Source organism: Cryptomeria japonica, chromosome 1, assembly GCF_030272615.1.
Source record: "Cryptomeria japonica chromosome 1, Sugi_1.0, whole genome shotgun sequence".
In the NCBI taxonomy this organism is placed as follows: domain Eukaryota; kingdom Viridiplantae; phylum Streptophyta; class Pinopsida; order Cupressales; family Cupressaceae; genus Cryptomeria; species Cryptomeria japonica.
In genome coordinates, this window is record NC_081405.1 from 716686795 (window position 1) to 716758883 (window position 72089).

The 72089-nt window shown below is 35.0% G+C and overlaps 1 protein-coding gene across 2 annotated transcripts; it reads left to right on the forward strand.

Moving 5' to 3' along the window:
- Positions 1-2107: 2107 nt before the first annotated feature.
- Positions 2108-50476, forward strand: LOC131056779 (protein MOR1). Of its 2 annotated transcripts, none has more exons than XM_057991043.2 (54): positions 2108-2610; positions 11571-11676; positions 14019-14142; positions 19976-20055; positions 20189-20366; positions 20481-20545; positions 20815-20897; positions 21058-21143; positions 21322-21435; positions 21532-21651; positions 21789-21891; positions 25129-25265; positions 25451-25516; positions 25592-25712; positions 25798-25844; positions 27674-27745; positions 27874-27969; positions 28101-28206; positions 29032-29144; positions 29273-29360; positions 29558-29658; positions 29775-29882; positions 29998-30103; positions 30200-30279; positions 30381-30530; positions 30643-30718; positions 30934-31058; positions 31159-31269; positions 31354-31503; positions 31632-31706; positions 31819-31900; positions 31983-32113; positions 32189-32290; positions 32372-32446; positions 32530-32625; positions 32762-32863; positions 32953-33054; positions 33161-33343; positions 33457-33568; positions 45025-45101; positions 45188-45267; positions 46584-46646; positions 46858-46960; positions 47187-47309; positions 47411-47488; positions 47605-47763; positions 47850-48008; positions 48098-48195; positions 48363-48519; positions 48756-48872; positions 49034-49129; positions 49300-49371; positions 49475-49766; positions 49865-50476. In XM_057991043.2, exons 1-54 carry the CDS (start codon positions 2448-2450, stop codon positions 50143-50145), a joined length of 6090 nt encoding a protein of 2029 aa, XP_057847026.2. In that variant the 5' UTR covers positions 2108-2447; the 3' UTR covers positions 50146-50476. The 2 variants fall into 2 exon arrangements, with proteins under 2 accessions (XP_057847026.2, XP_057847025.2); XM_057991042.2 differs by having other exon boundaries at positions 2109-2610; positions 46822-46960.
- The last annotated feature ends 21613 nt before the right edge of the window (positions 50477-72089 follow it).

Here is a 72089-nt window from a genome sequence, read left to right on the forward strand (position 1 = left end):
CCCTCTACCTCGACCGACATAGAAGCTTTTCCTTTATCAACCCTATCTTGACTCTGTGCCGACCGTTGAGGTTGGCGTACCACCGGTTTATATCTAGGGCACTTACGCTGTAGATGACCATACTCATGACACAGACGACAACGAAAAGGTAAAGTCTCGTAATCTAGCTGCTGGACCCATTAATAAGAGCCCAGACTCATATCTATAGCATTTGGCAAAGGTTTACTAAGATCAATTTCAACATAGATACGAGAAAAAGTCATTACCTTTCTTCCTAGGGTTTGCATTGAGGATCCCACTGGCTTCCCAAGCAGTACGACCAGCATCCGTAGCACATCCTCCCGATAGCATTCCACAGGAAAACATGGCAAACGAACCCACACTGGAACCTTGTTTGGGAGTTCCTCCGAAGGGTTAAACCTTGCATGCCAAGGCTTGATGAACATCTCCACTTGATTGTAAAAATACAGACCTCCCTCAAAGACCCTATTGTGATCCTCCATGTAGTTGAAGGTAACCATGAAATAGTTGTTTGCCAGCATCATAATCTCTATTTCCCCTTTCGGAGCCCAAGTCCTCTACGCCCAATTATCTAGAAACTGCAAAGAAACCCTCATTCCCAAAAACTTGCAATAAAGCGAATGTTTTGAAAAGTACTCAACGTTTTCAACAATCAGTTCAGGAGGAATAACCAGCTTCGATCTCTCACTACATCTCTCCAGGCAACCATTAATCTTCATAATGCGAGAACCGCCAGCAGTCCCCGACCTCGATTCAGATGAGAAAAGGTTATTGTTAATAGTCTTCATACTTTGGAATGGGGGTTTTGAGCCCACCGCAATGCGAAAATCCATGACTGGAGGTACTTGCGAGTCCTTACCACCAATACTTGTCATCAGAGCTCCAAAAAAAATAAACAAGGTTTAGAAAATGGCCCCCACCCCGAAGGGCCTCTCTAGAAAGCACTGGACCTGCAACCCCACCCCCTCCAAGCCCACCGAGAGGGAGAACCTGCCGTAACCCCTAACCCCTACAACACCCACGGCTCACGACAACCCCAACCCCCAGCTGCACGCAGACCACACTCCACCCGCAGCCCCCCGAAACACCCACCCCTCCCTTCGCAGAACCCAACCCAGCCCTGCCTGCAACACCACTCCCCCGCAGCACCTGCACCAACCTCCCCCTGACGACCCACCTGCAGCTCCGCCTCCCTTGAGCTAGGGCATCGAAGCCCTAGCTCGACCGCTCGGAGAAGCTCGCACGCGCGCCATCCCCAATTCTAGGTAAAGATCTATATTAATTTATACTCACTTGTATGCATTTGATTAATTTGAATTAAATTTGGAGAATGCTAATTTTCAATGTCAGTAGATTTCCACAATCCATTCAACTTTCATGTATGCTTTTGGGTTTGATTGTGTGATTATTTTTGCATCAATATTTCGAAACATTGATGCAAAAATACTCACACAATCAAATCCAAAAGCATACATTGACTATGCTAATTCTCCTTTACGACTAATTCATTTTCCTACAATAATAATCACTCATTTAAAAAATAAAAATTTAAGTCATTCATTTCACTATAATAGTGAACCAAAAACATTAGGCAAATCATCATGGAATTTTTTATTTATTTACGCACTTGCCTTTAATTCGAAAATGTCTCGGTTTTGTCTCTTACTGATTTTCATAATCATATTTTAAATTAGACGAACATTAATCCCAAAATTTTCCCTCACAAAAGACAGAAGCTCAACAAAATTCGAAACAAACTAACCAATCATGACCTGCCCGTTGCCCGGATGTATACAATCTCGAACGTTGCAGCCCCGGGCAGCTGCCCCTCTGCCCATCCTCCCCGCGCCTTGGCGCCACGCTGACCGTCGCATTCAAACACTTCCCTCACCTGCAACACCCGGTAAACCCCCACTTACCCCTCCACGGGGCAATACTTTACCTTCGACTTCCGGTGAACGACCCTGAAAATTAATCAAACATCCAATATTAAGAAACAAAAAATTCAACGGCACATTAACAAAAAACCATTTACACTATTAAAATTCCTTTTTTTTAATATATTTACGGCAAAACGTTTGTTTTGAAGTTTATTTATTTATTTTACTTTCGCCCTTTCTTCTTCTTCTTGGCGTTGCAGAAGAAGAGAAAGGATACCACGCAACAGCGAAAACAAATCCAGCGCAGGGGGAGCCCGAAATTTTAGAAAAGAAAATAGTAAAATCTCACGCTTAAAAGAAGGTGCACAGAAGATTTTTGCGTTCCCCTGTGGTTCGATCGCAAGACCTCTCAAGAAGGCAGGAAGTCATAACCCCTAAATCTTTGCCTCAGTTGCATTGTGCACTACTTTCTGGTCACATTGTAAGCCCTGTCGGAAGTCGCTTTGCAGCAACTGATAGGCTGGATTCTTAGGGTTTATTGGAAAAATGTCTACGGAGGATGAGAAGCTGTTGAAGGAGGCGAAGAAATGGCCGTGGGAGGACCGGCTGGCACACAAGAATTGGAAAGTCAGGAATGACGCGAACATTGATCTTGCTGCTGTCTGCGATGGGATTACGGATCCAAAGGATACGCGTCTCAGAGAATTCGGTAGGGTTTTTTGTACTAAAAAAATCTCTGTAGGTTCAATTTTGATATATTGCCAATGAATAACAGTAATATGTTTTTTTATTAATTTGTAAGTTTGGAAATATTTGAAAGCTTTTTGTTTGTTTAATAACTTATTTAGAAGTCTTATGTTTAGAAACATTTTAAACATTTCGTCTGAAGTATCGCGAGCCTTTTTTCTGAAAGTATTGTGAGCCTTTTGACTACAAGTATTGAGAACCTGTCATCTGAAATAATCGCAAGCCTTTGCCCCGAAAATAGCATGCCCAACCCAATTTTACGTAATGATCGTAATACCTTGCTCTGTTTGGCATATTTGATAATGTGTCCCTGATGGTTGCCACGGATGGCTTTTGAACTCTAGTACTTGTGCGCATGGAAATTGTTATAAGAGATTTGATTTGAAGTTATTGCAAGCCGTTTGCTTGAAAGTATCACCACTCCAAGCCCTTTGTTTGGACATTATCACGCTGGATTCAAATTTTCATAATGATAGCAATGCCGTTTTTTGTATTTGTTGGAATTTACTTGATTTTTATTATGGATGGAGTCGGAATTGTTGTGTGGTATTTATGGGATTTAAAATTGTGATAAGAGAGTTAATTTGAAAGTACCGTAAGACTTTTGATTGAAAGTGTCACAAGTATTTTGTTCAAAACTATCACACATACTTAACTTGCATAATGACGGCAGTCGCTTGTATAGCTGATTTGTGGTTATGTGCTTGATAGTTGCTGTGGGAGGACTTGGAATTGTTATCTAGTATTTCTGGGCTTTAAAAACCCGTGAGCATTTGAGTCTATTTGAAAATGTTGCAAGACTTTTGTTTGAAAATGTCGCAGCTGACTCAAAGTGGTATAATGATAGCAATCCCTTGATTTGTTTGGCCATTTTGCTGTTATATACCTGACAATTGTTGTGTGGTATTCTGGAGTTCACAATTGTTATAAGAGATTTTATTTCAAAGTATTGTAAGCCTTTTGTCTGAAAATATTACACCGGGCTCAACTTTGCATAGTGGTAGCTTTCTGTTGATTTGTACGGTTGGTTTCTGGTAATCGTTTTCCAGTATTTTTTAATTTTTTGGCCTTTGAATTGTTAAGAAAGTTTTGGTTCATATTTGACTTCTATATCACGATGTACAAGGTGCTGAGAAGGTTATTCAGGTTTGCTTTTTCCAAGTTTACATTGTTTGTAAAGCTGCATCTGACTGGATTGGTTGTAATGAAAAGGGTTTCAACGGTTTTTCTTCAAAAGATAAATATTATGCCCTCACCTTCATTGGAATTAGAAGGATGGATTGGTCAAAATGCAGGGAGGGATATAAATAGAAGTAACAGAACAATACCTTTGCTAAAATAAAATGGGCGGGATATAAATAGAAGTAATCTGTGGCCAGCACTGGTTTCATAGCACAAAGCATGATTGATTTTCCTTTGTGAACTTCTGCAGACCTTTCACATGCTTTTTTCATGTTTTGGAATATCCAAAGATTATATTTAGAGACTACATTTCAGGCTGTTTGCATGAAAAAAGCAGATTGCCACACTTAATTTCAATAAGAACATTTTTCTTGAAAATTATTATTTGGTTGATTCTCTGTTGTTACGTCGGCTTGAGTTTTTACCCACTACTATTTGTCATGCATGGACTTGTCAAGTTCAATGTTTAAAAGAATTTCCAATTTTTCCATTTTATTGATTACTAGAAGTTGCATCTGATCTGCTTAATCACAATAAAAAGGGGTTTGAAGGTCTTTTTGCATACATCTTTCATGCATAAGCAAGTACTTTAACAGCCTTTCTCATCAGTAATATAAGTTTAAAGGGGCTAAATCCAGTTAGTCTCTTTGAGTCAAAACGGAATCTCAGGTAGTACAAAAGGTTGGATATATCTAAGAATCTGGATCATGAGCCAATGTTAGGTTTTTATTCACAAGGTAAAACGTATGATCCATGGGCAGCACCAGGTTTCAGTGGTATGCTAACATACACAACATCATTTTTTTTGTTATGCCAAGAGGCTTAATGTACAGTGGCAGTTGGGGAGGGGGTTGATGCACTGTAATGGTTGTGACTGTGTCAAATAATAGGAAAATATGGCAACCAATGTAAGAACAAAAATTTAGGGTTTTATTGTATGAATTAAAATTATGAACAAGATATTGTAGGACATAAAAGCCCATTCTTGTGTGTGCTCATTCCTTCACTTTACACCTCTTGCACTCCTAAACAAGATTCCACTTGCACATCTAACTCCTTTTTTATTTGAAGGAGATCACTAACTAATCAAAAACCTTAAAATATGGGAAAATGAAGATCAAGTTTGATTGACAAGTTTTACAAGGTGCGTGTAAATTAGGATTTTGAGGATAGTGATAAATCAAATACCCTTTATTATGAAAAATAGAACATAGAATTATTACTAAGATATTAAATCATAAACTAAGGATCAAATGTCTCCTTAAATAAGGGTTTCAAAAGATTTGTCCATAAAGGATAAGATTGACAACTAATAAAAGCAAAGGATAAGAACCTATCTAAAAGAAAAAAATAATGTTCCTGAAACCTATCCTAAAGACTTAATTGACCATTATATACCCGATCTTATAATATAACTTTAATACCTTCTTTGTCAAGTAGGAGAATGATTGGGAGTTGCAGGTTATTTAATGTTGGTTTAACAAAACTTTTTTTCAGCTTTATGGATTTGTTTGGGTTATTGCCATTGGTCATGGAATAGGAAAAATCCTAGACATAATTGCACAGTGTGGACTTGAAACACTACTTTCCAAGGATGGATTTTCCTCACATTTGCCATTGCCTTCTCCAAACAAGCTTCCTCTCTTGCATACTCACCTACCTAAAGGATTGTCTTATGCCCATTTCAAACTGGCTTTTGAAAAATAGAGATGATAGAGAAGGCACGGGATACAACATGAATACCATGATATTAGTGCTAGCCTATGAAGATGTGATTTCATTACGGTATTGTTTGAGGCTAGTGCATTGTGAAGAGCTCACTGGCAACATAGCCACCCTTAAACCTAGATGATGGAAATACTATGTTGACTGACCTTGAACAATTAGAAAATACCATACTTAAATAATATCTCTTTTGCATAAAATTCAATAAAGAACTCCAAACCAATAACCAACTGCCCTCTTCTTAGATATCCTTCTCACTAGGAAAGTGGATAGTTTTTGAGTACGTCAAGTCTTCAGAAAGTCTACTCATATTGACCTCTCCCTCCATGTGTTTTCTCATTACCATCTACCACAAAAAGTAAGTATCTTGAAGACTCTGGCCAGTAGGGCTCATGGCGTTTGTGATGATGATTGCATTGATGTGGAGCTTGGCCACTTCTCCAAGGTATTCAAATTTGAATGGGTACTACAACAAGCAGATTGCTAGGGTGTTTAAACAAACCAAGACATGCAATTGCTCCAAACCAATTGTGAATGATTGTAGTGAGGCTGATGTGGTCATCCTCCCATATGTTGAAGGCATCTTCAATAAGATTGCTAAGATTGCCTTTTGAGCCCCTTTTAGTGGTCAAAAACTTTCCCAACCGACCAAAGGCTATAGAGACATCATGCTCAACTTGGAGGCTTATAGGACTGTTTGTATGGGATCTTGTTTTATGGGGAAATGGGTTGGTCCATTGGCATTAGAATTAAGGAGTCCGATATTGACCTGAGGCATGACTAGGTCTTTAAATTTGCCTTGGTCTTCCTCCCACACCAAACACTACATTTGCTTGGAGAATTCTCAAGCCCTTGTTAAAGAAGAAAGATTTTCTAGGAGGAAACTAAAAGGATCAATCTCTATCCATAACCAATCCATCTATTACGATCATGATGAGGGGTGGAATTTGAGTCCTTGTCATTTTTGTTAGATAATTTATAGCTCTTCCTACCGCTTGTTTTTTTCTCCCCCCAGCCTTGTTTGTGGTCCTTATTTTCGCCTTAGCCTCCTTTTTGTGTACTCGATTTGGCTCAGTTGCCTCTTCTCTCCTGCACGGTCCTATGCCTTTTCCCAAATGTATCCTCACTTGGAAGTAACCTTTACTCTTGACCATCTTTTCCGATCTCTTTCCTGACCTCCAACTTTAGCCTCCCTTCCCCCCCCTAGTTGATTTTACCCTTTGGTTTTCCTTTTGATCTCTTTGGGGTGGATTCTTCCTCCAAGTAATCTAATTTCACTTATTTAAAATTCCCCTGTTTTCATTTTACATTACAGCCCGCATTATAAATAAAATATCTTTTGGCATTTCTTTTTTCTCTTATTCCCAATTTAATTTTTCTTAAAAAAAAAACTGTGTCACCTTCCAAAGTAAACTTTGTAATGCTCCCTTTTGGGATATACTTGATTTCTGCCCAAAAATAACAATTCCAAAAAGTGCAATTCATTTACAAATTAGGTAATTGTAATGCCAGTTTAGAGAGATTTCTAATTTAGGTCTTATAAACAATATCAATTAACATCAAAGCATGAATATCAAGAATCTATGATTGTATACAAGTAATCTTCTGGGATATACTTGATTTCTGCCCAAAAATAACAATTCCAAAAAATGCAATTCATTTACAAATAGAATTCTATAAGAAAATTACATAATTGTAATGCCAGTTTAGAGAGATTTCTAATTTAGGTCTTATAAACAATATCAATTAACATCAAAGCATTAATATCAAGAATCAATGATTGTATACAAGTAATCTTTATTAAAATCAAAGTATCTTAAAATCACTCTTATCTATTTCATAGCTTGTTCCCATAGTCAACCTTATTAGGAATCCAATGGAAAAGCTTGATAGGATGCTGGGAGACCTGCCTTCCTTAACCAAGCCCAAGGGCATGGAATGAACCTCCAATCCATTCTTCCCCATTGGCCCACAAGTATGGTAGTACCTCCAGTCCATCCATCTTGGGGTGGCGTGTTTGATGAGGGAAGACCAGGACCGCTGCATCTTCCTATTTGCAAAACATTTCGCATTGATTTGAAACATGTTTACTGATGGAAATTAGGTCAATAATTACTTATCCTATATTTTTATTCCAAATAGATTTTTCAGTTATTCTCTTTCTAAAATGATCCAATCGCTCTATGGCTGATTGATTCTCTTAAAAGAATTCAATCCCACTTGCTGATTCATGCCCTTCCAAATAAAATGTCTTCCTTTTACATCTCTATATCTAAGTGAAATGATGCACCCCTTTGAATGGAGATCTCTTTTCTAAGAGTCATGGTTTTCTATCCAGACTTCAATTGCTGTTTTATGCTGGCTATTAATGATGATTATTACTTATGTTGTTATTGCTGCCTTTACTAATTGTGCCATTCCAAGGATTATTGCCTAGGACTTAGTTAAGATAATAAATATTAATGCCAGCACTGCCTTCATCATCCAAGGAATCGCCCCCCAGCATTAGTGAATAGTAATTATTATTGCTGCCTAAAGGTAATCAGTGTTCTTGTTTGCTGATTGCCTAAGTCTTTGGGTGTGATTTGCATGCTATGAGGTTTGTTAGTGGTGGGGGTATGACAATCTTTATGAAGATGTATTTTCCTTATAAATTGATGCTTTGCCTAGTTTAATGATTTCAATAGAAAACCTAGGAAAACGTGTCAAATATATTTGCATAATAATAATACAATTTTCCAATTAAATACATTGCGAGACACATAAAACTATAATTTTATATGTACCACCAATGTAAATTCATAGGAGTTGAGCAACCTACAAAAAACACGCAAACACATTATATGGGTTTTCACATGACTAAAATTTCAATCTCATAGGACCACAAATGAGTCATTTCATAACTTGTAATTGAGTGAGTTGCAAATAAGAACACAACACTTCTATCGAAGTTGATTGTCTCCATTATATCACCGTTTGAGAAACTTGTGCCTTCACTTTCAATGAAAGCATTACTTAAGTTTATATCTTATTGTGAGTTTGAAACCATTCATGAAGCATTCAAAGATTTATTCAATGTCACAATGTTGCCTCCCCTTTTTGTTTAAGTAGAGCTTCAACCGATAAAGTACATGTTGATTGATGACATGAGCCTTATGAGCCAAAAAATGTTACTAAATATAGAGCTGAATTTGCATTAGTCATTTTCTAATTGCAAACTTGAGCTTTGGAAGGAGATCAGTCGTTTTGGTAGGAAATTGGAAGTGTTGCCCCCAATTCTTTATAAGGCATGAAGTGTGAGTGGTAATTTTTGTAGTTTATCAAGAGTTATTACTTTGGATAAGATATTTAGGCAATAAGGGGAAAGAAAACAGTAACAAAGGATTAGTAACTTCTTATAAATCATAGAGAGGCACTTATAACAATTCATGGTTGAGAGTTATTAATGTGAAGAACTGATGCTTTATTAGAACTTAATGCAGAATTTTTGCCATGGGTTAGTTAGAATGGTTGAGGCAACACACATCCATCTTGTTTGTGCTTCGGATACTGTTAGAACTATCAGAGACAGTTGAAGTGAATAATCCCTATAAAATATAGCTAGAATACTTGTTATTTAGAAAAAAAAATCGCAAGAAGGATAGCTAAACATTCATTAATTCCTGTCAATTCATAATATAGGAAAATCTTTTTTTTGGTCTGTTGAGACATGGACCAGCTAGGACTCAAACCTAGGACCTTCCATACGCTGCTGGAGTGCTCTACCACTGAGCTACTGGCCCCTCTTGGACCAGTCCATCGTCGGTCCGGGTGTGGCTTATTTACAACACCAACTCCCCCCCTTAAGCCACACCTCTTGTGTGCTTGGGGCTCCTAGCCTGGACCTGGCTCTGATACCATGTTGAGACATGGACCAGCTAGGACTCAAACCTAGGACCTTCCATACGCTGCTGGAGTGCTCTACCACTGAGCAACTGACCCCTCTTGGACCAGTCCATTGTCGGTCCGGGTGTGGCTTATTTACAACACCAACATGGTCAATTTAATGGATTACTTCCCTTATTCTGTGAAAAATGAAGGAGCTGTATGAGGTGAAATTCTCATGTAGTGACTGTAACTAATGTCAGTTCAATCCAAAGGGGAATATGGAGAATCTTTACAAAATTGAACCCGATGACCAAAGTTATTATATATATAAACAAGGAGAATAATTACATGCTTTGAGAGCACATTTGAATCATCTAGTGAATGTTGCAATTTATCATTTTCAAATTCATCTACTGTGCACAAGAGGATGAAACCACCTCACTGCACTTTGTGAGATTAGGATGAAAACTCTACCCTCTCCTGGCAATTTCCACTCAGGGATTTGCAGGCTGAACCATAGTAGCAAAATTGTGTATGTTTCAGGCATTAGTGTTAAAGACATTTGTTATGCAAATCAATTGGAGCGGCTTCTTCAACTCTAGTTCTGAGTGCCATCTTTGAAGGAGTTAATTTCACGGAAGAATCGGTAGCTGCAAGCCATTCAGGGTGAAATCCATCTTTGGCAGGCTGCATCTATCATTGGTAGCTGTGAGGACAGCACACCATCTAACTGCAGTTGCTGAACGAGAGTTACAAACATAAGGAATCCATGACTGAAGGTTATCATTCACCCTATTCCATAAAGGGTAAGGCACTACCATCAAGTAACCCAGATTGAAAACAGTCTTCAGACGATGCATAACAATCTTCAGTTGCTGTGCAATAAGTTTTCTGTCGGTGCAATAACAATCTTGAGACTATAATTTGTCACAATGAAATGTTTTTTAAATGAAGATTAGGCAAACAATCAATGTTTCTTTATAAATCTTCATGGGTATACTTAATCATCATCCAATTTATTTGCAAGTGTGGATGACATGTTGTGGCTCTTAATTTTTCATTTTAGTAGGCTGGATTTTCTTTTTGCGGGAGATCTTAAGTTGATATGTCATGAGTTGAGGAGTTTTTCTTGCAAGCGTTAGTAATAAATTTTGAGATTTTCTATTGTCACATAGAAGGTCCAGAGTTATAACATCTTGGACACTATATTATGACTAGGTAAATAATAACTTGAATATATTATTGCATAGTGCTGTATGAATTGTCATATAATTTTGTCTTTGAAGTTTGAACAATTGTTTTTCCTAAATTTATATACTCAATTAATATATTCATCTTTATGGTTAATTTTGAATTTTTAAAATCTTCCGAAATAAATAAAATTATAAAAGAGTGGTATTGTGATTCCATTTTTGAATTAGGGGAATTTTACTTGAGCCTTTAAAGGTAGAGACAATGATAAATTGTCAATTAACTAGCTCAAGAAATGCTGGCAAAAGTTACTGGATTCCTGTCAAATGGAATGTAGTCAATATAATTTTGTTTTTTGATTACATAAGAATACTCTATGATGTACCTGGCCCCACTGCATAAGAATAATCAGGTCAATGAGGCCTTATAGTTAGTTTTATCTGGTTATTGCCATGGTTGTGTTGTGGTTTCTGAAATGCATGAGTCGTTACTCAGATGAAGCCCATTGCCTTTGCTTAGTCATTTTATTAGCAAGCATTTTTCTGGTTTATTAATCAATAGCTGCCTTTGTGGTTGTTTGGACATTTCAAGTGGCGCTGTTCTTTTAGAGACAAGAATGCATAAGCAAATCTGGCTTTGTTCTCTTTTGTGGGGCAAATGCATAATAGTATTTAGTATTTACTGAATTTTAGATGATTTGGCTGTGTTTAAGAGAGGCAACTTGTAAAGAAATGAACATTTTTTTCAATGTGGTTACAATTGTAGTAATTAGAGCTTTGTCCGTTGTTTTTTATATTGGCTAATAGCAGCAAAAATCGCATTATTTGTGATCAAAATTATACAAATTTTATTAGCATGTTCTAGGTTGTTTCTTGTATAAGTCAAAGTATTTGGCCTTTTATGGCTTTATTAATATATGTCTTTTTAAGTTTTGATTCGAAGCTTTTTTTTTCTTAGGTTCATATTTCAAGAAATCAGTATCAGATTCCAATGCACCAGTTCAAGAAAAGGCACTTGATGCGTTGATTGCATTTTTACGTGCAGCAGATGCGGATGTTGGAAGGTAAACTTTCTCTCCTAGCAATCATTATCCTTTTTAGATTGACCTAGATACCCTTGTTTTTAGCATATGTTTGCTATTATTACAATTAATGGTAAAATTACTTTGAAAGCAGGTTTTATTTTGTCTCTTTGAGATTGATCTTTGTGTATGGTAGTGCTAATGCTATGTTTTATATATTGACATTTAATAATAAAGGTTCTATTGGTGCCTTGACTTTGAAAGTTATAGCCAAGATACAAAGAGATACAATTAATGGAAATAACTAACATATATTGCAACAATACACTTCTGCGTACCAACAGTTAATCCTGACCAAATTAACACAATAGCAAGAAACATAACCAACTAACCAAACCCTAACCTTTAATCTAGAACATGATAACAGTTACCAACCACTACATAGCCACAGGACAAAATCTGCTTTAAGAAACAGGAAAACATCAACTAGCTTTACATCATATGACACCCCAATGTTCATGGGACTGCTGAGCATAGTGGCCTGAATTCACAATGTTTTCAACCCATGACACCAAGCATGCCTGCCACCTTTGTGACCAGACAAGGAAGGGAAGTGGACACTGGAACATATCTCTTTCTGCCAGCATGCTAAATGAAGAGAGGGCCATAGAGGTGGGGAATTAGGTAATCACTCCACTTGTAATGGACCCTGAATTGTTGTACATGAAAATCTACTAGAACTTGCCCTAGATCACTAGAATATTCCTGCAGAATGCCAACTTTAGCCATCAAATGCCATCTGCATGTCCATACTTATTACAGGGCTGGAGGTCTAGCCTGCTGCTTTTATCCTTGAGGTTTTGACATCCCTATGAGTATCCTTATCAGCATTGTTTGTTGACATGCCAGTGAACTGGTTTGGCATAAACAAATGAAGAAGCCACAACTGAATGGACACTTTGGGAACATATGAAATGCCAGGTTTGTAATAAAATCCTCTCTACTGGCTGCTTTTAAGTGCTTGCCTGCTTGCCCACTGTTAAAACTGTCTCTTCCGAAATCCCCTTGGCAAAGCCAAGCATTACAAAGTCCTACCACGAGAAAATGCACAGCAGCCTTCTATCAGATGCTATCTAATTTATCAGCACCACTCGCTCACACTTCTCTAGTAAGAGTTCTGCCATTGCTACCTCGCAATCTACATTCTGCTTCCAACCTTCAACACCTTTAAGAACCCACTATCACCTTGCATGAATGAAACATCCTCAGCAATTCTCTGTTGCATTTTTACCATATCTTATTTGCATACTTTATCAAACTCTATTCATCCTTACGCCAACTTTGTACACTGCCCAACTATAATTAAAACACAATATTGCACCTAAGCCTGCTAGAATTGCTTTCCATTCTGCCTCATTATTGGTACAAATTCCCAAACAAAGAGATCAAATCATGATACCTCATCCAGCCTCTCATAAAATACTCCTTGCTGCAATGTGAAAATTTAATGTTGCAAATTCCTCAGAGAGTAGACCACAGAATCATGTTCTTTCCCTCCTTTTGCTTTTCAGCTGTCCTACTTCTCTGTGATTTAGCACTTAACCCTTGAATGGCGGAGTGCTAATATTTTCTTTAATACTATTTGGCAAAGTTGCATGGACACAGATACGGTATCAGATATGCATACGGCCATTTTTTAAGACCCCCAATATGGATACGGCTGGATACGTCATTCATAAAAAACACACACACATATATTTAACACAATTTTCTAAGTTATTCGAGGAGATTTTCATTACTTCAAAAGCAATATAGACACATAATTGCTACATAAATAATGATAAGTTGATATAACATTTTACAATATGCAAAAATAGTAGAGTTGCATTTGAAGATAACACAAAAAATGGGTTACTGAAATAGAAAAACATTTCATTTGTCTTTCTCATTTGGTGTAGGTTTTGTTAATACCAATTTAAAAAAAAAATTTCATGAATGAAGTTTTTTAAAGTTAAATTTAGGAAAATTTTCGTCAAATTTTAAAAATATCAAATCGCATAGTATCTAGCATGGTTGGAAATCAAGGATTTTTGGGCATGCATGGGTACAATATTCAACGTGTATCCAGGCTGTATCCGGCTACTATGCTATTTGGTTAGGATTAAACGTCTTTGAGATTAGTTAGATTTCTGATATTGAAGTCTTCACAATCAAATATTTTCTGAATAGATTCTGCTTTCTCTTGACTATTGTCTTTCTTTCATCCCAAATCCTGTTTTGATAATGATTGATTTTTTCTGTAGGTCATATCTTATTCGTAGAAATTGTAGTTATCAAATTCTGTTGCTGTTTTATAATCCTTCACCTCAATTTCTGGACTGCAGGTATGCAAAAGAAATCTGTGATGCTGTTGTTTCTAAATGTTTGACTGGAAGGCCAAAAACAGTTGAAAAGGCACAAGCTGTCTTTTTGTTGTGGGTGGAGCTGGAAGCGTCTGATGTATTTCTGGTTAGTTAGCATTGGTGATCTTCATCAATGGATGTGAGATGTGAATATTTACAATTATTCTGTTCGCATGAAGTTTATTTAAATTGTGTAGCTCATTTATTTATTTTCTGAAGGAATTAGATCTAATTTTACCATTAAAATACAATTGGGTGTGATTCTATTGTTGTTTTGCATTTTTGAATGTTTATTACACAAAATTTACATGTGCATGGTATGCAAGACTTATAAACTACATATCGTGGTGGCACTAATAAAAGACTATGGAGCTGGTCTTGCTCTTTACCAAACGTTTGCTCCTCACGTGGAACCTCAGTATGCTATCAACTTACAGAACTTCTAACAGGAAATTTACAGGCTTCTTTAACAATTAACAAGTAATTAAAATTATCAGATTTCAACAATCCATAATAGCATCTATAGCTGCTGCTTCTGGATTTGATTGTGAGACTTTTTTGCATCAATGTTTCAGATCACACTCTGTGCATAGTTCTATAGTATTCTGGAATGCGTAGGGTGCATCTTTTTATAAGGTACATTTTGAGTCTCATATGAGAATCATCATCAGGAAGAAAATCCTTTGCTTTGGGAGTTGTGAAGAAAATCTAAGGGTATGGGGTTTGTATTTTAACTTTTGATTCCTCAAACAAGAAATATTTCCAAAACAAGACAGCCATATAAAACTACTAAATCATCCAAGAATGAACGAACTCAATTAAAATATGAGGCTTCAGGAAAAGAAGAACCACAAGAGTCACCTAGTCTTCATAAAGTTGCATGAAGAAAGTTGGGCATTTCATTTTTGATGGTGTCAATTGCCAGATATGGACTTGGAGGCAGAGATTGGTGGATCTCCTGGTTGTTGGGCTGGAAGTGGAGTCTGTGGAGATTGGGAAGATTTTTGTACTTATCGAGGCTGTATGTAACAGCAAGGTTCTAAATGAATTGCAACATAGACAGCTCCAAGTTGACAGTTTACAGCACAGTTTGCAAACTCTACCAGTACTCTCTCTCTTTTTGGTGGGCAAGTTTTTACAAGTTTTACTCATGATTTTTTATAGATGCAGGAATAACATGGGTAAAAAAAAAATTACGCGGGTAATTTTTTTTTAAAACACATTTTTCACATGTTTTTGCTATAAAATCATGCATTTTCTCTTTCAAGATGTCAATTTTTTATTTAATACATTTTGTAATTTCAATTTTTAGTACTTTATAAGTTGCTGAGTTTTAGTCAAGTAAAAAATTCTGGGCTTGTCAAGTACTCTCTGACTAAGTTACTGGATTTGTGGTGGTAGGGCAGGGTGTGGGGTCGGGTTTGAGCCGGGTCCAGGTGTGAGCTAGTTCTGGCCCTGGGTTTGAACAGGATTCAGCAGATTGAGAAAAAATTGCATTTTATATGTCAAGTTGGAAATTCTTTGGGCTTGCTTGCCTCTGCCTTCATGTCTTGCTTGTCTCCTCTGTGCCTTGTTAAACCGATTCAAATCCTATTCAGTAGAGGAGATGTAGCATTATTCGAAAGTGATTGTAATTGGTTCAAACTTAGTTTATGCAATTTCAGATTTCTAGGGGATTAAATCACAATTAAAATATACACATAGTTTATTAAATTTATGGGATTTATAAATGCCTATATTTTAATATATAGGTCTATATATTAATGTTTAGTAATATTTTAAGTTTATCAAATTAAAGTTTAAACTTATATTATATTCTACCCAATTTGCCGGTTCGACAAAATTTTGAAAAGGGGTTTGAGTTTGTTAGTACAAAAACAATGTAAGTATATATATATATTAATATTATTATTATAAATATATAATATATATTATATAATTTAATATATATTAATCTATATATTAATATACATTTTTTTTTGCTCAGTACAATACTGTTTCATATTGATATTAAAATCAAAAGCCATCTGCCTTGATAAACTCATGCATCTTCCAGCTACCAATACCCCTAAAATAATTGTCTCGAAATATACTAAAACTGGATTTAACTAGTAGATAACAAACATAACATCCAAGATTAAACTACTATACCCCAACTAGACCATAACCACTCCAAAAATATCTCTAATAATATGCTAATATACTGATTATGCATTCGGCTTTCCTTGACTCACTCAAAAGTGTTCCTTTCAAAACGTCAGCCTCTGTTTGTTTTTCTTTTGGTCACCCGCACTTGGAATCTGATCCAAGTGTTCTCACGCAGATAGTTCTTGATATGATCTCATCCATTCTATGCATGTGGCGTATGTTTCTCTCGGTTGTTGTTGACACCCTAAATCAGGAACAACCGCAGAGGGGGCTCAAACTTATCGCTTTTAGTGGTAAATCCCTCACCTGCACGGGTATGGCCATAAGCGACCCCAAACCAAATTTCCATTCTTCCTTTATGTATTCTGTCATCACCCATTTTACATCCTCCTTGTTACCCAACTCCGAACTCCACGCGAAAAACAGCGTGTTAGCGACAGGTTAGTCAATCGCAGCCGTTATTTGTAAAATCGGCGGTGTAAAACGCGCGACTAACACGCGCATTAGTCCATCCGTACTGTGGTTTTGGAGCCAAAATAGACGCGTCCATATCAACATTTGTCCTATACCAAAATTTTAAAGCCATGTAATCCTCCCGCAAAAATGCATCCACCATTCTAAGAAACCTTGGATCTTCAATCTTGAAGATATTTCTCATGCGCTCCTTAGAGACCCTTCCCATGAATGCAAGCTGTTGTTTATCCGTTATCAAAGAAAAGTTGGCCTCCATACTTGTGAACAGAGCTTCAAGGCGACAACTGTGTTTTTCCTTCCCACTCCTCTCACCTTTGTATTAAATGGTGACTGATTTTCATCTGTTCTCATCCTTTAAGAACAAGAAATCTGAATATGGCACTTGCCACATGCCTCTAGCCATCTTATCTCCATAGCACTTGTAAGCATTTTCTACACTTAACCATCTACGACATACTGACTATGGGCCATAAATATCCATATGCAATTCCCTACCTCTTGCACCGCCATTTTCCTTTCCAGTCAAATCACCCCGTGCGAAGTTTTAAATTTCAAATGCTTTGGGGTTGTTTTCCCACAAACACATGCCCATCTCACTATTGGCCCCCAAATTTGAAAGAATATCAGCCTTTTAATTACTTACATGGGTAAGTTTGTGGGAGATGAGTCATATATTTATTTAATTTCCAATTTTGAGCCTCCCCAGTAATAATTGCCTTCACAATAATTTGGGAATCACCTTCCAGGTGAAGATTTTGCACTGAATTGCGAAGACCAGAAGACCAATGTTGATGGCTATTATTGCTGCTTTCACTTTTGTGTCATTATTTGTGCCATCATCCAATTATTGAGCTTTTAACCCAATAATTTTCCCATTCTTGTCTTTGGCAATACATCTCGCACTCGAGGAGCCCAGATTACCTCTTGACAACCCATCAAAGTTAATTTTGACCCATCCATGATCAGGTTTCTGCCAGCTCTTCATCACCATTATTGTGGTTTAAGGATCAACCCTTAAAGGCCCATTAACAGGCTATATATTAATATACATTATTATTAGAATATATTATTATAATGTTATGTTATATTATAATAATATATATAATAATGAATGAGTTTATTTAAAAACTTTAACTGAATTTATAAATTAAAAAATAATCTCACTAAAAATTCATGTCATAGGCACGACTGATAGATTGAAGCAACTGAATTAATATAGAAAATAATAAGCTTATGAGTGATGAAATGGAACCCGTACCAAACATGGACCCAAACCTGGAGCAGACCCGAACCTGCATCCGGGCTTCAGGACTCGAACCTGGTAACATAGTAATATATCTATTCTTTATATTATTATATATTAATAATGTTTTAAATTAAATTTTTAAACATAATTTATTATTTATTATTTATATAGATATTTAATTATCATTACTAAGTACACTTTTTATTTATTATTATATAATTATTTTATTATTTTAGTATATTAATATAATTTTATTACTCATTTTAAAATTTTAAATGTATTACTTATTTTAAATGTATATGTATATGTATATAGATACACACACACACAGATGTACCCGTGCCTGTACCCAAGGAATATTTTTTTTCCTAACCTGCGTACCCGAATTGGTATACCTGAATTGGCAACTTAGCTCTCCGAGCCTGATTGTGCGAATGTATGCTTTACAGCAAGGATGTTATTGATATTGGTGTAAGGGTATAAATGATGTAATTTTATATCTCTCCTCAAGCAAAGCTTTATTTCCTTTATGATGAATCCAATATGTGACTCTAAACATCAGTGATGTTAAAATATATGAAAGAACTTCACAAAACTCCACAAATAAATGCAGGTTGCTGTGGAGAAAGATGAGATTTTCATTGTTGGCTTTATACACATCACAAGAAAGAGAAAAAAATAATTATATGTCCATGGATGACCAAAAGCAGGTCAGTGGGACCAAAGAGTACAGCAGTGAACAATAGAAAGTTCTGGGAAGGGAAACCTAGAAAGGCCCCACAAAGGGGAAATCAAAACCAAAGAAATACAAAACAAGGGATCACCAACACAAGTGGTCAAGAAACTATTACATATAGCCATGAAGGGGAACAAGAACCCCAAAGAGAAAATACTGAGGAACAGGGTAAACTTTGCAACTTGTGCTGAGACAGATGAACTACATTCTCACATCCAGTCATACAACTTGCGTCACAACTTTTCTCAACAATTTCAAAGATTGAATGAGGCTGCAGATAGTCCTTATATGTCTCCCTTGTAATAGTTGTGTCTTTGTAGTAAATTTTACAGTTATGGCTTGAGGAGAGACAAAGTTGGCGACAGAAAGATATGTGAGCCTACTTTATAAAGGTCTACAAAAAATGCAGATTGCTATTGAGAAATACCAAGATTAAAAAATTTCAATTTTAGCTTGTATGCATGTAGCAAGATGATGATCTTGCAATTTGTGTCAAGAGAAATTAGCTAGCTACATTATGATTTATCCCATTGCGCATTGCTCATTGCCCATTGCTTTGAAGCGACCTAGTTACAGTCATGAAACCTATTAACAGCTTTAAAAATAGAATAAAGCCTCAGAGTTCTTTTGCTTTCATACAATAGTCTAGTGCCTTTTTCAGCAAATAATATGGCTATGGTTCCAGGAGACTGGGGATGCTAATCACTTTTTTGCAAACGGGAAGATTGCACAGTCATAGTTCAAAATTTACACCCACTATATTGTAACCTAATGACCACACTTGTGAATAGTCCAAACTTTGTCTATTTAAACACATCATTGTGTTCTTTTAGATGTCCATCAAAGAAAACACCATTTAATATGCTTAATTTTGTGTTCTGCTACATCTTCATGTAGCAATGAGATTCTACAACTAACACTAATAATATGTTTGCCATGAGATTTGGAATATGTTACAACCAATTAGGCTCCAGCTATGTCACTAATAGAAGGTTCTGTTTAGTAATGAAATAAACAGAGGTGGCGTTTTGCCTCGTTGCATATTTTGCATTTTTGTTAAATTTGTTGATCAAACGTGAAATATATTCTAAGCATGTTACATGTGATTTTATATTCTTCATTTTATTTATTTGATTTTACTACATTTTTAACAGTGGCTTATTGAAGGGATATGCAAAGGTGACATTTTGGGAGTTGGATTTTTACAGGCTGTTATTATTTTTTAATTGCATACTATTTAATAATTTTGGTGTTATAGAAGGGGGTGTAGATGATAATATAGGCATATATGATGGCTTTTTGCTCTGACGCACTGCCTACACTTATTCATTCCAGGAAGCAATGGAAAAGGCAATTAAAAATAAAGTTGCAAAGGCAGTGGTGCCAGCAATAGATGTTATGTTTCAAGCTATCAGGTACGGAATATTATTTACTTTTAGATTGTCTGTATATCTTATTGCATGAACACTCTAAATAAAATCTGCTATACATCTAATGTTTCATTGCTTTTTGCCATATACATTAATTTTTTATTTTGTAATATACTAGTGAATTTGGGACAAAAGTTGTTTCCCCAAAGAAGATTCTGAAGATGCTTCCTGAGCTTTTCAATCACCAAGATCAAAATGTGCGTGCATCATCTAAAGGTCTCACCCTAGAACTGTGTCGGTGGATCGGAAAAGATGCTGTCAAATCAATTTTATTTGAAAAAATGCGAGATACCATGGTGTGTACCATTTTTAAAAGTTATAATTTATGTTAGAGAACCATTGTGTTGCTACTTAATTGTTCATTTTTTGAAGTTTTGTTGTAACCTTAATTTTACTTCTTTTTTCTGTAGAAAAATGAGCTGGAAGCAGAGTTAGCCAATGTTAGTGGGGTTCCTAGGCCCACCCGTAAAATAAGGTGATTTTTATTGTTTTTATGTTTAATGCTCATTGTTATTGTAATATATACTGGGCAGGGAAAATGTTTTTCCTTATAGAAGGCACGTAGTTGATCAAAAATGCTATATGCAAGCTCTATTTGAGGCAATGCTAATCTTTTCACAATTTCTTATATAAATAGAAATGGAGGTGCTATTCTTTGTCTATCAAGAATTAAAGAGTTTAACTTGGTTATTGTTAGATTTGAGTCTAAACAAAATCAAGTGACATATTGTTTTTGTCTATCAGATCAGAGCAAGATAAAGAAATTGAGGTAGAAGCCATGGCAGAAGTGGCTGGCTCTGTACATGCAGAGGAAGCTGCAGATGCAGGTAGTTGATGTAGTTTAGTTGTTCTTGTTTGTACTCATTAATTTTATAGTGGAGCAATATTCATTTGATTTAGTAGTCTCGTTAGTTAGGTAACAATCTTGTTGTTATTATTATTTAATTTTATAGACATCCATTTTATCTTTGAGATTCTATGTATTAGGTCCTCAAGAGATTGATGAGTATGAGCTTGTTGATCCGGTAGACATATTAACTCCTTTGGAAAAGTCAGGCTTTTGGGAAGGCGTGGTATATATTTGAGACTTCAATTCTTTTTGAGTATCTACTGTATTGCATGTCTTTGGTTGAATTAAAGAACAAAGAATTAAACAATTTTGTAGCAGCTTCTATTTTTTTACGTCTGGGTTAGATTGATTAGTTGTAGTGTTTTTTTTAATAATATTTCAAGTTTCTTTATCCATTTTAGAAAGCAACAAAGTGGTCGGGAAGAAGAGATGCAGTTGCAGAACTTGCCAAGCTTGCCTCCGCAAAAAAGATTGCTCCAGGCGATTTTTCTGAAGTCTGTAGAACATTGAAGAAGGTAATCCTAGGATGTTGCAAACAAATTTCAGGACTAGATGTCTGAGGTATTATAAAAAATACTATAGTTACTTATCATTTGCTGCTGTGAGCACAGCTCATAACAGATGTTAACATAGCTGTGGCTGTGGAGGCTGTACAAGCAATTGGGAATCTTGCTCGAGGATTAAGAAAAGATTTTAGTGGAGGATCACGCTTACTTCTGCCAGTTCTACTGGTAAGATTCTCTAATTCTGTATGTACATATATGTCATGCATGTAAAATAATATATTCATTGTGGCCATATAAGGTGTGCTGTTCTCAAAATCGTCTTGTAAGAAGTTGTGCTATGTCTATTTTTATCTGGATTACAGGAAAAGTTGAAAGAAAAGAAACCTGTCATGGCAGACTCTCTTACACAGACTCTTCAGGCCATGCATAAAGCTTCATGTCTATCACTTGTGGATGTCACTGAAGGTTGGTTCTTCCAGGGATCGATTATCTGTTAAGCCCAGTCATTATTCTTAATTTTACTCGTGTTTTTCTTGGGAGCTATTCTATCATATTGATGCTTCATTTTCTAGTGACAAAAAAGTATAGAATACAGAACATTGATATTAGGTAGTTTAACATTCTTAGACTGCTCAGCTTCTTGTTGCCAAGTGTTGGGACAAGGGTTAGTCACAATCTAAAAGATAAGAATATACGGTTATAACTTATATCTGTTTATTGGTGAATATGTGCTTTTTTGTGTATATATAAACCTCTTTATATGTAATATGTATAAACTTAACTAAAGACGGTGATGTCTTTATATCTATAATAATAAAAATAATTACAGATCATTGTATTTTGAATTCATGAGAAAACATACTAGAATGAATTTTGAAAGAAATCTTGGTTCAATTCTACTAAAAGCATAGTTTCAGGGGTAGGGGGACTAAGGGCCTAAATTTGGGGACAGTGTTACACACAATAAAATAATAATAAACATTTTAATATAGCTAATCATAAATTATATCAGTATATTAATAATAAACATATGAATTTTATGTAATAGTATAATGAATTTTAATATATATTGTATTTTGAATAAATAATATAAAATTCTATATATAATTTGGGTTAGACACATGCTGGTTCGGGTTCGGAGATCCTGTTTGGTGGTTCAGTTAAATGTTGTTTTTGGGGGTTTGGGTTTGTTAGGACAAAATATATATATATATATATATATATGTATGTATGTATGTATATATATATATGTATGTATGTATGTATATAAGACCAAGTAGTTTAAAACATTGTAGCATTAATCGTTTGGGGAATTAATGGGCAAATCAAAAGTATAAGATTTTTTGAAAAAATCGGAAAAAAGTCGGGAAAAATTGGAAAAACCGAATTAAAAAAATGTAAAAATAAAAGAAAAAACAATCAAAAACTACATTTTTTTAATATTTAAGGGCATTTCCATGGCATAGAGATATTGCAAGCAAACAAAAAAGAGACTTCAACACACGAATTGCATTACAGGTACAATATTTAATACGATTTATATATATGGATACGACTTCTATATATATATTTATATCATTGTTACTTTTAAAGTATTAATCAAAGTTAATATATATAAAATTAAGAGTTATATTTTATATATACGTATATTTTTTAATTATATTTAATATATATTCTTAACTATTAATTGTTGTTAATATATTAAATATAATTCAAAAATTTTAAATTTCGATGTAAAAGTGATTTGTCAAACTATTTTTTAAAATTTTGAAATTTATATTCATTTTAATATTAAAGTCGGATTATGTATATTTTACATATTAATAAAAGTATTCATCTAGCTATTAATGAAAAGCTAAATATTAAACGAAAAATTAAAAGCAGAAACTAAGTAAATATTAAACGAAAAACTAAAAGCCGAAACTATGATTCTAGCTGGAAATAAATCAAACTTTATTTTGCCGATACCCTTCCCTGGAGCGTTGCATAGAAGATTCTGAGCAACCAACATTTTCGGATTCTGCACGTTTTCACTCGAACAGACACTTGGACGCCGAATAAAATTGTTGAAAGAGGACGCCGTGAACCTTCAACCCCATGCCGGCAGACTTTTCTACACATTTTCGAGCTTTTTTATCGTGTTTTAGGGTTTTGCGGTGGGATTTTTTGTCTGCGATTTTTTTACGACTAATCGAAAAAAACGTTGAAAAACCTGACGAAACCGTTGACCGATTTTATGCAATTTTTTGGGGGGGGGGAAATCGTGAACCTTCCCAATTTCTGATTAATCGCGACTGATCGGGATTTTTTCCCGATGTTTGCTTCTTTGGTTTAAAATGACAGGATTCCAGACAATTGTTTTTCTTTGGAATAGTGAATACATAATGTCAGCTGTTAATGAGATGATTTAGGTTGCACATAAGTCTGTCTGCATGTAGTGTTCTATGCAGTGCAGGTTTAGCTAGATGTGAACCTTGTTGGATATTCGGATGTTGATGTTGCAACTTCTTCTGCTTGTGGGTCTTAATGTTCCTGGATCACCTTTGACTTTTTCTACTTTCCTTCTTGTCTCTGTGCATCACTGGAAACCTCTGTCATAGCTGACATGTGCCTTAAGTGGGAGTGAGGGATAATCACTTAACATACCTGAGTCATAGAAATTAATAGGTGTACATGGTTGCTTCAACTCAGAGTTGCATGGACATGGATACAGATAAAGCCATTTTTTAAGACCCCCAATATGGATACAGCTGAATATGACATTCATAAAAGACACATAATCATATATTTAACACAATTTTCTAAGTTATCAGAGGAGATTTTCATTACTTCAAAGAATCAAAAGCAATTTAGGAAGATTGACATCAAATTTTTAAAAAATCAAATCACATATTATTTGGCACGGTTGGAAAATCAAAATTTTTTGGGCACATGTGGGTAGAATATCTGATGTGTATCGAGGCCGTATTGGATATGTGGATATGTATGCCCAAGGAGGGACATAGGAGTATCTGGCTACTCTGCTTCAACTGAATCACAACATGTGCACATTACCATTTGGATCAAGACTTGATTCCAAACACTCTTTATGGTGATGTGGGCTAATTGTGGTTATCAAGATTAATTTTCCTTTTGATTGTGCAACTGAATATTAGAAATTACTTGGGAAGATGTGCTTACAAGTTGTGAAAATGCACATGGGGATATCTTATTTCAACTCTTGATTTCACCTTTGCTTATAATAATTTTAAGGAACGAGTGATCTCAGATTTATAACTGGACATACTTTCAATTTTAAAGTTTCATTTTGAATCCGTTGAAAGAATATTTGAATATAACCTGATAAAAGATAGTTTGAAAGAGAATAATGAATATTTAGATACATTATGAGCAGCACCTATAAAGCAATTGATGAGATTTTAATTTTTTTTCTGTTAAGAAATGGGCCTCAATTTATATATAATTTCACTGCAAGAGTTTCTATATAATTTGTATACTGCAAATGCATAGATGGATGGACGTTCAAATGTTGTCTATGACATCATTCTCCATTTGTGATTTTTGAAAAATAAAAAATAAATTGGGAATTTTAAATTTTTGAAAAAATATTATGACTTGCTAGTTGATGGATTAGTTGTTAAGTTCTCTCCCTAACAAATGGGTTTTTATTTTTACACAATGGCGTTCAAATATTTCTTGCAGATGTGAAAACTGCCACTAAAAATAAAGTTCCTTTAGTACGCTCTCTGACGCTAAACTGGGTAGCATTTTGTATTGAGACAAGCAACAAAGCTGCAGTTCTGAAACTGCATAAAGACTATGTTCCAATTTGTATGGAGGTAAATACAATATTTGTCTTCTGCACAGTTGTGAAGTACTTTTGAAGTTGAAATGAATGTGTATACGTATTAGTTTCTTAAATATTATTGCATAAATGTTGTGTTTTGGGTGAATTCTATTGTTGGGTATGCATTTCTGTCAGTGTTGACCATTATCTTAATAGTTTTAGGTTTATTATTGTTAGTGCCTAAATGATGGAGCACCAGAAGTTAGGGATGCTGCATTTTCAGTATTGGCAGCTGTTGCAAAGGTATGTCAAAGTCAATATATGTTATTTTGGAATTTATTTTAGGTTGATGCTCATTCGACTGTGGTTTTGCATTAGCTTGTTGGTATGAGACCTTTAGAAAGATCATTGGAAAAGCTTGATGAAGTAAGAAAGAAAAAACTTTCAGAAATGATTGGAACATCTGGGAGTGGTCAAGTCACGGTTGCAACCTCAACAGGTAATCTATATGACTGTATTATTGTCTCTTTTTCAAGAGAGACTTTGGCTACATATATCTGAATTGAATTGGTGTTGTTGCCTAGGTTCATCACGAGCTGGAGCAAGTGGTAGTGTGACATCAAATTCTGAGGTGATAGTTTGATTATATCTGTGATACTTGAAAAATCTAAAAATATCCTTTATGTTATTTTGGTATACATATTTTATATGGTATTTTTTTCGTTATAACACTATTATCATCAATTTATTGTTCAACATTTTAAAACTTTAATGTCTTCTTATTTATTATCACGGTGATAGCTTTTGACATCCAGCTGTTCAGAAGCACATAGTTAGAAAGGCACAGGATAGGGAATTGAGATTTTGACAGGTTTATCTTTCTTAATTTGAAACCAATGTATGATGTTTGAATACCCATCAGTAGTGATTGTTTCTGCAAAACCCATACTTCAAAAGAAAAAACATTGCAGCCCCAAATTTGACTTGGACTTTATGACTTGACAACTTAAATAAATACTTAAATTCCTTAAAACGTAAATTTTATGCATGTCACAGTTACAAAAGATAGCAAATTGTAAATACTGGCTACAATTTTCTTAAATCTCTATTGCCTTATTAAGTTCTAAGAAGTTATCGAAAGTGGGTCCTCTGCTCCCGTGACAAACCTGCCATTGTGGGTTCTTTTGTAAGTACTGTTTATTCAACTTTAGACCATAGAGAAAAATGTATCATAGTCTGTTTGTAGATGTTTTTACTTAGCAGGTCTTAAGAAAAGTTAAATTAGTCAGTTGATGTCAGGACTTGTATATTGTAAAAATAATTTTCAAAATAGTAATATTGAATTACTCATTACAAGCTGCATATTTACTTAAAGGCTTCTTGATGCGGTTTTTTTGTACTGTGATACTTCGGTTGATTTCGATTGTCAATTGCCAAAGTCGACAGTACCCAAGGTTAAATATTTTCATAGTGTATTCAACATTTTTTCAAGAGTTGTGATAACAGGACTGGATTTTTGTTTTTTCAATATTTTTGAAGAAGATTTCTGTGAGCTTGATATGCCTGATTCTTTTATGAGCATATTTTACTGCATGCACTTGGGCACAACAACTGTGATCTGAGCAATGGAGTATTGATATCTTTTCTTGCTGAAAAAGAGAACCCAAACACAAAAAATTGCATGCAAGAATTAAATCTATTTTCAGCTGTATAGTAGAAAAATGGCATTTATGTTAAAGATCAGCTAGTAAATGTTTTTATCAGTTAAGCCTAGCTAAAGTGCAATGCTTCTTTGATATGAAGGATCTGTAATTGTCAGGTTTGTGAATTAAGAGATGTTTGTAAACTGGCCCATAGAGATCTTGTTTTAGCATCATGTAGGAGCTTGTAGTTATCATCCTATGCATGGTGATGTCTCTATTCAATAGCTTTTCCCACTGTGGAGTTTTGTGTGTCTACAGGAGTATTTTGATTTGAATGATTTAAATTCTAAAGTTTCTAGCTGTACTGATATAATCGTGCAAATTAGATTGCACTGTGACAACACACTGCAATCTAGGAAAAACGAAAGCTGGTAACATTTTGATTGCGGACTTTCTTTGTGACCAGGAATTTTAATTCCTTTTAGGAAAATGTATTTAATGTTTTTCAGAATCTTAAGGAGAATAAAGGAGGTTATGATGGCTGTAGTCAGTAGTATTGCAAATATTGGATATATCAATATCTGCAAGGTTTTCCAGTTTATAAAAATGTGACTTCTAGATAATGCAATGCTGCAGATTAGATCACAATGTCAAAAGATACGATAAAAGAAGATAAAAGAGATTCTGATATGTTGATTGGAACAATTAATTATTTAGAATAAATAAGATTTTCCCTTAATCGACATGTCATTAATGTATATATCATCAAAACAAGTACCCTAGGAGATATAATTCAATCCTAATATCTGTTATGTAGGCTGGTGAGAATGGCTTTGCCAAGAAATCTGCTGCGAGCATGCTAAGTGGGAAGAGGCCTCTGCAACCTAGTGTAAGTTGTTATTGTTATAATTTTTTTTTTCTCTTTCAATTATATTTTCCTATGTTTCTGTTTCAATTGTATTTTGTTCAAAGTTTAAATTGCATCCTCACTATGATTTGAATGCAACAAATATAAAGAAAGCTGTGCCAGGACGGTCAGGTGCAGGGAAAAAGACTGATGGGAATGGTCAAAACAAGGCTATTACTGAAGTTGAGATGCCTGAGGACATTGAGGTATTTTGCAGAAAGGGTTCAAATTTTAGTAAAGTTATCAGATGATCGGTCCTAGTGAATGTTGGCTGATTAATTACCATTAGCTGAAATTGTATTTACGATGTTATTCTGTTCATTTTCATCTGTTACAGCCAGGGGATATGAGTTTGGAGGAGATTGAAGGAAGAGTAGGTTCTCTTTTTCAAGCTGATGTACTTCCAAATTTGAAGAGTACAGTTTGGAAGGAACGCCTTGAAGGTTTGGCTCTATAGAATTAACATTATTATTATTTTTTGAGTTTTAAGATGTGAGTTTTGTTACTTATAGGGCTTGCTCACAAGTAGAATAAACAAAAAATATAAGACAAAGTGTAAAATGGCTAAACAGCCACAAAAAGAAACTTTGAAGAATTAACATTATTACAATGATCTGTGTCTTGCTGTAGATGTTGGAATCTGAGAGTATGCAAATTGCACAAATATTAAAAATCACAGGCTATTTAGTAATTCTATTAAACATGCTCAGAGAGATTACATTGATTTAGAATGGTCTTTTTAATACGCCTTCCATTCGCATGAATAACCAGTCAACCACCAAACCAATCAACCATTAATTACATTGCAACATATGAACCACAAACAAACAGAGCTTTTGGATCATTAGATCCAACAGTTATATTCTTTAGAAACTATGAATGCTGTAGAAAATAGTTAACTCCTATATATATCCAATTTACCTTTGTATTTCCAAAAGCATTAATCATCCATACTCTCTATGTAAAAGATATATGTTTTGGTTCTCCATCTTCTTGGCATGTTGATTGCTACTATAGCTGTTCTATCTTGTATTTGTTTTTGTTTAATCTTATATGGTTAACAATTTTATGTGCCATGCCTACTACCTTTAGACATTCTGGGGATGGCTGGAGCATAATTGTGATTATATTTTCACATTGTCAGCTTTTCGTAAAAATTGCATAGAAACTGTGCAAAATCTTCAGTGTTCTCTTCAAAAACTGTTTGTATTGTTTTTTCCAGAAATCATTTTCAATAGTTTATAGACTTGGATTTGTTTGATCCACAGCAATGACTTCTCTGAAGGAAACAGTAGAAGGCTTGAGTAATCTTGATCAAAAAGCTGAAATTTTGGTCCGGTTACTTTCTACACTTCCTGGATGGAATGAAAAGAATGTGCAGGTACAAGTCTACTCTTTAAAACAAAGTTTTTGGACATCTTTTCTGTTTATTATCTTGAAAGACTGTATTTTCCCAATAATTTGTTCTGTACTGTGAGTCAATTGTTTGTGAAACTATTACTGTTGCAGGTTCAACAGAAGGTTATTGAGGTTGTTACACACATAGCTTCAACCGTGTCAAAATTTCCAAAACGATGTGTAGTGTTGTGTATTTTAGGTAAGGTTTATAATTGATATTTGGTGGCTCTAAATAGTTTGCACTGTTTTTGTTTTTGTCTATATAATCTGTAGGCTGACATATTGTGTAGAGTGTCTTGAGATTGTACCTAGGTGCCATGGTTGTTCTTTAATTTAATTTTTCAAGTTAATGTAAGGATGCGGAAATCAAAGAAATGTGTATTTCTTGTTTGGTAGGTGTTTCTGAGAGGGTATGTGATATAAAAACGCGTGCCCAAGCTATGAAGTGTCTTACTGCTTTTTGTGAGGTGGTGGGTCCTAGCTTTGTGTTTGATCGAGTAAGTTGAGATTTCATTTTCTATTATAAAAGCCTATTGATTTTTCTGCTGCAAATTAAATATGATCTTAAAGTGCCTTTTGCTGGCCTATATTCTTGATTTTCCACAAATTGCAGCTTTTTAAGATCATGAAGGAGCACAAGAATCCTAAGGTAATGAGTGAAGGTTTACTGTGGATGGTCACAGCTGTGGAAGATTTTGGTACTTCACATATAAAACTCAAGGTGCTTATTTTTAATTGATGTTCTATCCATCGTTGAATGATTTGGTTATCTTGGTTTTTAAATTCTTTTCCTGGGCTTTTTCTGGTTGGCGTTATCATAGTCTGTAATGTTGCAGGATGTAATTGACTTCTGTAAGGATATTGGCTTGCAATCTAGTGTTGCAGCCACAAGAAACTCAACAATCAAGCTTATTGGCATTTTGCATAAATTTGTTGGACCAGGTACAGTGGTTGTATACTTTGAATTGCATCATTCATTTTTTTGTAGTAGGAACACTCTTTTTGTGATGAACTGAAATTTAATTTTTGTATGCACAGATATTAAGGGATTTCTGGCAGATGTAAAACCTGCACTTTTAAGTACCCTTGATGCTGAGTATGAGAAAAATCCATACGAGGTGACTGGCTAGTTCTTGATGATATTTGTATAATATATTTCTTATGTTTCAGCTTATATTAGGTGTCTTATTTATTATGTATTCAACACTACATTCAACAGGGACCTGCTGCAGCTCCAAAAAAAATTATAAAAGCTATAGATTCAGCTTCACTTTCTTGTGGGTCTGGCTCTGATGGCCTGCCACGTGAAGACATAAGTGGAAAGATTACATCTAATCTAATTAAGAATTTAGGATGTCCTGATTGGAAGGTATAATTCTCTAATACATGTATTGATAATTTTATTTTAGTTTATCGTTTTCACACAATTCATAGTTTGCAGAAAATAATTCAAGGATTTTCTTCTGCTTCTGTGTTATCAGGTTCGTCTAGAATCAATAGAATCAGTAAACAAAATTCTTGAAGAAGCAAACAAACGTATCCAGCCTACTGGAACTGGTATGTGTATTATTTCTGAATCATGGGTTATGTTTATAGCACCACTGTGGCTAAATACTAAATAGCTTTTTCTTCTATTGCAAAATGAAAAATATGCTGTATGCAGCTTTTTGATTTAGATTCAAAAAGGCTTTAGTGCTAGTAGTTGGGGTAATGGAACTATGTTTGTATGGAATGAGTAAACTGTAATGTGAGTGTCCTTTTGATTATTACAGTGGAATTATTTGGAGCATTGAGAGCCCGTTTGTTTGATTCAAACAAGAATTTGGTGATGACCACTCTAACTACCATAGGGAATGTTGCATCAGCAATGGGTCCTGCAGTTGAGAAGAGCAGCAAGGTTTATAATCACATATTTGATTGTCGATGCCTAAAGGCTGGATTTCACTATTAATTTAAATGTTTGTCTGATTCAGTCCTTGTTTGTTTGTAAAATGCAGGGTATCCTTTCAGATGTTCTTAAATGCCTTGGTGATAACAAGAAACTAATGCGAGAAAGTACTATCAAGGCATTGGACATGTGGGTTTCTGTTGTTCAAGTGGATAAAATGGTATGTTTTTTAGGTAAATGATGTTTTTTTAATAATTTCATTCTTATATGGCATGATATATTTCAACCATCTCATTTATGGCAGGTTCCGTACATAGCTTCAGCATTGTCAGATGTCAAACTTGGTGCTGATGGCCGTAAAGATCTTTTGGACTGGTTAACAAGGCAACTTACAAAACTTAGTGACCAACCTGACCTTATTCAACTTCTGAAGCCTACAGCATCTGCACTTCTGGTGTGATTCTTAATTTGGTTACAATTTACTGTTCACACATATCCATTGCTTACTCTTCTTAAGTGCAATGCCTTCGACAAAAGTTTTATTGTAGTATTATGCTTATTCAGATTATTTGTACTATTCAGGATAAATCTGCAGATGTCCGGAAGGCTGCAGAGGCTTGTATTTCTGAATTAATTCGAGCTTGTGGACAAGAAATGGTGTGTTGCAGTTATCTCTTTTCAATAATGGACTTTAACAAGTTCCTTATTTTTTAGTTCCTGATTTTGGGCAGGGGGCTTAATTACTTACTGATTTTATATTTTGAGTCAGATAACCAAAAGCTTGAAGGATTTACAAGGCCCTGTACTGAGTGCTGTGCTTGAACGCCAGAGATCTGCAGGTGCACTACAAGGTATTGTTTAGATATTTAATTGCTTGCAAGTGCTCTTAGATTTGTTATTCATATCTAATATTTTTTTTTTTTGATTTTTTAGAGGTTCCCGAATCATCACGGGTAACTACATCAAATGTAGGGTCAAGGACGGGGAGTAAAATTGGGAAGCCAAGTGTGAATGTCAGTGGTGATCGCCCATCTTCACGACATGGGCAAAGAACTACAGGATCCGTAAGTCATTTTTTTCCCTTTGAGGAAGCTAAGTAGTTGCATTTAATATGCCTTGATGAGTATTTTTCTTTGCAGAAACCTGCTCAAGTAAAGGTTTCCAAACAGGCAGCTGCTGTAGCTGCTCAGGACCTTGCAGTACAGGGACAAGCTTTATTTAATCTGAAGGATTCAAACAAGGTTGGAATTTAGAAAAGAATTTGCTTATTCTTTTTGTTTGTACTAAAGACAATGACCTTGCTGACATTACAATAAATACAGGAAGATCGGGTGAGATTAATTCCCCGTAAGCACAAATTTGAAGAGCCACGCCCTGAGCAAATTCAAGAAATTGAGGTTTGTATAATCACTATGTATAATCGTCTACTTGGTGCATGACATCCTTTTCTAATGGGAGTTTTGACATTCTTTTGTTGTAGAATGATGTTATGAGGTATTTCAGAGAAGATTTACATCGAAGACTGTTGAGTCCTGACTTCAAGAAACAAATTGATGGCCTAGAATTACTGCAGAAGGTGGGGATGTGAAGCATTTCTGTAATATTTATATGAAACGATTAGCTAAGAAGATTCTGTCACATTTTTTGATAGGTCGGTAGACAAATTCTTTGGTATATATAATCAGATGTGGTTCAAAATTTCCTATTTATAGGTTATTCCTTCTCATGGAAGGGATATCATTGAGATAGTTGATATCCTTTTACGATGGACAGTTTTACGCTTCTGTGAGTCAAACACAACATGCTTGCTGAAGGTAGGACAGCTGGTATTTTGAATCTTGATGTTTGGAGAGTTACTGAAATTAAATGTCCACTCCTTATGTCTCTAGCTCTTTGATGCCAGGTTCTTGAGTTTCTTCCTGAATTATTTGAGGCATTGAAAAATGAAGGGTATACACTATCTGAGTCTGAAGCTAGCATTTTCCTTCCTTGCTTAATTGAGAAGGTACAAAATATCTTACATTATGCTCTTCTAGAATTTAGTTGTCAATCAATTAGAAGATCAAGAATTTTATTTCACACATTGAAATCATTTTCTGGGTTATTTGCAGTTAGGACATAACATTGAGAAAGTAAGGGAAAAGATGCGTGATTTAACAAAGCTTATGACATGTATATATCCCGCATCAAAACTTTTTACATTTATCTTGGAGGGTCTGCGATCAAAGAACAACAGAACTAGAATTGAATCTGTAGATCTCATTGGATTTATGTTAGATCGCTATGGAATTGAGGTATGGGGTTTATATTGGTTGCTTTGCTAAAACTAATTTTGTAACCAATTCAGTATTAAATGTGAAAACATGGTTATCTTTTCTGACATTTTGGGTTTGCATGTCTGTGACAGTTAGCTGGACCTTCAAAAGCTTTACAGGCTGTTGCTGCATTGACATCAGAACGTGATGGTGAAATCAGAAAGGCTGCACTAAATACATCAGCGACTGCATATAAGATTCTTGGTATTATTTTAGATGAAATATTTCCTTTGTCCAGTTACTTGGTTGATGCTTTTCAGGTTTGACATGTTATTTTTGAATATTTGGTTTAAGTCATCTCAAATTAAATTTCCTTTAGTTGATAGTCAAGCTATTAATCTGGGTTGTTTATACCTGTACAATGTTGTCATGAGAAAGCAAAAAGAAAAAACAGTAACTAAATACACAGTTACATTATTTGCCTACAAACAATATGAGGAATTTGTTGGATAGCCCAAGAAAGTTACTGTTGAACTATAAGAATTGCTTTGGGTAGGTGAATAAATCTCTAATCCCTTTAGACATGGACACAGAAGAGATACAGTATCGGATACTGATATTAATAAATATTGTTAATTAAAAATAGTAAAACTTGTTTAAATATAAACAATTTAATCAACAATAATAATTGAAACTTAAAAAAAGACACTTTTATAATTACTTTTTCAAATCTTGATTTTAAAATTTTAGTTACAAAAATATAACAAAGAAAAATAAATATAAAATTATAAATTATTAAATAATAAATTATAATAAAAAAATAAAATGAAAGTCCTAATGAAGAATAATTTCAAAACCACATTAAGTTGAGATGAAATCTATTTATCAAAAAATAAAAATAAAAATTATAATTTTTTTTTTTTCGATAAAAGGCCGAGGCCAAGAAATTTTATTAATCAATTTGAAATTTTACAATTCTCCACTCGTGCGGGCGCCGGTAGGAAAGAGTGGAGGTGAGAAAACCTCCGGCCTTGCTCGGGACCATAGTCCAGCAAATAACAATTTCAGATTTAATACTTCATCACCCCGGGCCAGGGTGGTCAGATGGGAGGGTGTTTTTATTTTCCCTACCCTAACAAGCCCAAAAAGTACAGATTTTAATAATCAGATAATTACTTTCCACAACTTCTAGCGGTTTGGTGCTGAAGATGATCTTTGGTTGTCAATAGTGTCCCCTAAATTCCCCGAGATGTGCCTATTTGGCTTGCATTGTTAATTTCTCAAACGCTTGGCAGATTTGTTAGTATCATCCAATCTATTATAGCAAGTAAAATTTTATCTATAATGCTAGACAATTATCACAATACCATTTCCTGTGAAACTTATCATTTAAGCAACAGAATTGAGTATCTAATGTCCAATTATGTTTAGGCCCGAACATGATTGTCTAATGACCAAAGCATCTCCAGTTTACCAACTCTTGTTTATGCTCCTGGATGTTGTCCTTAATAACGGATAAGATCCAGGCTACAATAACAAGAGTAAGTAGATGAGATCCAATCATACCGGCCTCCCCATTTCCTGTAAATTTATAGCAGAGAGGATGGCTGAATGAATGATTATTCGAATTTGCATGTTAGCCACATAAAGTCCTCCGTCTCAAGACATGACAGGGGGATGGCCCAATATAGAAAAATTTCAACAAATGGCACAAGAGTGCTACAGCCATTATCTATTATTCTTAATAAATCAAAATTACCCATTCTGAAATGATCACCACCAGTATGAATGAATACCAATAAATGCATGCATCCAGATGTCTGCAAATATCTAGAGTATCTATTCAGATTGCTAGGTATTCGAACCAAAATGCTAGTATATTTCTATATAAATAGATATTCCTTCATACTCATTAAGTCGCAGTGCTTTTTACGATTAATATCCAACTAATTTAGTGTCCTGTATGTCTTTTAAGATTCATAGTACTTGGCTGTCTATACTCTGGTTTCTGTAAACTAAAGATTAACCCAGTTCTACTTAGAGATAGTTATCTACTATGTCCCAATTTTTACCAAGTTTTTAGTTACAACATTATCACATGCAAAAATTCTTTCTAATTGTTTTCAAAAAAGCTCACAAGCACACCCAGAAAACCGAACCAAATCATTCCGACCCAGAGGACGAGGAAGAAGCATTCTCATCTTCGAGAACTAGATCCTCTGCTTTGAGGAAGTCCTCAAACCAAGTGGGTTTTGGAGGGTGTCACACATGAAATAAGTAGAGCAGAAAGTTGACATTTCTGTTTATTACCTCAAGCCTATCTTCGGAGAAAGGCACACCATCTGTGGATATGATAGGGAAACGAGGAACCGGTCTGTTATTTCGAATGAGAATATCATAATTCCGCGGCCGAGGGATAGTCCATTCATTGTCAATATTGACTAAGACCCGCTCCAGATCACCCAAGATAGAGGCCATGAAGACCTCTCTACACAGGGCACTTGTATCTTCACGATTTTTGGTAGAGCTAACAGCCACAACGAGAAACATGGCGGCCACATCCGTGTTAGCCCTGGTTCTATCTAAGTTTGAGAGAAAATCTGGACCCAGGATATTCTCAACCGTATCAATCACTAAGGTGTGGGGAAGTCGCATGATGCGCTTGAGGCGTTCTTTGGTAATGGTCCCTTCAAAGGCCATTTGCCTTTTAGTGCTGCAAAGTTTAATCGGGGTATCCATCCTTTGTTTATCCTCAATTACAGAGCGATGAATTATTACAAAACTTCTTCTATTAATTCTGGAGCTTAATTAATATCCTAGTGAGTTAATGATGTGAAGGAGCTAAATTTGTTTATTCTTTCTAAAAAACATGCCTGCCTTAACCCACTTTGGATGGGTCTTATTGGATACGAAATGGCGCATGTCCTTGAATGATGCGCCATCAGTGTTAAAATCGTGTTGAGGAGCCGTAATTGATTTTGGCGGATGATCAAGGGAGTACGCCTCACACCAAAGCCCCGACATATCATAATTATCAGGATTTCGTGGGGATCATGCTAGCTATGATGAAGTGCTTCTATCTGTAGGCTTATTAATCTATAATTGCTTTGTTTTAGATATGAGCATCACCGCCCACTAAGTTAGTGATCGGCCACTGTTTTAAGCTTTAAGGACATATAAGCCTCTGGACATTTATTTCCAGTTTGTGTTTTAATATAAACGCGGGATAGGCTAATCTCCGGTCACAATCATTATTCGAAATGACAACATGTATCTCGTGTCATTTTAATTATTGATAATTCAAGTTAACTTTTTGTTAATTATTAAGATCTAATTCATATCTTAAAAAGTCACTTGATGTCGTTTTCTCCTTTAATGGAAATTGTAAATAATAAGATCAATGCTTCAGAATTAATAAATTCTACAAGAGAGTGAGCTAGGTTATAAGGTTATAAGACCGTATATATATAAATGCATATATATGGATATGCAAGTATATATCAATATATGTATTCCATTTGTATATAAATATATATATCTCTATATATATATATATATTTGTGTGTATATATAGGTATATACAAAGATATATAAGAAGACAAAGATATATAGATATATAAGAAGACAAAGATATATATATATATATATATACACAGGATATAAATATCTATATGTATATATATAAATTTGTCTATATATATATATCAAAGATCTGCCAAATATATATATATATATATATCTATTTGGATATATATAAGTACATATGTATATATCTATAAATATATAAATATATGTATAAATATTTATACATTTGTATATATATATGTGTATCTGTAACTATAAATCAATATCTGTCCAATTTATATAAAAAATATATTTATTTATATATCCATGGGTATCTCTGTATATCTATAGATTGAATAAGTCTAAGTAAATATGGAAACATATCTATATGCATATATGTCTATGCCTTATCCATAAGCTTATAGATATGTTTTCAAATATTTGTTTATCCAACTTGCTCCTTATCAGTAGAGTCTGAAATATTAACCGTTGTCTTAGTTATCCCATCTGCCCCTAAATTGGCTAGAGCATCAGCTGTCGAGTTTGCCTCTCTGTATATGTGGTTGATGTGAAATTTGTGAAATTATTGAGTAATTCCAATGCTTTATCAAGAATACCTCTAAGTTTCCAATTAGGCAATCATTTGCTCCTAATTGCATTGATTATTATTGCCGAGTCACCTTCAATTTCTAATTTATGTATCCTTAGTTCTGTGCACATATTTAGTCCTTCTATGAGGCTTAGTAGTTCAGCGGTATTGTTGGTGGTCTGTCCTAAATGAATGGATTTAGATCCAATACACTTTCCCTTATCTGAATGGATAATGCATCCTGCCCCTGCAATTCCAGGGTTTCCTCTGGATGCTCCATCAAAATTTAATTTAAACCATCTAGGCTTTGGAGGTTGCCATTTGCATGTTCTTCTTATCTCTTCTTTGTCTGTTCCCGTTTTTCCAATAAAAGGAGGGATTTTTATTATGAGTTTTTCTATTTGCATTTCCTTTTCTTGAAATATTCTCCTATTTCTTTCTTTCTAGATCTCCCATATTACTATGGATGGGCTGCAGATCCATAAATTATGAAATAGACTGTTTTTCATGATAATTGGCCAGTATGAACACCATTCTATCAAGGAGTAGCTAATAGCTCCCGACCATCCTAGCTGTGCCATTAACCAATACCAGCATTTTTTGGTATATTTGCATGTCATGAAAATATGGTCACTCGTTTCCTCATCTTCCCTACATAATAGACAGATTGATGGTCCTTCATATCCCCTACGTCTGAAGTGATCGGCTGTAAGTACTTTCCTTTGAATTGCCGCCCAAGCAAAGAAGCCTGCCTTTGGAAGACACAATTTATTCCAGCAGAGTTTGACAGGAATGTGATCTTTGCTGACTTTTGCCTTATTATATATGCTCCTGAAGCCATCTCTGTAGTTATATTGCCCGTCCTTGGATTTTGACCATAATAAATAATCATCCCCTTCTCTAAAGGAAATCAGTCTGTGATTAAGTATCTTTTGCAATTCTTGGAATTTGATTTCAGGCATAAATGGACGCATGTTTTTCCATTTCCATCCAAATACCGATTTTGGTTCAGGAATTATGTAATCCTTTACATAATTCCCCCAAAGGTTCTTTATTTGATGCTTGATGTTGGATGTATCCATCAATACATCTATTGGAGGTTGGTCCCCCCAGGAATCTTCCCAAAACAATGCTGATTTGCCATTGTGGATGTCCCAAGCCAGATGGTTTATTATTATGGGGCGACAATCTTTTATAAAATTCCAGATTTTGGAACCCTTCTGCAAGTGTTTTTCCCTGAATATTGCCTCCTTATGGTTGTTTGCCAGATACTTATTTCTTAGGATTCTAGCCCATTTGGTATCGGATGAGACATATGTCCTCGAGATTAATTTTGCCCCTAAGGCCTTGTTCTGCCATATTAGATTCCTTATACCCGTGCCCCCATCACTTTTGACTCTGCAAATTTTATCCCAGGATATCAATTTTATTTTGTTTTTGTCTTCTGTGCCCTGCCAATAAAAATTTCTGATAATTTGGGATATGTTCTTATGTACTCCTATTGATATAGGGATGCAAGATAGAAGGTAAATGGATATTGCCGATAAGATTGATTTAATCAATGTTAATCGGCCTGCCGCTGTCAGCCAAAGGCCTTTCCAAGACGAGAGTCTTTTCTTGATATGTTCAATGAGATGGTCCCAAAGCTAGCTGGATCTTGTTCCTTTGTCTATTGGTATTCCTAAATATGTGCATGGTAATTGTCCAATTCTATACTCGAGCCAGCTAGCTATTTTATTTTCCTCTTGTATATACTATAGACATATTAAAGCAAAAAATTTCTGATTTTTGGTTATTTACTAATTCACCCGACGCTTTTCCATATGCGAGTAGGATTCTCTTGATTTCCTTGGCCTCTTTGAGTCTGCCCTTCCCTAATATCATTGTATCATCTGCAAATTGCTGATGTGTACAGGGTTCTACCCTTGTGGTTATTTGTATACCTTGCAGCCTACCTCCTAATCTTGACGCATTAAAAGCTCTTCCTAAGGCTTCGGACATTATAATAAATAGGAAGGGGGAGAGCGGATCCCCCTGTCTCAGACCCCTTGTTGCTTCGAAATATCTTTCCGGTTTTTCGTTTATCAATACCGAGTAACTGGGACTTGAGATACATCTATATACCCAATTAATCCATTGACTATTAAAGCTGAAGGCTTTCATGCAGCTACATAGGAAGTACCAATCTACTTTATCATATGCTTTCTTGATATCAAGTTTTATTAGCATATTTGGTTGTCTTTGATTTTGTATGGAATGAATAGCCTCTTGGACAATAATTATCCCATCCAAGATTGATCTGTTAGGAACAAACCCTATTTGTTCTTCAAAAATGATAACTGGTAGGAGCTTTTTTAATCTATTGGCCATGACTTTAGTTAATAATTTATATGTCATGTTGCATAAAGATATGGGTCTGAATTCTTCCCATTTTGAAGGGTTTTCTTTTTTAGGTAGAAGTGCTAAGAATGTGTTGTTTATCTCCTTCGGAAAATTGCCTGCATTTCTAGCGGCTTCTAAGGCATCTGACACTTCATCACCTATAATATGCCAACATTTCTGGTAGAAGCCAGCAAGGTATCCATTTGGTCCAGGGGCCTTGTCCCTTGAAAATTGTGACAGAGCCTGTTTTACTTCTTCCTTAGTGATTTTGGCATTTAGCATCTTATTGTCCTCTTTTGATAGTAGTTTAGGAATGTTTTTAATCAAATCCTGATTGTGTGGGAGGTCCGAGTATTCCCAATTATTCAACATGTTTCTAAAGTATTGGATTGCATGATCCCCTTTAAAGAAGAACCTGTCCAGTATTTCGGAGATGTTGGAGAAACCGGATCTCCCGTTATTCCATGTGTGTGATCCCCTGTCAGTTTTTATTTCTAAAAGATAGTTATTATTTATCCATTCCAAAAAATCTTTTTGAGGTTGCGTCATGATTTTTGATCCTCCACGTTTCTCAGATTGGTGGAGAATGGTGTTGAAGTCTCCACCTATAATGTAGTGTGGTGCCTTCTGATTTGTTAAAAAATGATCAATTTCTAGCCATACTGACTTTTTCTTCTCCGTAGTTATCGGGCCATAGACATTTATGATGATAAATTCTGCATCTCTATCAAGTGCTTTTATTTTGCCCGCCATCCAGTGTTGCATCTTGACATATCCTGAAAATGTTATTTTGTTTTTCTTCCACAATAATGCCAGTCCTCCTGATGCTAGTCTTCCTTGTTTAATTTAGTTTCTTGTAACATGACTATATCCATATCAGATCTTTTTAAGCTACGCTTAATCAAGCGCTGCTTACTAGGGGCGCCCAGTCCCCTTACATTCCAAGTCAATATTTTTATTCCAGCCTAGGGACTGGTGGGCTCTTTCCTGGACCAAATAGGGTTGTTATTTTGGTCTGCCCCTCCGCCTGCCCATCCAATTTCATTTTGTCTAAAAAAGACTTTCGACCTCTCTTATTGTTACTGGGTTTGCCACAGTCTGGGTTCTCTTTGTTTCCTTCTAGCAGCATTGTACCCATGTTGGGTGAGTCCTCGAGATTAACATTTGATTCCCAGTTCCTTTCCTCTTCCTGCATGTTAATTAATTCTTTGATTATGAAGTTTCTTTCTTCTTCTTCATTCATCCCATTGACCACAGGAGAAGGGTTATCCATATTCTGAGTTTCAGGAACCACTTCTTCTTGTTCATTCATATTATTTATTTCCTGAGGAATGTCTGGGATGTGATCATAATCTTCCGAGGGGATATTATTTTCTGCTATCATGGCTTCGTCAACTATTTCTTCTGCAAATTTTCCCATTAGGTTGTCAATGACATCTCTCAATTCTTTTTGAATTTTGTCCTCATTAGGTGTTGCAGGCGCCTCGTTGTTGTGGCAGGTTTGATTGGATTATTTCTAAACTGGGTATTAGACGGTGTCCCTTGTTTATCCCCAATCTGTGATTCCGTAATGATAAAACCGCCAATGTCATTGTTGAATTGGATGTTAACCTTGTTATCAGGTTTCCTCAGTTTCCCTATTTTTTTATCCTGGGCTTTTCTAACATTAGGGTTTAGACCGTATATTTCCTTCAAAATCTCACCATTAAACCATTCGGGAATTAAATTATAATTCCCATCCATCGTGTTGATGGATATATTTCTTAAATTTTTAGTGCTTCTTTCTACATCTATTAGTATTTTAATGTCGGATTTGTCCGACCAGTTTTTTTTTAGGGCGACAAATTTACCTAAACTGTTGCCAATGTCAATAAGAATCTTGACATGCATTAGCTCTACAGGGAGGCTATGAATGATTATCCATCTAGATTCTGTGTTAAATTCGTGTCTATTCAAGTCGAATTTAGGTTTCCAATCTAGAAATTTAAAATTCGTTCCTTTGTAAAATACCTGTTCTCCCTCTAGTAATCTAGATTTTAACGATTCCTTAAAGCATTCAACAAAGATGAATTTATTGGTTAAGGATATTATACTTACCTGGCCGCGGAATGTTTCTCTCCACCAATTGGCTATTTCGGAAGAGGATTGCCCACTGCCTTCCCATTTTGCAAATAGTCCGTGCTTAGTACAATAATTTCTTAACTCTGTAACAGCATTTGGAGCCGAGATTTTGATGGGCTCTGGCCTAGGGTTTTTGGGTTTTGTGGATATCTGTTTTTTAACAGGGTTTTTCGGCCCCTTCCATGCTTTTTGCATTGCATGAGTGTTGATATTGCTATGAGGTGCGGGTTCTCCAATTCTGGACGGTTTTATTGAACCCTCTGCCTGGCATCTTCGAGGTCCGAGTTGCGACCAATCATATTCTGCCTTTGAACCTAATGGAACCCTGTTTGCTTTGGTAGCGAAGGAGGGGATTTGTGTGGTAATGGGGACTGCCCAAATATGGGCTATGTCCAGTGTGACCCTAGCCAGTCTCCTTTCTGCATTAATGGTTCTCCTGCTTCGAACCACTTGCCATGGTTGATCCTGCAGAGGGGGAGCCCTTCCAGAAGTCGATGGAACTGCACTATCGCATGCTTTGCTGTCTCTGTTTCTGTCATTCACTCTATCGAGAATTCGCAGAGCCATTTTAATTTTTTGTGAACACAATGTTGCAAAGTGCTAGTTACTTGAAAAGGAGTTGGAATGAAAAATGGAGTGTTAGCTACATGTGATGAGGGAAGTGTTGAACAGTTCATAGGAAATAAAATAAAAATTATAATTATTAAATATGTATAATAATATTAATGATTAAATAATAAATTATAATATAAAAAATTGAAAATCCTAACCAAGAATAATTTCAAAACCACATTAAGTTGAGATGAAATCTATTTATCAAAAATTAAAAATTATAATTATTAAATATGTATTATAATTTATGAGTAACTTTTTGAATACTGTGCATTCAGATTGATAATTGCATGTCTATATGTATTGCTTTTACTGTGGTGTCCTAAGTCTGCTAGAAATTTCTGTGAGAGTTGATTACAGAACCTTGTGCTTGAACAACTTATTCCAGATTCTTCATGTTGGATTGTGCTTGCAATTAATATTGTGTGTTTGTCAGTAGTTTGCTTGGTGCACAATCCTCAAATAATGAAGGATTTGGATATAAATGGAAATCTAGTGGACAACACAATAAATTGCAGAAACTTGATTTTTTATACTTTAAATACAATGAACTAAAGAAAAGGAAATAAACACTATAAACACACATGTTAGGGAAATGCAAATGAATCTTTATTGAAACGTGGAGTTGTTAACAAGATGGTTGCAATCTGAATGAAGATATGTGAAGCTATTTTAAAATTTTTAGCTAGAAATGTATAGTCAAAAATCAACAATGTGACATGCATTTCACATAAAATATAGTGGAGTTACATGGTTGATTGTCCCTCCTCATGGGTAATGATGCCTTGTGCAGAAATGATTATTTTGAAATTTTCTACTTTTTTCTCAAATATGTTGAAAATTCATTCTTGTTGAGTATGGATGGAATGCAATCAAATCAACATGTGCTTATGGCTAGTTGAGATGTTTCTCTTGCATACCCAAGACCAAAGTTCTTGGGTCTCATTTTTGTCTTAAGAGCTTCCAAAATTCCTTGATCATCTTTCCTAAAATCTTGATAAGTGCACCCTCTCTTATTTAGGTACACGTACCATGTACTGGCTTGTCCTTGCCTTTGCAGCAGGTTTGAAAATGAGTTAATTAATAATTGTTTTTGTGTGAAGATGAGAAATTTTGTATTTCAAATTCTTGATGTCAATTAGGGTTTAGAAAGTACTATCTTTGTTGTGGATCGGGAGGTACATTATTTGGTTCTTCATATAGTTTTGTAGACTTTGGTATATTGGATATTGCGTTATTCATTATATTAATAATAGTAAAGTTACTAAAATATTAATAGTATATATAATTAACAATGTGTTGGTCCCCAGATTTGTAGGTGTCAAAAATTGCAAAATTCATCCATGCCATTTTTTCTTTCATGGGGCTGTTTCAAAACTGCCAGCTACTGTATAGGAGTGGTGTTTTAATTGGAATGACAGTTCACCCAAGGGGCAGTTTTGAACAAAACGGAATTCGAAGCACAGTCCAATTCTTCTCTTTCCCATTTGAATTCCAGGACCTTCTAGTGCACAAGGACATTCCAACATATATAAGGGCTCAAGGAGGTTGGGTTGCATCACTGGAGGCTTGTGTGAATGTTGTAGTGAATTGAAGAGAACTCTGCCATAGGATATATGCATTTAATATTCATAATCGCACAGCATTCTATCCTTCAAGACAGTCATTTGGATTGAGTAAGCAGGACAGTAGTTTGAATTGGTGATTTAGTAGATTCTCTAAGCATTAACTTAGAAATTATGAATCATATTTCTACATCAAAATTTTAATTAAATAACAGTTTAATGATATGGGAATGGAAATCATCTGTATGAAATCTTCCATAAATAATTTTCCCATAATGTCACTGCACAACAGGATATTTGTTCTGTTGGTTACATAATTTATTGTCTGCAACTAGAAGATTGCTTTACAAATAGAGTTTTTCCAATACTTGATCCCCTTTTGGATACAGTTGATGCATAAAAATTCTGATGCCTCAGGACTACGACACATAAAATTGTAGCCCTGCAGGAATCCAATTCAAACATAAAATTGTATCTTAAAATTGGATTGAGCATAGCCATTTTTGGAGGGCGAAGAGGATGTGTGGCTAATGCTTTAGAGAACTGTAAGTATTACCATAGATATATTAAAATTTAGAAAGTGATAATCATTCACCATTGATTACATTTTAAATTTTAATTAATGACATGGCAATAGTGGAAATACTGATTTTTCCTTAGAACTTTTTCACCTCTCTCCATTGACGTATTCATAGAGCTAATACTATTTTACAACTTTTTTGATTATGCTTAGAAACTAGATAATCAAGCTATAAATATTTCTTAAATTTTCTCCTTACTGTTGATTATCCTAGAGGATGCAGTTATTTTATGATTTTGTTCCCTTTTTAATCATCATTTGTTTTGAAGAATTATAGCAGCAATTTTACAACATACTTTTCTGGCAGGCGAGGATATTTGGAGATTTGTTGGTAAACTCTCAGATGCTCAGAAAAGCATGCTGGATGACAAATTTAAATGGAAAGTATGTTGTTCTACAATCTGTTTTTCAGCTGAATCTTGTTTCAAAATCTTTGAATTTTTCTTCTCTAAAATGCTTTGTATTTTTAGGCTCGTGAAATGGAGAAGAGAAAGGAAGGAAAGCCTGGTGAGGCTAGAGCAGCTATGAGACGTTCTGTTAGAGACAATGGGTAATGATCCTAAACATTTTCAGGGCATATTTACTTTCATCTGTTGTTAAATGCTGTATGATAGAGGAATGTGCTTGTATCCCATATTTGAACAAGGCACCTGAAAAATCAGTTATACTGTAGATTATATCTAATTTGAATGCTCAATGACCCAGTTTTCTTTATTAATCTAATAATCTTACATCGAAATGCTTTGAATGCTTGGTTCAGAGACAAAATATGATCTAATCTTTAACTCAAATATCAAGCAGCTATAGTAATGAAGTATAAACAAATATGTATGTTTTTATCCTAAGTCACTAGGTTCAAATTCAAATTCGAAATCGACAGCCATGAAATTCGGATGAAATTCAACAAGGGAAAAATTTGAAAAAAAAAATTCTGATAAAATTCGCCTTATATAATTTTTTTTGTTTTTAAATATATGTATACTTCTAATAAATTATCAAAATAGCTTAACATTGCTAAAATCAATGTAATAAAATATATAATAAAATACATTATAATAAAAATCATTAAATCATCATAATAAAATATATACAAGTATTATAAGCTTTATTATAATGCTTGCATATATTTTTTTTTTATAATAATGAAAAAATCACTGTAATTAAATATTAAATTATAATTTTTTATTTTTTCTCTTAAAAATAATTATTACACTAAAAAATAAATTATAAAACTATAAAAATAAATCACGCTGAGTCGGGCAAAATAAAAATTATAAAACTATAAAATATTTCTTGTATCTATGGACTATTACTATCGAATGCAGCCAAAAAAAGGCGCCTTCCTGAACACACTGTCATTGGAGCTTGGTAAAGTGGAGTCGTGGCGACGTGGACTGTAGTGCAGGGCCCAGGCTGCAGCTATGGCCATCGACGGCAGTGACAGCAGCGTTCAGAACAGGCTCTGAGAATGATGGGAAGCCTTGCAGCAACGGGAACCCACAACGCACTGCAATTCTTCCAGCGACAGCGACCCAGCAGACAACGCACTGCAACTTCTTGCAGCGACGGCGACCCACGCACTGCAACTTAAAAATCCGCCGAATTTATGGCTGAATTTGAACGTATTTTTTAAAAAAGTTTGAAATTCGAAAAAAATCGAACTTCATTGTTGAAAATCGCCGATTTCTGTGACTTAGTTTTTATCTATTACTTATTTACATTATGTTAGACTCATCCCATCCCTAATATGATATGCATTCTTTGTTTACCAAGACTTTGTGTATGTAAGGAAATGACTTCTATATTTGAGTGTGGTAACTATTCTGGCTGTGGAACATATATTCAAATAGTATACCTGTTTTGCAGAATTGAGGCTGCAGAACAAAGTGGAGAGGTCCTACTGAAGCCTTCAAATGCACATATGCCAAGGTACACTAGTAATCATGGTTTGGAATCTGGATAATGAATAAAGTATATATTATTGTTGATGTTGTCTTATCAAGATTCAACTTCTAGTTTTCCGAGTGAAACTCATTGACCATATATTTTATTTGTTATCTTTGGAAACTTTCGTAATTAGAATTTATGATTTTTCATGTTACAGTGTAAGGGTTGATAGTATCCATTTTGAGTCTTCTAGGGAGTCTCACATGCTGACAGGCTCTCAAGCATTGCCATTGGCAGTGGGGCCAGCTGATTGGAATGAAGCACTCGATACAATTGCCTCTGGTTCACCAGAGCAGGTGTGATTCACATGATAATTTTTTTTTATGGTTTCACTGTTCTGCATATATACAGCATCATAGAAAGCATCATAGTAAATATGTTATTCTTGGATTGCTTGTGCAATGTATGTGATCTTATATTTCTATTGGTAGGATGCAGCGTTTGTCATTTGTAATGGGACTCAAATGTCTTGAAGAAATTGTATTACTTTTTCTTTTGAATCTATTTCATATACCCTTGCAGGCAGTTGAAGGCATGAAGCTTGTCTGTCATGAGTTGAGTCAAGCTGCCAATGATGAAGAGGGCACTGCAATGGATGATCTTGTAAGAGATTCAGACCGACTTGTATCGTGTCTGACAACAAAGGTAAAAAGTCTTCACTTCATTTAGTTCTTAGTTTTCTTTATCTTGTTTGCTAAGGATATTCTGTGTAGTCATTGATGGTAACTCTTGTGATTGCTTTGCAGGTAGCTAAGACATTCAATTTAAGTCTCTCTGGCGCATCTTCAAGATCATGTAAATATGTCTTGAATACTCTCATGCAGGTATTGAACATACTTGACTAATCAATTAGAAATGATTTTTGATATGCTAAGAAGAATCTCTTTTTCATTGAAATGGCTGGGGATGCCTTTTGCTGACTTTATAATTTCTTTTACAGACTTTCCAAATAAAGAAGCTTGCACATGCAGTAAAGGAAGGAACTCTTAATAGTCTCATTACTGAGCTTCTCCTGTGGCTTTTGGATGAAAGAGTTCCGTTAATGGATGATGGAAGTCAGCTGCTGAAAGCACTTAATGTTTTAATGCTGAAAATTTTGGTGAGAACAGTGAATTGAAAGACAGTGATTATTTCTTTCCTTATACTCATGTCAAAGCATCCTAATTCTTTTGATGTTGTCTGCAGGAAAATGCTGACCGAACTTCAGCTTTTGTAGTTTTAATTTATCTGTTGAAGCCTTTAGAACCTTCAAGGTGGCCTTCTCCAGCATCTGAAGAAGTGTCAATTCTCAGACATCAGAAATTCTCTGACCTAGTTGTAAAATGTCTCATCAAACTCACAAAAGTAAGTACAGCACAATTAAGTCTAAATGTAATTTGCAATCTGTGATCTCACGTGCTTCTTAATCTTTGAAATTCATATTGATTCTGCAGGTTCTCCAAAACACCATCTATGAGGTTGATCTTGACCGCCTTCTCCAGAGCATACACAATTATCTACAGGAACTTGGGATGGAAGAAATTCGGCGGAGGTATGTAATTTTGTTTAGTGTGTTTGGATGCTATTTTAATCTATTAGATATTTCACTCAGGATCTGTAATGGCAGAAGCTTGTGCTATGGTTGGAGCTCGATGCATGAAGCAATTATATTTTTCTTACATTCCATATAAAATCTGTGGTGCTATACTTATGTTGCAGAGCTGGAGCAGATGATAAACCATTGCGGATGGTTAAAACTGTATTGCATGAGTTAGTTAAGGTCCGTGGAACTGCAATCAAGGGCCATCTTTCTATGGTTCCAATTGACTTGGAACCCCAGCCTATTATTCTAGCCTACATTGATCTTAATCTTCAGGTAACATAGCTGCATTTGATTTGTAGTTTATCTTAATCTTCAGGTAACATAGCATACATTGATCTTAATCTTAATCTTAGTCAATTCAAGAGCAGGAGACTTAGAATTAGCAACCATACATCTGCAAAAAAATTAGAGTGAAAATATTAATGATATAAGCATACAATGCATATAATGAAGTTTTCAAATTTTTGTTTTGCACTTAATTTCTGTTTAAATTGCAATGTTTGGTATAGACTATGGCAGCAGCTAGGATGCTGACTCCTTCTGGACCAGTTGGTCAAAGTCACTGGGGAGACTCTGGTGCAAATAGCATGACTCCTGCAGCACATTCTGCAGATGCACAGTTGAAGGTGGTGCATCCCACACTATTGATCCCAGAAATTTATTAAGCATCCATGCAAAATGTAGCTTTGGTCTGTTTTCTTATAGTTTGTGTCTAAATCAATTAAATTCTTCAGTTCTGAAAAACTAATTGGTGTCTCCATATTGCATGTGTCCCCATATTCCACAGCAAGAGCTAGCTGCAGTTTTCAAAAAAATTGGAGACAAGCAGACTTGTACAATTGGCTTATATGAGCTCTACCGCATTACCCAGCTTTATCCACAGGTAAGCTTTGTCAGTATTTTTTTGTGGTATCCATCTGTTTGTGTTTTCATTAGTTCATTGAATCCTGAATATGCTTTTCTATAATGACTTTAAGATTAGTGAATGGATTGTTCAATTATAATGACATTTGTTTCTAAATAACTTGGCTTACAAGTCATTAGCTATTGCAGGTAGACATCTTCTCACAGCTTCAGAATGCAAGTGAAGCATTTCGAACATACATCAGAGATGGACTATCACAAGTATGAATGGTCACACTGATAACTTCACTGGAATACTTCTTTTGATTTGTGGATGCTTTTTGTTTTTTTGAACTTATTTCTTCTTGGTTTTTCTTCTATATAGGTAGAAAGAAATGCAGCAGCTGGGAGGACACACTCAAGTATGCCTATATCAACACCACCGCCAGTATCTTCTAATCTGTCTTCTCCAAAGCTTCCCCCTCCCTCTCCTCTTAATCCAAAATTCCAGCTAGCCAGGTTAGAGAATACACATTCCAACTTGCGTCCTTTTCCAGATAATGTTGACAGCAATGGTGGACCCCCATCAGGAACTCCAGATCAGTCAGATATAAAAAAGCTTCCCCATTTACGGTCCCGGGAAGAAAGAAATGAAAATAATGCCATGTCAGGAGGAGGTATTCTACTTTGAAATTTTTCTTTGATGCAGATGTTCTGTTCTTGGTCAAACATGTAGTGTTTGCTAAACTGATGTCTTGAGCAATGTGGTTTGAAGGTAATATGGCACCTCTTGGAACTTTGGATGCTATTAGAGAGAGAATGAAAAGTATACAGGCAGCAGCTGCTGCTGGTGTAAATGTTGAAAATGTACCACTGACGTCTTACTCAAATGGATCCCTGCCACCTTACTCTCGAGCTATTGTATCTCAACAAACAGAATCTCATTATCAAGAAATGCTCCCTCAGTCCGGGAGTGTTCCTCTGATGGACGAAAAAGCTTTGTCTGGTTTACAAGCTCGAATGGAAAGGCTTAAGAGTGGGGCAATTGAACATTGAAAAATCCAATGCAGGTTTTCTACTACAATCAAAATACACCAAGCACAAATATGTTATGAATGTTTCTTGTAAGAAGCCTTCAAAACCTTTTAATTGCTACTGTGGTCCTGGAAACGAGTTCTTTGCGGTGTGTATATGAAGCCATGGCACTTGAAAAATGTAAATACTAATTAATCAGATTTAAATGTCACTCTGTATTGGAGGGCATCTAGTACCGGCTCAATTTTTGAAGAGAGGGAGCACTAGGATTGGTGCTTGTTTGTAAGCTGAGTAATTTGATAGTCCCGTGTGTATACAATGCAATCTTTAGGTCAGCATTTTTTTATTACAATTCACCTGAGTTTGTATCAGAATTCACCTCAGGGCAGCATGTCTACAGGGTTGGGAAGGTTGTATACTAGAGATAACTGGCCAGGTTAGATCCTTATGGAAGATGGTAACAACTGAAAGTAGTAGGTATAGGAGTTAATGTTATCAGATTTCCACAATCCATGAGGTAAATGAGTTTCCAAACTAGCCTTTAAACCAGATGATGAAAAGGTTTCACAGTTCAACCAGAAGCAAAGTATCTAGCCTTTAAACTGTTTTGATCGATCAAAACTGAAATTCATTTTGGGCTCCTATACTGCAATTATCGATCTTTCATACAAAATTTTCAGATATTTCATGAAGTTTTACTCATTCTAACGTTCTTTATTAGTAAGATGTGATCTTATCGAGAGGTCTTCTATGTGACGATTATTTTTATTGGTTAGGAGCGGAGTAGAGCCGATAAAGTCCTCTAGGTGTTTATTTAGTGCTTATCGATTTGGTTTAAACAAGCAGTATATCATTCCATTCTTAACTCGATGAAATGGTGTAATTAGTTTTTCACTTTTTTCAACAGCCAGATTGAATTGATCGAGTGAATTATTTACATTTATTACTAGAAACTATACAAAGAAAAAAACATCTACCAAAATTTTGTTAAAAAGATCCACAGTTTTTGCAGGGCATTATATTTTTATATTTTAAGTATTTCCGAGGTTTTGGGTTCAACTTGGTGCCATTTAATTTCTACATCATGATTCACTAATATGTTATTTTGGAACTCAGGGAAATTAGTCTCAATTCTTAAACTCTACAGCACAGAACAATGTATTAGTGTAATAAGAATGAGAACCAGCCATTCAATTTGGAGAGCCAAATTAAGAACAACTTTAAAAGACTAAAGATCCTTTAAGGCTTTAACAGAGCTGCTACAGTAGATTATTTAAAAAAGGTGTGCAAGGGCTCTGCATTTAATGTTGTACTTGTGCAACTCTCAAATGTGCTCACACTGATCTGAAAATTGGGCTGATGACAAGAGAATACTTAGAGACTATCCTCCTTTTGATGAGTTGGAATTCATCTTTCTCACTCTAACTAGTCTTAACCACAACTATCTATTCTTCCTCTTTGCTCTTGGTAGTAGCTGCTCAAGTTTCTCTTTTATCTTTTTGTTTCACTTTTTTTTTGTTGCCGCACTAGATGATTCACTAGCCTGATCTTTCTTCTTCTTGGCCTTTGGATGCGGGTCTAACATTGGGTATGGTATCTATTGAGGAATCCTTAAGGATTAACCAATCTAAATCATATGTCAAGTGGTCAAATATTTTCCTAGCATTATATGATAGATACATGGCCTTTCCATCATAAATCAAGTTCTTAGATGGTTGTGATAACCCACAATCCCAAATTATGTCCACAATAACATGTGATAATCCTTGATCTTGAATTCATCCTCATTTGGACAATAGCTTCATGCTTGAAGAATGCCCATGGCCAATGGGGCCATATGTATCTTTATAGTCTTGGAATTTTGCATGTTGGCACAAGAATGTACTCCCTCTTGGATAGAGAATACATACATGGACTTAGGTTTGCTAGCTACCATCAACCGAATCTCAACAACTTGCCTCGAAAGCTCTAATAAAATTAATTTGTTGTTTCTGTATCTAGGAAGCTTTTGGGATGCCTTTCATAAACCAACAATTCTTATGTATGTGAATATCTTGAGTTGTGTATATCAATTCTTCTAGTTATTTTTGAGCCCTCTTACAATAGCAAAAATGAAGGCACCATTAATAATACGACATTTTTTTTATTTGGCTCTTTTTTAGTTCTAGCCAAGGGTAATGATGATACACCTTCGTTTCTCCTAATTGGACCAAGTGCACTTTCCTTAACCCTAGGAATGTGGTCTAATAGAGGAACATGTGACTAAATAGATTGTCATGTACAACTTCACTAAGGATAGACCCTCAATCAATCTTGTTCTTTCTACTATGTTCAAATTGAAATAACACATCCTGAGGTGGAATTATTTAACATGAGGGTGTCCATACGCTTTGTTGAGAAGTGCAATGACATCTTTTTTATCTTCTTTGAATTTATTCATGTGTTGCATATTTTCCATCTTTTGTATATACTTCCTTGGTACAATAAGGTGGTCATTAATAAAATGAATCACCATCTTGTATTACTTCTCATAGAAATCTATGCCTTCTCCAAATAAGTGCTTTCTTATTTTGCATGCACAAGAAGACAAACTCTATATCTTTGGACTGATGTGTAGTATAGTCTCACTAGATGGTTCAAATACTTTCCTTTGCCTTTGATCATAATGTTGAGCATAAGCTAGCACATGCTCAAAAGACTATATTGAGATTGAGAAAGCAACTACCTTCGCCAATCTAGAGCTTGGTAAACACTTTCATGAACTTTCTATCCCTCTATAGATTTTCTAAGGAATTCAACACTGTCAACATGACCTAGATCTATATCACATATTTTTTGCATGGAGAGAACCTCTTTGAAGGAGCATTGTATCTCGTGAATTCATACTTCATCCTTCCTTTACTTCTACAAACACACAAACCAAGTAATAGGGAACATTAGATCAATTATGATTAGTCATCTAGAATCAACACAACCAAAATTTGACCATTAGTTCTTTATTAAGCCTCAAAGATCAATTATGTCTTGTACTAGGCATCAAGAAACAAGGTTTGATACCTATATTAGAGCCTATATGTAATTTTTTGCACATAAAAAAATGACAATAATCCATAACATCTACCAAAGAGCAAATGAGTAGGAAATTCCTTGAAGCCTAGATCTTTTGTTAGGTCAAACAATGTTTGTGTTGGAGATCAGACATCAACCATATACATACCTTATACAAAGAAGACAAAAAAACACGAGAATTTGATGACCTGATCGTAGCGACAAATCATAGTATAGGGTGTAAGTAATTAGACATCAAACATCGCCTTACAAGATTAGAAATCCTAATGTAATATCCCCAGTCCTATTGTAGACCGAAATTAAGGGATATTTGTTAGCACCCTTGTTTTAATGTCTGAATGATGTGCTGATGTAGGTGTCTCGGAATTTTTCAGAATGATATAAAGGTTAAAATGTACATGAATCTTCAAGAGAAAACAATTATTAATGATTCCCTGGGTGCATATGATAGCCAAACTTGCATATGCACACAAATTGTGGTGTCCTATCTCCAAACAAGACACACAAACAAACTTTTATAGCTAGCTTGCATTATGTTAAACAATTGGTATGTGTCTTCAGAAATGTGCATACAATATAATGCAAACCCAAGTCATCCTTCTTATTCATATGATAAATCAAATTACATTCCAAGTGACAGTTTAGAGAACATTACAAGACTGCTAATCAACAAATTCATTGACTGTCGTAAATCTTATTTTCTGACTACCTAGGAGACTGCAGATATATATGAGCTCATAGACTGATAACAAGTTGATAAGAACCTGATTTATGGCGCCTTCAAAGAGCATTCATGAATAGTTGTTTTAATCCCTTAACCATGTCAAATCGGACTCCTTGTTGGGCGCCCGTGCTGCTGCAAAGTTCGGACTGAGATCATAATGAAATGGACTGCCGATACCCCTTTCAAACCATCTCCAAGTTGTTCGACCTTTATGCGAGGTGAAGGCGCTTCATTGAAATGTGAGTTTCCATGCCCAATTTAGAAGATAGAATCCAAGTTGAGGGTTTCTTATGCTCAGGTCTGTTGCTAATCCGCACTGAAATATGTCTTCAATTTGTTATCACAGCTCATACAAAATGTCCCAAATGAGTCGTCTTGCTCCCAAGATGATATTGCCACCCTCACAAATAGAAATCGATGCTCAAAGGAAATGTAGTAATCAAAATCGTGGAGAAGGGAAAGTCTGCTTCAATCTGATAATTAATTGCTCTCAACTCGATGCTCCTTCTAATACACTTAACAACATCGCCTTACTCCTTAGGTCAAATCCCTGATCTCCAATAGAAGATTCGATACACATAAGGTGATCAAAATCGTAGGACAAGGTAGGTCTGTCACAAAAAGTCTCAATTCTGATCTGCAACTGATTGCTCCATCGATTCTCCTTCAGACTGCCTCTAGAAGGATTGCTTCCTCTCATCAAGATGACTGCTGGCCTCCAATGTAAGACATAAAGCTTATTGATGCCAAATGACCCAAATCGTGGGTTAGGAGGTAGAAATCGAACCTGTCTTCAGACCAACTGTTATAACTGATATAAATTCTCCTAAAGCTCGAGTGAAAGGACTGATTGTCCTTCCCAATCACCATAACCTGTTATGTACAACGTGGAAAACCGAATATCTTCCACTCCCAAGAAAAGAAAAAGCTACGGGTTTAGTCCAGCCCTTCAATCCAATCTGTCAAAGGTTTGAATCCTAGAGATTCTACCAATGCCACCCATTAGTCATTTCTTCATATCCAAATCTCCCATCTCCTCGATCCCCTAACATCCTCTTCTATTTATTCTTTTTTTATCATCCTTCACGAGGTTTCTTCTAGAAGAGGGTAGGTACACTTTATTATTTAATATTATTTAAGTGACTTTTAATTATTTTTAATTTTTATACTTAAGTCACTTTTAATTAAATTAATTAAATATAAAGTCATTTTTAATAATTAATTAATTTTAACGAATTTATAAGAAATTAATTTAATTAATTTCTCCTTATTACTCCCATTAGCCAAAAGACTAAAATTGGGGACATTACACCTAAAGACCTTGACTTTAACTCTGTTTTTGAACTATCCCTTCATTTTAACTTGATGTTTTGATATATGTTCAAGGTGGTTGTTCTTTTCGCTTCAAGGTTCGACAAGTTCATCAATTGGGTTTAGACCCCATCATTTGCTTCAAGGTAATATTTTATAAATTGCAAATAGAGGATTCTGGGAGTTCGTAGTGAACACTGACTCTAGGTTGTATATAAGCTAATAAGGAGAGGTCCGTAAATGATTCTTAACTCTAATTTTATCAGCCTATATACAAAATTTCAACTAGGAATGCCGATCCTTAGGATTGCTCTTTAATAGTGTCTTGATGGCATCAATTAGGTTTTTGTTAGTATACTCAACTACACCATGTTCCCTTGAGGATAATACTACAAATTAAAACTATAGAATTACTGTGTTCAAAAGTCCATTGTAACAACTCAGTAGAAAAGAAAGAGGGTCCATTATCACATACTAGAGCAAAAAGCATACCAAATTTGGTCATAATTTGCTCATCTAGAAACTTGATCTTGACCTCTATTGTGCATTACTTGCAACTGATGGCCTTAGTTCACCTCATGCAATAATATGTTCCTATCATAACAAATACATGTAGAATAATAAGGCTTATTTACATTTTCAACCATACACTCTTTCATTTTGGTTCACTCCATTTGGGTGCCAAGGTATTCTTCACACTTTCTTGCATTTATTTCTCACTATTTTTGCATATTTTCCTTCTTTGTATCCTTCACCTAGGCATTGCATTTCTCTTCTTAGACCAACAATACCATTTTCTTTATTTTCTATTATGGGCACTAGAAATTTCCTAGTAAATCCCCTTCAATATGGTGCGCAAGATTCCTCTTGTCACTATTCCCAAAATTGCCAATTCCCTCTCAATCTACTTTATCCACTTCTAGGTGCCTAGGGTTGTCAAAGGCTCAAAGATAAAATTTGAATTCAAATTGGTTTTCAAAAGGCATTAAATGCACCAATTCTTGTTTGGGCATTGCATTTTTTCCATTCTTACAAGAATGAATAAATAATAAAATTTTCACTTTCAAACAATGCTTATTATTCCTTTTCAATTCATCAAATTTTCAATTCACGTTTTGATCAGTCGGAGGTGTGTGAAGTGAGCCTAGAAAACATGCACACGGAGACAAAAATAAGACCAACACAAAATAAAATAAAATAATAAAGTATCTATTTTTGGTTGTGCAGGATTGCCCATGCACTTGAATTCTCTTACATCAAACATCTAGGGTAAGAAGAAATGTTTCATGAGTTGGACTCAAACATTTGAAGTTCTCGTGCATGTTCTTCATCCACTATTCCTCCTTGTCTACATAACTTTTCTTCTAAACTTTAACCTACTCTGAAACTTCATGTCTCTTCTTTCATCTTTTATCTCTTTCTTGTTCTCTTAAATTTCACTTTGTTGCAACTTAAATTCTCCATCGATCATCTTCACATTCTACTTCATCAACTCTAACACTAGCCATCTCATAAAAATCAATGAATTCTCTTTGCCCACCTTCCTCAACTATTTCCTCTTCATTCTCTGCTTCCTGTATGTTAACAAAATGAGTCATACCTTGTTCTTTAGTCAGCGAGCCCTTATTATTGCACCTTACCCCTTCTCCACATTATTTTATCATTTCATTTAGAGAAAAATCAACTTCAACATACTCATTAATTAAATTTGAAAAATTAGCAATTACCTCCATGATATCCTTTTTATCTATTGCGTCAACAACCTTTTCAATCTCCTTACATTGTAATGTCTCCAATTTTGATATAGTAACATTAATAAAATTTATTAAGTTTATTAACCCAATGTGGCATCTCTTGAAGAATTTGGTAGAAAGATAGAACAAATATTATGTGAAAAGGTATGGTGGCTAATGAAAAGGTATGGTTCAGATTGTTATTCACCCAATGTGGGCTACATCAATAGAGAAACACCCGTCCACTTTCTTTTATCGTCCAACAAAGAGAAAATACAACTACTTATTTATCAAGACTTTTTGGTGGTCTACAAAGGTTGGTTTATATGACAAAAAATAATAGCAAACTCTTTTATTAAACAACGGGCAATTTTTGCTTCAACGACACTACCCCCTACATTCCCCTGTGAATTGATTTGGGGAAAAACATGGCTCACAAAGTCACCAAAATTTAAGCCTAGCAACATGATTAATCAACACATACAACACTTTTCTTTCTTTCTTTCAACTAAAATGGTTTTGGATTCTCCCATATGTTCTTTCTTCCACAACCTTCCCATCATAGGGTTGTAGTAATGCATCTTCTCATTTTTCTTTCTATTACCCTCCTTACTCAATCTCTCTAATTCGTGAGAGATACCTAGTTCTTCTCCCTCTTCTAGATAATATTCCACCCTCTCATCATGCCTATCAACTTTACACCTTTCATTAGCCACCATACCTTTTTACATAATATTTGTTCATGCTTTATTTTAGCCTCCTGAATTGCTTTTCTAGATTCCATTTCTATCACATCCAATCTAGCCTTGATTCTTTTAATTCTTCAATAATAAATTTTGTAAACCTCTTATCTTGCCATTTTGTCCAAGGTAAAATACTCATAGGTCTTCCAGTGACCCATATCGTCCTCGTCTTCGAAGACATCTTTAGAGAGTCAAAAGTTCCTCTACAGTTACAATTCCTCTTTGAAACAACCTTTCTCACTTTAGGGTGTTAACCCTCTATTGTTACATGGATATCTCTTACTCTTGTAGCCAAAATCAAACTCAACAATTATCTTCTACCATAAAAAACCTCAATGATGTATGTCTTAAGCTTTCTCTACGCACTCTCTCTTAGTGGAGGAACTTTATACATCTACCCAACTTAATGTCTGTTAGAGGATTGCCAACATAATATCATCCTCTCATGCTCTATCACACAACTCATCTTAACAAACTTAACACTTCTTTTTTCTTAACACAACCCCAACAAACAACCATGCTTTAATACCATTTGATGTAGATCAAAAGACCAAGAACTCCAAGGAGTGTTGATCCTTGCAGGCCCTACATAAATCATTCAATTTATTTATAATAAAATAGAGACTTATGAGCAAGGGAAAGAAACAACAATTTAATACCAATTAACTTTAAAAATATGCTCAAAAACTTGTTATAGGCCACTTCTAAAAAAATATTTTGATGCAATAAATAAAAGCTTTTTCTTCTAAAATCTTGTAGAATGAAACCTCCCACATTATTTAATTTTTTCCTACCAACAATACTATCCTGAAACTCAAACTAAAATATTTAGGAACCCCATAAACCTGCATTCTACAACTAGCTACATGCAACATTAGAACAAATCTACTTAAAATTTGTAATTGCTCAATGGCAACAATCCATTCACTACAAATTTGAACCAAGCACATAAAATCATATTCTAACATATGCAAACATACACTCTTTCGTTTGAAATCACTCCATGTGGGCGTTAGGGTATTCTTCACACTTTCTTGCATTCACTTCTCTTTGTTTTTGTATTTTTTATTGTCTTCTTTTCTATTCCTTACCTGGGAGCTACATTTCTCTTCTCAAACTAGTAGTATAATTTTATTTTTCTCTTCATTATGAGCACTAAAAATTCTCTAATAAAACCTTTTCAATATGGTAGGCACGATTCCTCTTGTCACCACTCTCAAAATTACCAATTCCCTTTCAATCCACTTTCTCCACTATTAGGCACCTAGGGTTATTAAAGGCTCAAAATATGATCAATTTTAATTTAACATTGTGATTTGTCGTCTACTCTTTCTTTGTTGGGAGATAAGGACAAGTCCGCTCCCTCAAGTAAACCTCACCTTTCTTCTAAGACCTCACAACCTCTAGTGGTGCTCTTGTTCCATCAACTATGCCTAGAACATATAAAGGAAATACATTAGTGCTGCTGAAGTCAAAACCCTACGTTTTCAAACTTCCCATTCTCTTTGACATCCCTCGCCTTACTTTTTAAGGCAAGGGTAAGCATTCGTCTTCAGTTGGTCCTTCATGTACAACATCTGCAACTCAAATTTTGATGGCTCTTCTTATTCCTTTGTATACTCCTAAAGAAAAGGGAGGAAAGGTGCATGTCATCGCAACTAAGGTTCCTTTGTCTGTGGCACCTCCTATTTCATCCATGGAAACTCCTCTTCCACTGGGAATGACTGGAAAGATGGTTTCACCTATGAAGAAGGCTTCCACAAAGTCTTCTTAGGCCTCCATTCTTGGTCCTCATCTATGTCCAAATCATCTTACATGTGAGGATAAGCATCGTCAATGGGCGATGGCTTAGGTGCACGATGCCTCATCAAAGGCTAAGGACGAGTTTTTTGCTTGAACTTTTGAGCCTTCTTCTTCTATTTATATTCCAATTTCTACTGTCTCTACTTTTGCTTCTATCTTTCTACCAAATTCTTCAAGAGATGCTAATAAACCTCACCCCAAAAGGATGCAATGCTTATTTCTTCTTCTCTAGAGATATCTATTATCACCTCTTTTCTCAATTTTCCTCCATTTGCACAACAAATAAACATGCTTCGTACAAACATCATGTCTAGTGTGGATATGTTTGCTCCTTCTGTTTCTCAACAACATCTTCATCCTAGCTTCCTCGGGGTTCTTCAACTTGCCACAATTGATGTGAAGACTTCATATGAACCGCCTAAGCATAAGTTTGAGCAAGGTCTCATCCTCGAGTTCTATCATAAGAAGTTTGCTCTTTCAACTCCCCTTTCTTCTTCTGTTCTTGTAGTTGAGGAGGCTCCAACTTGTTTGGAGTTCATCACTGCCCCTCTTCTAGAGGTTAGCATTCCTACACTTTTTTCGTAACCTTTCATCTCACTCTTCCTTTAAGAAGTGCATGTTTGACACTCTAGAAGATATTTTGGCATTGTTAACCTTCTTCACAGAACCATTGATACTTGACTTGCATGAACCAATGGATGAGAATGTTGAGTCAACCTGATCCCTATCCCTTGTTGTAGGCAACATGCTTGACATTGTCTTAGCTATTATCCCTTTGCAAGATCGACCTCCTTCTCCCTATGATCAAGATTGGGAGGATGATGACTTATTGGAGGTGATTGACTAGGGAAGTACCTCTTCATGTCTTCACCTTAGAGTTCGCCTGTTTGTTTGTATTCCACTGTAAATGAGCTTGCATATCTTTGTGTTCTCTATTGGAGGACCCAAGAAATGCTCGCAGATATTTGGATATAGAAAAACCTCTTGTACACTTCCTCTATTTGTATCATCATTCTTCTATTGTACTTTGAGTTTTGACATTCAGGTTTGATGCAAAGTGTTGGGACATTTAGGCTTCTCCATGTTGGCACAAATTTTTATTTTTATTTTTGTCTTCATGGGATCTTTCTTCATGAGATGAACTATTTTGGGACATGATGATGATTCATACACAATTATATATACAAATGCTACTAATATTAAATCTATTGACCTTGAATACTAGGATCTCCTTGTCTCGTTTTTGCATATTTTTGTTGATGTTGTAGGTTTCGTGTGCTATTTATTGCAAGGTAGCATTTCATAGATACATGCCATTATGTTTTCATGACATAACGTCTCTTCTCCTTAGAACAATCAATGCTCCTTTGCATAGAAAAAATCATTCTAAGGGGGGGCTATCATATTCATATTATAACTTTCTTATAAATTATTTCTCACATCTTTTCGGAATATGTCTATATCTAGCTATCATGTTGTTGTCTAGCATGGGGGCAACCCACTAGACCTTGTCTATATGCATGTCTATGTCTCTTTTCTATGAGTGTCCTATAACACAATTTGTAATAGTCATAGGACAATTAGATTGTGTTTGGTGTGGAGCCTGATCAGTCTCCAAGTGGGAGATTGTTGATATGTGGCGAATGATCATGCAAAGTACTGTACACTCGTAATGTATCCTCGTCGGGAGATATGTGAGAATTTTTTTTTTGTCATTTTTTGTTGAAAAAAAATCGACATTGAAAAAACCCTAAAAATAGTCGACTTTGTATGTTGCCCTAAAAATTGCATGTTATAAGTGGTTGAAATGTAAAAAGGCAATGTAGTGGTTTTGTACTGATTTAATGGATAATAAGATTCAAATATTGGACGACTGTGTTCTATGGATGTAGCCCATCTTGGGTGAACCACGTTAAATCTTTGTGTTATCTGTGCTATGCATTTTTCTTCAGCTTTTGTGTTTGTATCTGCATATAATTGTTAATTTGTATTTGCTTCGGATCTCTCTAAACCATAACAAATTGTTGTATGGTACCTACTATAACATAGCTTTCTCCCCATACATATTGATGCCGTCTTATGTCTAAGAAATTTTTGATGTCTGATTTTCGATTTTCATCTAACATGTTTGACTACAAGAATATATTTATGGTGATATAGTTTAATAGTTTTTATGTAGGATCAACTTAGGTTTCTTCCTAGGGACAACTTTCCACAAATAGAAGACTTTGCATCCCATTCACATCCTAAGTAAAATTCTCTCAATGCTTCCCTCTTCCTACTTTAGCTTGCATCTCCTCTTAAACATATATGCTCGCTAAAGTGGGGGAAAATTTAATGTCATAAATAGAATCATATGCAATTTCACATGACATGCAACTTCCCCTTTAGTTATAATTAAGACACTTATTCTCTCTAATTCTTAATCCCTATCCAAAGCATACTTTATTGCTTTGCATGTTTGACTTCTCGACCATTAGGTCCAATTTTTGCCCAAATGTTTGCACACTGTACAAGCTAAATTGGGATGATGCAATTGTCATGTTTGGATATTATAATGCCTCTACCAACCTGCACCAATGTTGAGAGTCATTTGGCTTTGCTAAAACCTCCTCTTTTGCCTCCAATTCCATCTTTTGAACTTTATCCACAACATTTTCACCATTTTTTCTTCTTGCATTTTATAGCTTCTTTGAATTCTTAGGTCCTCACAACAACTATCTTAATTGTGCCACACATTACATTATTCTACCATTGTTATTGCTATAGTGATATCTTGCTATTACATATTTATTACTCAAAGAAGATCATTGCCACTTTGGGGTTCCTTGTTGTTTCCTTGCAACAAAACGCTGTTCAACTTTCATGCTCGAGGAGTGCTTTAACTATTTATAATTATTGAACATATTATCTTGGTTGTGATAGCATATTGTGCTTTCTTTTTTAATGTCTTTTATCAATATCTTGTCTAAGGTTGTTCATGTCGATAAGAACGTCAAAGTGGACGTTTGATTGAGGCAAACCCCTATACAACCACCCAACCCATTTCTTTGGTCTTATGTGTGTAGGTACATGTGAAGAAACTACTTGGAAAAAGCCAGCGAGCTAATCTAACACTTTCACTGATATCTAAACTCTCTTTATCCTTGTCATTTCAACCGTTTAATAACATCTAGTGCTTTCATTTCAATCTCTTTATTTTTTTGTATAATCACATTTCATTATTCCTTGCACATCAAAATGTTGTGTAGATCATTTTGCATTTTTTATTACGAATCCACATTTTTGCATATATAGGACGTCAGTGAACCAGGTTGTCGTTAATGTGCCGCTTGTTTATCCTAGACGAAGAGCTTGTCGGGTTGTCTGAGAGACTTTTGTGGTCTAGACTTGTGATTTTTGAAGTCCTAGGAGCTTGTATACTTTTGTGCACATTTAAAACACACATTTTGAGAATGAGAAGGTAAACCTAAAATTCGTAGATACTTACGCTTACCTGATTGGTTGGTAGAAAGCTAAATTCTAGAAGGATTTGATTATCCTTTGTAGCAATTCATTTTTCATACTCTATGACATGCATATTACATCTTGTATTAAATTACAAAAAAAATGCAAATTACAGGAAGACATCTCTTCTACTATACCACACACTCTTCTAATTTCAAACACGTGTCTTATCTCTGCTTTTTTCTTTGTTTCTTTTTTTATCCATCTTCATAATAGATCCAATATTTCCTTTAAGTTGGGGTCCCATGGAGGGGGTTTCCTAAAAATGTTCAATGGGTGCTATTTTTGGAAGTTAGTGGTTTCATGAATTTTATTATTTAGCATATTCAATTCAACATAGTGACAAATATAAAATAATAAAACAAATAATTGGTAAAATTTAAAAAACTTGAGATAATTGACAAGTGGCAAAAAAAAAGCCTAAGCTGGTGGAGCAATTTCTAGTCCCCCACTTTTTCCACCCACTTAAATTTGCACTCCTAAAATGTAGGAAGTGCTATTTTTTACAAAAATATTTCAAACAATCCTATAGAAATTTCTTTTTGCTTCATGAGACCTCCTCTTAAAAAAGCTCCTGTGCCTTAAACCTACAAATTTGCAACCTCACAAGAAGCGTACCAAGTTGCACACATACACCTTTTAACCCTCAATTCTAGTGCTACTTATAATATATATTTAAAAGTTTACTTTGCCTATAGATCCGAATTCCCTAGCATCAATATTCATATGAATGTGAGAGTTAGAATGTAATGTTGAGAGATTATCTAACCAATTTAGCCACCATTGTATCTTTAACAATTTCAATTTCTCTAGATTCTTAACCATAGTATTTTGCACAAGCTAATACTGAATCAACATGCTACACAAAGATGAGAAAAACAATGGTGTATGCTAGGCCACTTTCGAAGATCCCATGGGTTGTTGGGTTCTCTTATTATCTTGCATCCTTCCCCCCAAATTACCTATATTAATGCATCCCAAGATAGAATATTTTGTCATATTCTTGGTATTTATACCTCATTTTTTTTTCTAGTTGGGTGATTAGAGTTTTTCTAACAAGGGAAATGAGCTATTTCTAAGGGATTTGTTTGAGAGAAATTTCAACCCTAAGTGATTGGGAAGATTTATAAACACTGCATCAAGTAGGCGAACTTCAATTGCAAGATGGGTCAATAAAATGGTATAGGATAATAAATTTGAAGTGAGGTTTGGAGATACCCTAGGACTATCTAAATGGAATAATACAATTGGTTAAGAAGAATGAGCAATCTTTAAGCAATACAAAAATTATATCCAATGAAAAAATACTTATGAATGTATTAGGGCTACATTTAAAAGTGAGGATGAGAAATTGTACTTCATATTATGAATGTAGGTCGAGTAAATTTGAGCTAGTGTAGGGCACAATCCTCGACTAGCATGACAACCTATAGTTATAAAGCTCTTAAGAAATGAAAGTTAGAGGTTGTATGAGTTCTTTGAATTTTGCTTATACCTTTTTGAATTCAAATAATGTTTGAGTGAAGTAGACAAAAAATGTCAAATTTTATATTAATGATCTTTATAACCTTTCTTGGATTTTTAAACTTAATTGTGAGCTAGCTACTTCAATAAGTTAAGTGTTCCATGGTATTACTCTTTCATCAAAAGATTTTGGCAATTTTAATTGCTTCAAAAACTTATAATTTTTGCAAACCAATTGAAGAGCTAGAGGGCTTCTTTAAAGTGGTAGTTTTCTTGAAATAAACTCTCCACCTTATTTAATAACAATTGATAAATCTTTGAGTTGGTTTTTGGAATTTTGGAATTAGTTGAAATTAAGATGCTAAGAACTACTCAATTCATCAAAACAATGCAATCTTCTTTCCTTTGCAAAATCCAATTATTTTAGTAATATTTATGTATTAAAACACTTTCATGTGCTAAATGGGTTCTCAAAACCACTTATTTTGCGAAAATGCTTTTGTAAATTGATGACGATACCTTGTTGATGAAATTGCCTATGTTACGAATCTAAGTAGTTCCAAACACTTTGGTACCAAAGTGGTTCCAATGAGCTTAATTTTTATCGAAATGGTTCTTGGTTCCCTTCATTTCTCACTAAAAAGAAGGTCCCAAAGTCTTTAAGGAGAACTTAGCCAACATTTTCCTTCATTCTAAGTAGTAACCAATAAGCTAAAACTCTTTTTTTTTTATTGTATCAAAATAGAAATTTGGTATCTAGACTTTAGCTTATCGAACACAAGGGAAACTTCATTATAATTCATAAGGTAGGAAGATTTCACTTCACCAAGGGAACTAGGAGAGGGAACGATAACACACCCAATCGAGAACAAGGATTCTTTTATACATCAACATTAAAATGATCAATATTTCTAAGTTCAAAATAGGGTAACACTACTAACTCTAAGTTTGTGTATACATTATAATTATAAAATAAATAATCTTATTTTATAAAAAAATATATTTCTACTCAATATTTTTTAAGCCCTAATTTTAAAATTAAAATTTCAAAATCCCTAAAAATTAGAAATCTTCAACTCCTCAAATTTCAAATTGATAAAATCTAACTTTAGAATTGAGATGTGTTAAATTTTAAAGTAGTAAATTGTGGATGGCTGTTGATCTATTGGTGATAATGCTTATTTACAAAGAGTATACTAGGAACTAATTATAACAACGTACAAAAATCCTTAGTATGAAGATGTTTTTCTACCTAACCCAAAAAGTAGGAATCCCATTTTTATTAGACTCCGTAGACACATAAATATGTCCACTAATTTAAATAAATATTTAATATTTGTTTAATGCACTAATATTCTTCTATTAATTAAATGTACATTTAATTAATTCATTTCGACCCCATTATACTATTTCAATTAAATAAATTTCACAAATTTATTTAAATTAAAATTACTAACTATAGTTTAACTATTAAATAAATTTATTTAATTCGCCCTTCTTCTCATTTAAATAAATTAAGATTTATTAATATAAATCCAAAATTCACATACACATTTAAATAAATAAACATTTATTTAAATCCTATTTACCCTCACCCACTTGCATTCTACTACAAAGCCCACTTGCTCACTAACCCTTCTTCTAGATTCTTCTAATCGCTTCCATTTTAGCCTAAACCCACTTCTAATCACTTACACAATCCTAACCCCAAATTAACCCTCAACCCATCATCTCACCCATTTAAGACACTTACAGAGACTTAAATACTTCCCTTCTTCAACACACTAACCCACATGGGTTTGGTCCCCTTTGACCAAAGCCTAACCATGAGTAAAACTTGCACAAGATTTTACCCATCGGATAAGGCCTTTATCCAATAACTTAACCACATGAGGTTACCCTCATGTCTCTTCAAGCATTTAATGCTTCTTCCCTCTCCTCTCAAGCCTTCTCATGTTGCCACTTGTCACCATGGCATTGGTGGAAGTTGCAAACATGGATTTAGGATCAAGCCCTCCTCATGCAATCCTAGCCCTTGCTAAGCCAAATCAATCCTAGCCACCCAATTGTCCATTTTGCCTATAAAAGGAACCCTCATCCTCAAGCAAAGGAGGAAACATTTTTTTTAAGCATTGTTATTATGTTGGCATAGATACTCACATTTATATTTCTCATAGTAATTCCATTTGTGCATTTGCATAGCAATAGTAATTCATTTTCAACCATTCAATCCTTCATTTGGCATCCATGGCTACATGCTAAAACTGAGAGCTACACTCAAGCAAGCTTTTAGATCTTGGAGAGGAGAAGAGCAAGGGAGAGACATCAAGAGCATCGTGGGAGCTTCTTAGGGAGTCTTTTCTCTCTTATTTTGCTTGTTATTGCTTCTATTCTACGCTTTAATCTATTTTGGTATGCATTTGGAAAGTTTAAAGTTCATTTGGTTTTAGTTTTGGTTGAGACTAACTTATTTACATTTGAGCTTTGGTTTTGCTTGACCCCTTTCATGTGCATCAAACTCTTTTTTAATTAGTCAATTATGAAATTCTATTGGAATAACCTCCTAAAAGGTAGGAAAACTAAAGAGTACATTTATATAATAAACAAAAATGATAATAACAGTCTCTAATAGAACCATGCAAAAAATAAACCTATCAACCTACAATGACCAACTTCAAACCATTAGCATCCAAAGGAACTAAGAATTACCATGCTCCTTCCTACATCAAAAAAAAAACAGCAACCAAAAAAGAGCAAAAGACCAAGGGTAACCAACATATGCTCCATTGTTGTATACTTGAAGGAAACTTTATCTCCTCAACTGATCAACTCTTCAACATGCACCCTACTCACCTACTACCTTCTAAGGCCCCTCCATTGTCACATATAGCAAGAGAAAGTTGATTTCATAGAAAACATCCTCATGCCACTAAGCATGGTTAATATAGTCTACACTTAACACCAAAATTATAAAACCATTGGAGACCTCTAAGTAGCCCCTATATGGGTGACTATGGGTTCGTCGTTGAGTTTTCCAACATCATTGAAGTAGGTCCATAAAAGATATAGCTCCCATGTAACCAAATTTAAATCATATCATTTTTCTATTTTGTTTAAAAAACCCTCAAGTATTGTTGAAGCCTCTATTTTAACCAAGGAAACCTAATTCCTCTGTCCCTATTTCATTAGTAATTGTTGAAAACACCATATCTCCAAATTCTATATGTAGAAAAAGCTAAATAAGCCAAACTCTCAACTATTCATTAAATAAGCTATTGATAGCTTTGAAATGAAATCCTTGTTGATCGAAGCTCTCAACCAAGGAGCTTCATTCAAACCTATGACATCCTATTGATGGTATCCAAAGATACATTTGATATTTGATAAACCCAAATGAAGCATTACACACAATAAAATCCAAGCATTTGTCATAGGCTCTACCTTTCCAAAGAGGATCATAGCTAAAAGTCTCCTTGCTCTTCACCATAAAACATAAATAAACACCTTATAACAAGCAATCAAAATCCTTAGACCAAAGCTAAGTGCTACAAATGAACTATGCACCACATAGATAATGTCAATACATATAACCACATCATCTTAAATAATGGAAATTCCCAATGTAGGTTGGACAAGTCAATAAAGAAAAATAAATCTCCACAATATCCAACAAATAACAAACCTAACTCCTATATTTACAATCTAAATCCTTCAATCAACTACTAATAACATATTGAAATGACGGTACATGTGATCCTCAAAGTGAAAAATTGGAAGAAGTTTAAGGTGTGAGATTTCAATACTTTGTAAGGATAGAGTTTGCAATTTTTGGATTAAACTGTGTGAGAAATTTTTTCTTCACCAATGTTTCAATTCACACCACATGATCCATCATCAAGATGCCAAGCAAGAGAAGATAATAGATAGTTGTGCAGTAGACCAACTAACTAAATAGATGAGGAAAGATGAAGCATCAGAACCAAGACAATTGATTTGGTGAGAGAACGTGTAAAAATAGGCTAGGGGTTAATAATTGAGAAATAAATATTGAAATGTAAAAGAATGACTTAGAAAACATGTTAAATGTTAATAATTGAGAGATAATTTGAATATAATAGATTCATCTAGTAAATTATTCAAGTGCATTAGCAATTGTGTTGTAGGTGTGTCAATCTTTTGATATACTAATGAAATAAAATTTCATATATAAAATTGAACATTATTGGAAAAAAACTTGTTAATCCTTCTATTAAATATTCTTGTTTTTTATTTAGTGGGTGATTAAATATTATTATATATTTTATTTTGCTAAAATAATTGAAATATTGTTATAATCTAACAATAATTAAAAGTAGGAGAACCAAACTAAAATTACTAAAATATGATCTATAAAATAGTCTTAGGAGAAGAGCATAGTTACTACCCATGTTCCAATTATCCTTCACCCCTTTCAATTTCTAACTTCAAAGAAAAAACAATGATAACTAAAAGTCCATTAATAAATTCACATGTATTAATAGCTGTCCACTTTACCCTCAATAGTTAAAATTTTTGGATTCTAATTGAAGTTGTGCAACTTTATTGGTACCTATAGCGCACCTATTGGCATTTGTGTGTAAATATAGGCCATTTTTAGGTGGTTGTAGTGCATGGTTGGGCATCTTTAAGTAGGTATCAAGCTGACACTTTGAAATGACTACTTCTTGACCCTTGTACCCATAACTGATAAAGAATAAACTATAAGCAATTAAGTTGTCAAAATCCTATGTACCCTTTGCCCTAATCTCTTTTGATATTGTTTATTTATAACAGTTTTATTACAACTCTCTTGTTATTTTTCAAAATTTGTGTTGTAACTAGGGGAAAGGACCCAGTAGTTGAGCATGTTCCAATTGTTGTGAGGGTTGTTGATACCTTTTGTTCCAAAAATTGAACAAATAAAACCTATTGTTTGAAACAAAAAATATCAATTTTTGTTAGGAAATGTACCAACAGTTGTTTGAAATGTACCAATAGTTGTTAAGAAATGTACTAATATTGTAAAAAGTAACCAATCAAGTGATGCCACATCGGCTGCACAACTATTGGGGTCTCTAATGCACGCCTATTGGTCTCACTTTTTTTTGGGGCTGTTTTGGACACCTTGGCAAAAAGCATGCTGATGTGGCATCATATTTGATGATGTGGCCCTGAAACCTTAGTTATAAGCAGGGGACTTGCCAAGTAAGCTGCTGTAAAAAAATCGGAGTGATTCGAAATTTCCAAGTAAGATTTTGAGAAGCGTGAAGTTAGGGTGCACGACTACTGGGTCCTTTCCCCTACTTATTTTGCTTCATAAAAGAATCAGAACCCTTTTAAAAAAACCTGCACCTTAAAAAACACAGTATCTTTATATTCATCTCAGTTTACCAGAAAAGGAAAAGTGAAAGAAATTTTCTTCTCGAAGGGAATTAAACTGAAATTATTGCATAGATATTAACCAAATGACAAGGAAATTACACGAGTAGACCATCTACTACGCCTCTGTAAACATGGCATTATTTTAAACTAGCTATCTTTGATTGAAGACGTTTTAGACATAGCTTGTATGTCTACTTATTCCTGCATTTACAGATTGTGTTACTTTTCAATCCCATATGTTATGATTATCCAACACAGGCAATGTGGTCACATCTGGAATGTCCTCAAACAGAGACTCTACACTAGGTGGCATCTCATCATTCAATTGAGAATCACATAATCCTGCCAATTGGGTGCTGCTCAGCTCCTTTTCTATGTCATATTCCTCGGTACATTGTTGCTCGTTTTGATTCACAGAGAAGCCCTTTTGCAGATCCAGATTGAATAAACCAGTTGTACTGTGAATAATAGGTGAATTGGGTTCTTTTGGAATGCCAAAGCCATAATCCAAGGTGTTGTAAATATTACAGGCAGAGCTGCAAGTATTCGATGAGGATTCAGAAGTTGGGATTGGAGGAAGGGTAAACTGGGTACTTATATTCTCCAACATGCCTGAAGCAGAATAGGAACAGTCAGCAGCATTAGAACTGAATGGGTTTGATGGCATGACCGTGCTGCATTGCTGAGATTGAGGTGTAGAAGCACGAAAACTGTGGTGTAATGGAAACACTGGATTTGGCAAGGATGGTCTGGTGGAGATGGTCTGTGGGACTGCACTGGTGGTTTTGTTTAAGAAAGGCTGTAGGGGCTTGTTCAGGGTAAAAGGGATGTGTGATGAAGGGACTTGGAAGGATTGGGTGTATGGAATTGGACATGGAAGGGTGAAATCATTAGTGGAGATGGTATGTGGGGCTGCACTGGTGGTTTTGTTCAAGAAAGGCTGCAGGGGCTTTTTCAGGGTAAGAGTGGAGGGTGATGAAGGGAGTCGGAAGGATTGGGTGTATGGAATTGGACATGAAAGGGTGAAATCATTAGTAGATACTGCATGCCCAGATGCAGATATGTCCTTATTTGTTGGCCCAAATTTGTCCCAAGGGCTAGAAAGCTTGCTCGAAGAACCTCCAAAATGAAAAAACTGATGGTCCTGCTTCTGGAAGGGTTTGTTGAATAAGGAACTGGACGATGGGTAATTGAGATTTGAAGGCCTGGGCAAAACTGGGGGATTGAAATCTGTAGTGCCACTCAATGTTGGTGCAGCAGATGGTGTAAGATTGCATGAATCGAAAATGAGGTTGAAGAAATTGGTTCTGGCTTTTGTTCCTCTCATAGTTCTTGCAGCGAAATTATAGGCAGAAGCAGCTAGTTCAGGAGTGTCATATGTTCCGAGCCAAAGTCTGCGTTTGTTCATAGGGCCTTTGATCTGTGCACTAAAACGACCAGATGGACGTATGCGAACTCCTCTGTATCTGTACTTCCTATCCTTCTTGAAGGATGACTTTCCAGAACTTTGGGACATCTGGGACGTGTCCTCAACTCCCAACATAGAATTATGTACCATTCCTTATTTAAGGGAAATAACATGCCTTCATATGCATCTCTATTTGTGGAAAGACTTTTACTTGTAAAGATGATGACCACCATAGAATTATTTTTCTACTTCAACACAAACTTTAATAGCTACAATGTAAATTCATATTTAAATAACTACTTTCTTTGAACGAGCTCTCTATCATTCTGATGATGAAATCTTGATGTCAAAAATACAAATACAACCAAATCTAGAAATAACAACAAACATAATAGATTGTAGAAAACTGATATCATCAACTACTATACTAACAAAATTATGATTTTGTTAATATCATACCTTCTAAATAATGCTGGTTTACTGCAGAGTGGTACACCTCTTGATTGACCTTGATTGACCTTGTTGCTGTAATGTGTGGATATCTTGACTTATGCCCCTAGGGACAGGGCAATTAAGTATTGCTTCTACCTTAGTTGGATCCATCTTTAAGCATCCATGAGAAATAACAAAACCAAGGTATACAAGCTCTGTTTTCAAAAGCTCACATTTTTCAAGGTTAATCTTGAGCTGAGCCTCCTTCAACTTCTTCAAGACCATCTCCATATGTTTGAGGTGTTCCTCCTTGGACCTGCTGAAGATCAAAATGTCATCAAGATACACAATAACAAATCTACCAATAAACT

What these genes read in the sequence shown, in the direction of transcription:
- LOC131056779 (XM_057991042.2), top strand. Translation starts at nt 2,448, where the DNA reads ATGTCTACGGAGGATGAGAAGCTGTTGAAGGAGGCGAAGAAATGGCCG. An exon ending in TGTAGTGTTGTGTATTTTAG is followed by an intron (nt 29,361 to 29,557) that starts GTAAGGTTTATA and finishes CTTGTTTGGTAG; the next exon opens with GTGTTTCTGAGAGGGTATGT. An exon ending in TAATGCCATGTCAGGAGGAG is followed by an intron (nt 49,767 to 49,864) that starts GTATTCTACTTT and finishes TGTGGTTTGAAG; the next exon opens with GTAATATGGCACCTCTTGGA.